Source organism: Castanea sativa, chromosome 3, assembly GCF_040712315.1.
Source record: "Castanea sativa cultivar Marrone di Chiusa Pesio chromosome 3, ASM4071231v1".
Lineage (NCBI taxonomy): Eukaryota > Viridiplantae > Streptophyta > Magnoliopsida > Fagales > Fagaceae > Castanea > Castanea sativa.
The window spans coordinates 30,644,191-30,716,279 of record NC_134015.1 but is presented as its reverse complement, the minus strand read 5'-3'; the positions used below and the strand labels follow the sequence as shown (position 1 = coordinate 30,716,279).

Below are 72,089 nucleotides of genomic sequence, written 5' to 3'. Positions count from 1 at the left end.
GAAAAGAGATCAATTTACAATCAAGTTGTCTTTCTTTCTTACCAACTCTCTACTTTCATCTCAAAATATCTACTTGGGTTCTTGCCCTAATAGCATAGCTACATGTTCCTCTTATACTCTGAGGAATATGGTTGAGTACAAAAATAGGTATCAAGTCATCATTTTCTCTTTTGGACCTTTTCATAGCTGTGATATTATCTGCTGACTAAAGGATAAGAACTACGCCAACATGGCATTGGGACCCGTAGGTAGGTAGCTTTGCCACTGCTTAGGAGACAAGTCTTGGTCATTGAGAGGGACATCAAGAGTACTATGATCGATACACGTGTCTCTGAGGTGACCCATTATGCATTCAACCAATAAGGGGTGTCCTCATAGCCTCTGACCTTGGAAAGTCACTATATCCCTTTTTGGTGAGTGCTTGAGTACCGTGTCAGGTGTGAATCTCACTTCCTTCCCAAGGCAATCACACCTTTAGCACAGACCAAGACAAAATCTTTTAGCCAATACTTCCTCTCCCTTTTATCACAGCTGCTCCACGTGTAAAGTCCAAATTCAACCACTTATGCATTCTCCCATGCCCTAATGGTGTTATGTACATTAGCCCACTGACTGTCAATGGCGTTTAATGGCAAAGGCCTTTAACAGTCACATTGGTTCAGGCATTAACACTCTAGTAATCATGCCTTGTGATGTTCGAAAATGGACACGTGGCTCAAAAGCGTGTTTCTAACCGTTTTGGCGCCTCTTTGTTTCTTGCATTTTGGCAAACAAACATTACTCATAAATGTCATATCTCTTCACGTAACTGCGGTTGAAGATTTAAATAGGGAATGTTTCTTCTTCAACCTTCATTCATTTTGTATCCTTCCAATTTTTCTTCCAAAAAACCTTAACCTCCACAAAAAAGGTCAAACCCTTCTTCTACCAGTTCCAACTCTCCAAAGCACTCTTCAAGCTCTTCTGAGAGTGTTTCCAGCGACCATACTCCTTCCCCACCACCAAGTCCTGTGCACCCCTCTCTCCCTTTCCCCATTCACCCTCTGCCTCCTCAAGTCTTCATTCCCGAGGAGGTCGCTCTCTTTACTAGAGCGATAAGGATGAAGAAAACTCAGAGGAACTTCAGTTGAGGGCTAAAGAAGATGCAGAGGAGGCAGCGACTGCTGCATTCATGGATGCTTCCACCAAGCGCAGGAGAAGGCAAAGGTTTTCTCGGTCAAGTTCGGAATCTAGCGCTTCAGGGCTTTTTGACTCTAAGGATTCAAACTCTTCTAACAGCCCTTCTGGAGGCTCTTCTGATGGCTCTAACTCAGGGGATGATGAAGGCGAGGAGGAGAAGGAGGAAAAAGAGGATGATGATGATGATGAGGAGGAGGAGATGGAGTATCAGGCTCCAGATTATCCCCAAGAGAACTCTGGGAATAACACAAATGCCTATGCGCCAAGGTCTCCTTAAGTTGCTCGCCATTATATCTGCAGTTGTTTCTTCTTCTTTTTTTTCTTTTGTTATGTTTGTTTTGTTTAGCCATCTATTGGCTTAAGTTGTAAAAACTTTATCTTTCTTATTTTGTCATAAATTTATGTTTCTTTTGATATTTAGGAAAGAGGGTGATAGGCCATAGGGGCCAAATCATGAAAATCCCTCTTTCCTGTCTTGTAGAAAAAAAAAATTCAACACAAAAATATATGAAAGAAAGAAAAGTTATTTTATTGCATGTTTACTATTTTTCATTTATGTTGTATTTTATGTTTATTATATCATAGATAAAATTCCTACACAGCACATAAGGATAAACATGTAAGTTAATAAAATGTGAAATGCAATAAATTAAACTATACCTGTTGGGGAAGGGTTGCGCTTTTGCACTTTGATTGTGAATGCAGTTTTCTTGAACTTAGCACCATCAACTGTCATCCCTTGTCAGGAACTTAGCTTCCTCCCCATACTGACACATGTTAATTTTGAAAAGATTTCTCCCTTTTTGAACCATTCTCTTTTGGAGGGAAAATATTAACTTCTCAAAGTAAAAAAGGAAAAGAAAATATTTCCCTTCCTTACTTTCCTCTTTTTCCCTTATCTTCTTCTCCTTCTTCAACCCGAAACCCAAAATTCTTCTCACACATCAAATCATGGGTGTAAAACATGGTTTTAGATCTAGTTCTACCAAATTTTCAAAATCTTCCGCTTCAAAAGGTAATAGACCTCTTCTAGGAGGAGATGAAATTCCTTCCATAGAAGAATAGTGGATCATCCCTCATTTCTATGAAAATTACCTATTTGATAAAAGTTTCGATTGAGATTCAGCCCCTTGTTCTGAAGACCTTCCTTACACGGCATGTGGGGAACCAGATAATCTTCAAACAATGGATCTGGAGTTAAAGCATATTCCTAGGATTGGCACTTGCAGAGGAGATTTTGCTCCCACCATAGATGTGGTTTTCAAATCTCACACTTCAATTTTCAGAGGTTGGAGAAGCTAGTGTCGAAGAGTGTTGGCTCATCCTCCCTTCATGGACATCCTGCAGAGAGTAAAGCTAATGGAGACCATTCTTGTATTCTCTAATATCGAGATCAGCAAAGACATCGAAAATTTGCTCTCTCTCTCTTGTACCAATAGAACTCTATCACTCATACATTCTTCACAAGTTGTCAAGAAATCTCTTAATCTCTGGAAGATGCCTATGAGATATGAGACTTCTCCTGTTCGAAGATGGTGAAGTAGTCAACATTTCTTTATCTCCTAATGAGTTTAAAGCTGTGAAGTTCCTTAAGAATGCAGTGAAGAAAATTTATTAAAAAAATCGGTTTTGAAAGCAATAAGGAAAGGGAAAGCCCCCAGCAAGAAAGTACTAGAAGATACTAGTGTTGGCAGAGATAAAAGTTCTAGAGTCAACTTCTGGGGATGGATCAGACACTTTTGGAGGGAGTACGATGATGGTGTGGATGAGAAAGCCAATGGAGACTCCCTAAAAGAAGGCACCGATTTTATTGTTAGAGAAAGTAACTCTAGTTCTTATGAACTTGAAGCCTTTATTGCCTTTTTACTTTCTCGCCATCTATTTGAGAGATATCCTCATGAAAAGATTCTAAGTAGGCATTTCCCTTTAGCCGTTAAACTAGCTAGGGACAATCCTTTCCCCTTGCCCCCTATTTTCTAGGAACTTTGTATTCTCACCTAGACCACTTTACTCTTGATTTACAATGCTCTTGGGGCAGATTTCAAGTTGAAACTTTCGTACCTATTACTTTTTTACAAATATGGTTATGGGAACACTTTAGGAATTATGATCATGTTCCTAAAGTGTTAAGCTTCTATAAAACCAGTCAGCCATCACCCCAAGGCTTGCCTCACTATTAGCATTGGAACTAAGTGGAAATGTCTTCAAACAGTCTCCTTAGCAAAGTGTTGGATGACCCTACTGATTGGACAGCCAGACCTTACTCTACTTTAGAGGGTGGACTTCCTCCACAGTTCACTTCCTTAGAAAGCATTTTGGTTTCTCATTACGGAGATACCCCGTGGTCTGAGGAAAAACTTTCTTTTGTTGCTTGCCCTTTTCCTTCTCATCTTCAGGCAATTTTCAAGATGAGTATTATGAGAGACCTCGAAAGTGCCTCTAAAAAAAAAAAGATTTGGAGTGCTTTTTAGGGCACCTCTCTTTTTGGGTAAGTGGTGTATAGTCGCCACTTATTTTTTATATACAAAAAATAAGAAAACCTAAATAAAATGCAAATTTACATGATTGAAATTGTTTCATTCTCATTGATTGAGTAAAAATAAGTACAAGTTTGATAAATTGAATATTACATGGCTTTGGGTCCTAGTTACAATTTACCAAAAATACATGGCTTTTTATCCTAGTTACAATCTACCCAAAAATGAAAGCAAAGATAAATCCTAGGTCTCCCTGTCCAAAAGAACTAGATTTGGAGGCTAGGTTATGGAATAGGAAAGTGTTAGGCACCCATTCTGTCCAGACAAAGTCTGGTCTTCTAGACTCTTGTGACCAATGTACCCCTTTTATGCATGCTATGAATGACATGTTGTGCATATGAACAAAATTAAATCACACAAACTTATTTATGAATGCATCCTCTTCTTTGTTAAAAAAAATCAGATTTGTTTAGTGATTAAAAAAAAATTGATCTTTGGTTCTAAAAAATCAGATCTGTCTTGAGAACTAAAAAATGGTTTTTTTAATTTGTAAAAAATCCAGATCTGTTTTGTAATGAGAAAATCTAGTTTTATAGAGACTTAAAAAGAATCAGGTCTGTTTTTATATGTTCAAAAACACAAAAAGGATTTCTTAAGAAGAGAATTTCATTCATAAAACAAATTCATGCTACATGTATTAAATAAAACAAACACAACTAACACGACCATTCATGATCCTTTTTTACTTCCTAAATCTGCCATGTTTAAAAAAATCAGATCTGTATCTAATGAAGATACAAATCAGTTTTTATTTTGAAAAAATTCAGATTTACATCTAATGAAGATGTAGATCCGTTTTTATTTGAGAAAAAATTCAGATCTACATCTAATGAAGATGTAGATCCGTTTTTATTTTGAGAAAAAAAGATGGTAACATCTAATGAAGATGTAGATCCGTTTTTATTTAAGAAAAAAAGATGGTAACATGTAGATATTTGAAACTAAGAAAGGGATCACACAATAATAAAAAGAATTGAGAACATATTTTAACAAAACAAATCAACAATTTATGGTATGAATATTTGACACTAAAAATATATATAAACATGCATCATCACAAAAAAAGAAACATAAGAAGAAAGAAAAGGGTAATTAGAAACAACCTATTGCATAGAGCACTCTTCTTCTTGAGAGGATATTTTAGGGTTCAAAGAAATTTATGAAATTATCTTTGAAACCTAAAAACCCTAGCTTTAAGAGAGAGAATATCTGAAAGGGGAGTTAGAATTATGAGTAATTTTAGTGTAAAAACATGTCTCCCTTCAGAGCATAAAAGAGGATGTTGAATTTTGAGACTCGATCCCTATTTATAGAGGCTAGAGTGCTTAAAAAATAAGCAACAATGCTTAAAATGGGAATCGGGACGCATCCTTCTACAAAAAGGTCAAAAAGGATGTGCCTTATCATCACTCGAAGAGAGTTGGGCCAAAGCCCAAAAGAGTGCAATTCGGCACTTTTAAAGTGCCGTTTGGTACTTCAAAAGTGCCGATCAGCACCCCAAAAGTGCCGAATGGCACTCTTGAATGCTGATCACACTTTCGTATTCGAGTGCCTTTTGGACTCATTTTTTAGTGTTTTCCTGCATTGGGTCATGCACTTAGACGCGTTCTCAATCAGTATTCTAATTTTTGAACTCTTTTCTGGATAATTCAGGTCTTTTCAGCAAGAATTATCTTGTACATAAATACCCTAAAATAAATTTTGATAAAGTTCAAATTATCCACAATTTGATTGTTATCCAATTATCCATTTTATTCCTATACAAGCAATCCTATTTTAAACACTAATTATCAACCAATCACAAAATTATTTAATTAATTTTAATTGTTTAACCAATCAGAATTAATTTAAATTAATCATGTGTGGTCAAATCTACTTGGACGCAATGTATGCTGACCGTGCAAACTTGATCATGCGATATCTTTCAATTCAACGATCTGATTTAGGAACTGGACATACCGTCGTGACCATTAGAATCTCAAGATCATTTATATGATATGCAATGAATGAATTAATGCATGTAATGCAATCATGATTTTTTGGGGTACATGGATGGTCATTCAAGTCATCTTCCTTGATTAAATCATGGGTGTAAAATTGAGTGTCTACAAGTATGAAACTCAAACCTACAACCCCCATAAGTTTGCTCGCCAATTTGGTTTTGACCAAGACATACTGGGACATCTCTCTACCTTAGCTTTACTTGCTATGGTGACTTCTCTAGCCTTTAAAAGAGAGAATCTCATCAAAATTTTAGTATCAAGCCCTAAAATCCCCTTTACTTCCCCCACCAAAACTGGACTGCCTTCACCCAGGTTTAAGTCATGGTGGTCTGACATTAGAGAACGTGTTAGAAATTTTGGGGACAGTAGTGCCCAACGAGTGGATGTCCCACCTATCTTTCAAGGAGATTTGACTTTGAAGCCCCTTCCAAAAGCCAAACCTTCAGGCACAAAAAGAAAGAAGAATGCAAAAATCCCCTCTACTAAGAAGCCCAAGGTACATTTTTTTCTCTATAGTGACTATCTCTTGTAAACTCTTCTATGGACTTAGAGAACTCTCTGAGCCTCAACTCGTGGTCGTAAGAGTGACCGTCAGTGCATCTACATATCACCTAATGTGCTCTCTAGCATTCCCTGTTATGCCATCATACTTAGGGAATATAGGAGGTGTGTAGTTAGCAAGGTAAGGCTTCCCAGCTATTTCTTCAGGATAAGGTGGCCTGGTATCAACATAAACAACACTCTCCATCTTCTTAGCTTCGAACAAAATAGCATGTATATCTTCCTTAGTCAGATAAGGAGATCCTTGAAGACCTTGAGGAGCCTGAGGTACGGCTGTCTCCTAACGCAGGCCTACATAGCAACCTGAGAATGTTGAAGGTCTTTAATGGCAGCCATGATCTCCCTGCTCTCACGATAAGGAGTTCCGCCCGAAGATTTTGCGCCTTCAGAATGCATGGATACGGAATATGTGATCTGTACTTGGTTCTGACCGATGGTTTTCACCCACACCAGTTAGTATCCTAGTAACCACCTTCTTCCTCAGAGACATGGAGGAAGTGACAACAAACAGAGGTGTACAACCCGACAAAAACACCCTTTAAAAGGAAAATAACTAGAAATCCTCAGTAGAGTCGGCAAAAATGTTCGTGCAAGTTAGATTTGAGCTTATATATAGAAGTGAAATAAGTTATCTAACAATACATCTACATGAGAAAGCTTGAAAAGATGCAAGTTTTGACATGACACTCAAATAAGAAATAAAGAAAGTGATGATAGGACGTGAAAAAGACGCACATTTAAACAAGAAGAATAAACTGATTACTAAAGCAACATAGGATGTACATAGAAAACCTTAGAGAAGGGATAAAAAAAACCACGGTTTAAGCAAGAACTAAACATTCTTGCTCTGCTCAGCTTGTATTATCTGTGAAAAGAGATCAGTTTACAATCGGGTTGTCTTTCTTTCCTACCAACTCTCTACTTTCATCTCAAAATATCTACTTGGGTTCTTGCCTTAATAGCACAACTACATGTTCCTCTTATACTCTGAGGAATATGGCTGACTACAAGGACAGGTGTCAAGCCATCATTTTCTCTTTTAGACATTTTCACAGCTGTGATATTATCTGCTGACTAGAGGATAAGAATTGCGCCAACATGGCATTGGGACCCATAGGTAGGTAGCTTTGCCACTACCTAGGAGACAAGTCTTGGTCATTGAAAGGCACATCAGGAGTACTGTGATTGATACACGTGTCTCTAAGGTGACTCATTGTGCATTCAACCAATAAGGGGTGTCCTCATCAAGGTTATCAAATTCAGACTGGACCAAACAGTCCGACCCAATTGCCTGTGACTTGCGCCCCAACTCGGTTCTTTAGCAATTGAAAACAGGTCCTGAAATAAATAGGGAAAAACGCATTCATCAAGTATAGAACAACTACCTCCAACACATTTAAGCCCTCTATCCAACACAGCAACCACTGACTGGTTGGACTCCTTGTGTCGGCCTTGAAATTTATATTATATTTATTTTAATTTTAAATTATTAATAGTTATGCATTTAATTTTATCACTATTTACTTAATAGTATTTTCTAAATTTATTTTTGTTCTAGAATTATGCTTTTACATCAATAAATATGAATATGAAATTAGTAAATTTATGTTAAAAATGATTTTATTTTAAATTAAAATGCTTTTTATTTGAAAGATTAATAAACATAATTTTTTAAAGCTTGTTTATATTTATTATTTTCTACTTACTTTATAAAAATAACGAAAATTATTTTGAAAGTTTTTTTAATTGCTTTATATTTTTTTAAGGGTAAATTTCTATATTTTTACACATTTAATACATTTATTTGTATCACCGCGCACCCTTGGTGCGGTGGTCACTTCACAAGTATATGTGCTTGTGAGGTGTGGGGGGTAAGGGTCAAGGTTTAAGTCTCTAGAGGAAGCTTCACACACATATACACTTAGATTAGGTTAGAGTAGAAATTTTATCTTGCATAAAAAAAATACATTTATTTGTATTTTAACTAATATTAAATCAATTTTGACATCATCATGATTCAACCTCGGTTGAACCTTAATCCAACTTTAAAAACCTTAAACCTCTCCCTTCTCCGATTCTTTGAACGGTCCAAGTTTGAAAATCATGGTCCTTATAGCCTCTGACCTTGCCAAGTCACTATATCCCTTTTTGGTGAGTGGTTGAGTACCGTGTTAGGTGTGATTCTCACTTCCTTCCCAAGACAGTCACGCCTTTAGCACAAACCAAGACAAAACCTCTTATCCAACACTTCCTCTTCCTTTTCTCACAGCTGCTCCACGTGTAAAGTCCAGATTCAACCACTTATGCATTCTCTCATGCCCTAGTGGTGTTATGTACAGTCTCCTAAAGATAACACACTATTGTTTTGTTGTGTGGCAAGTCACTTATAACAATTTGGACGAGTGTGTCTTGATGCTCCATAGTGATGCCGAAGTGAGGTTTCTTCGGAGACTTCTTATTAATAGAGCAATGATTGTTCAGCTTAGTTTCTTTAACAACCTTAAGGGGTGCTCCCAGGATGGAATTACCCTTATCATGCTTAAACTCACTCACATTTTCAATTTTGGGCTTAGTTATCTTAGGTTTAGCATTAAAATCAGGAGAAACAAACACAACATTATTCAAAGCACTAGAGGAAGTACTATAAGAAGAGAGAGAGTGATCATACCCGAGACCAGTTTATTAGATGCAGCTTTTTGGAATTCATCATTTCATCCACTTAGCACTTGAAGTTCTTTCCAATTGAGCTCTCACTTGAAACAGCTCAGCATTCAGTTTCTTAGTCTTCTCAGCCAAAAAGTTGTTTTCAAACTGCAATGCTCTGATGGTTTGATTTGCTTCATCAACTTTAGTAAAGAGTTCCTCTTGTTCCAACTCCACTTCACTCAACTTCCTTATGGCTAGCATATAAATCTTTTCATGCTGCTCAGAATTTTTGTACGACTTTGAGTAGGAAGTGTGGATATCATCTTTTTCATCCATCTTTTCAAACTTGGACTCCATCAGATCTTCTTCCTCATAAACTAGTTCTTCGGACTCTTTAGATTAATCAATAGTAATTATGAAGGCGTTGACTATCCCTTCTTGATCACTATCCTCTGAGTCTGCTTTTGATTCAATATCACTCAAGGTGGCAGCTAGGGCTTTACTCTTGCCAATTGACTTGAGATAAGTAGAACACTTTGCTTCATGTGTTCGTACCCTTGACACCCATAGCATTTTGGACCAGTTGAAATGTTGTTGTTTTGTCCACCTTCTTTGGATTCTCTCTTTAATTTATCTTGAAACTTAAATTGAGAAAATCCAGACTGTTTGCAATCCTTGTCATTTGCCTTAAAATTTGCATTCTTGATGAACTTCTTGAATTATCTAGTAATGTAAGATTTAATCTTTGACTTCTCATCTTCAAACGACTCATCTTCTTCATCATTCTTTGCTTTTAGAGCCAAATTATTGCTCTTGCTTCCCTTGCCAATCCTTACTAACCTTAATTTGTAGGTTTGCAGATTCCCAATCAACTTTATCAAAGGAATAGAGTTAATGTTCTTTGACTCTTCAATAGTGGTGAACTTACCATGAAACCACTCTGGAAGAGACCTGAGAATTTTCCTCACAATTTTAGGCTCTGGAATATTTTCACCTAAGTTGAAGGTAGAATTCACTATGTCCTTGAACATGGCATAGAATTCATCAAACGCCTCATCATCATCCATCCTAATTTCTTCAAAGCTCATGGTAAGCCTTTGAAGCTTGGAATCTTTCATAGCTTTGGTACCTTCATAAGTGCTTTGAAGGATTGCTCATGCTTCATGAGATCTTCTTAAACTCCTCATTAGTCACAACACTAAACAAGGCATTCAACACTCTACTATTGAAATTTGCAGCTTTGATCTTGTCATCATCCCAAGACGCAGGCGGATCAGTAGGTTTGGTCCGTCCAACCTCAATAGCTAGCCAAACCTTTTCATCTAAGGACTACGAAATAGCTCTCATGCGTACTTTCCAGTATGCATAGTTAGTTCTATAAAAAAAAGGAAGTATAATTAATGATTGTCTACGATCCATAACAACAGGGTTCAATGGATCACATAGCAAAGATTAAAACCTAATCAGAATGTTCCCACTCTAATACCACTTGTTGGGTTAAGATAGATTGACCCTAGTTAATTAATTCAATTATCCAAGTTGATTAATTATGTCAAATTACATGCAAATCATAGAAGCACCAACAAATCACCAAATAAATAAAATATAGTGGAAATTATATTGACACGGTAATTTGTTGACAAATGGGGAAAACCTCTCATAAGGCAAAAACTCCACTAGATGAAATTAAGGTCAACACTCACAAGAATTCACTGATCAATAATCAAGCGGTTACAAGTATAAAGAATCTTACCACTACCTTAGCCTATCCCAAAATACCAACCTACAGCTAAACCTTTGCTCCAATACCCAATTGGACTTGATCTTGTAGTAGCATTCTTTCCTTTATTGCACAAATCTCCAATTTGTGACTAACTCCAACAACTTAAATGATTGTTGTTGGTTGCAAAGTTCTTCACTTCATCAATAATAAAGATCAGGAAGAACTTGGTTACAAAACCCTAAGGCATATAAATGCAATAACTTCACACAGAGTATATAAGTTCTGGGTCTTTCACTTTTAAAATCTGTCTTATATATGATTAGGGTTGTGAAAAAAGAAACCCTAATCAAATAGGACAGCATGGGTTGAATTTCAGATCTGGAAATTCTGAAATCGTAATTCTCGATATATCAAACTTGTGTCAAGCTTCTTCATTTAACCTCGATAGCAGTATCTATTGAGCTTTTGTCAAAACTTAATGAATTAGTTTTTCTTTACTTGTTTCTTGAATTAATCTTCATGACTTTAAAGATACCACTTGATATGTTTGAGTAACGTACCTCTTGATACATTAAACTCAACGTAGATCTACTCAATTACAAATAAAGTATGTTTGTTAAAATGATTAGCTAATTACATAGAAAATATGACCCTAATAGAAACAATCAAATGTGAGAAAAAAAATAAGGGAACCACCGAATATGACAAAAGTACAATCACATGTGATATTGGTACTGTACAATGTGAGGACATTACCATCAAATGTGGAAAAAAAAATAAGGGTACAACCGAATGTGGCAAAAGTACAGTCATATGTAATATTGGTATTGCCTAATGTAAGAATGGAACCATCAAATATGAGAAAACAAATAAGGGAACCACCGAATGTGATGAAAGTACAGTCACATATGGTGTTGGCATTGCACAATGTGAGAATGGTACTGTCAAATGTAAGAAAAAAAAATTAAAGTACAGTGGGCGCAACGCGTGTGATTTGGGGGGAGTACGCCTCGGACGAGTGGACCGGGGTGAAGAAAAGATGAAAGGAGTCACCACCTAGTTTTATGGTCTTGAAACCATGTATATAGCGTCCTTATGTGAAAGGACTGATCTTATTGCTAGGTATAGATTCGGAGTTTAGTTACGGCTAGGGAAAGTGTTAGGCACCCAAGGGTCAGCTTCCACTAATTAGGTCTTACGTCTTAATCTCATTAAAGGCATGTTCAATATTACATCTTAAACTCACACACACACACTAGCATACATCTAACCATATATCATGACATCAATCATCCTAAACCCTAACATACATCTATCATACTTCTCATATCATCATAAACCCTAGCATACATCTATCACATCAAACCTAGCATAAATCTATCATATTAAACGTAGAATATATCCATCATGGTAATCATCTCATCTCATCCAAGACAGCATGCAAGCAAGGCATCTTAAAGGCAGCGACATAGTAACAATCAAACAAACATGTTTATCATAGTGAAAGCATAGAACATGGACTTTGCATATACACATTCATCAAGGGAATATCAAGGCTATATAACAAGCAAATGCATGATCATGTGAAATGCGTGACTCACCTTGACTTACCTCACTGCACAACACATGGACATTTGAATGCGTGTTCATGGCATATCAAATCAAGAAATAGAAAGAAAACCTAATCTAGCATGTTAAAGGCAAACAAACAATCAAACAAAGAAACAGAGACTCAAAAACATAAAATGAGATCAAAACAGAAGCATGTTATGTGAAAGAAAAGAAGAAACAAAAGCAAAAAACTCAAATTAGAGCTTCTTGGCATGAGTATGCGTGGCATACATAGGCTTGCGTACACAAGCCAATTGTATGTGTACACATACTTCAAGCCTGCATACGCGTGTCGAAAGCATACACACGCAAACACGCCCTGAACCCAAACCCAGAAACACATAAACATAGAAAACAAAGCAAAACTTAAAACTAACAAATCTAACAACCTAACATGCTTTACAACAGAAAACTACCAAACCCTAAGCTACCTAAACATACTAAAACATAAACAAAGCAAGAAAACAAGAAGAAAACAAAATTAAAACAAAGAAATAAAAAGGAAAAGGTTAGAACTCAATACCTCAAACAAGAAGGTTTTCAAGTTTGATTTTGATCATTCCCCTCAGTCAATCTATTCACAATCAAATAAGGAAGTGATTAGTAATAACTCAAAGATCAAGGCCAGAAAATGCCTCAATCAAAAGAAAATTGACTTGAGGATGTTTTGTGAAAAATCTCCTCTTTAATTAACTATTTCTAGTGAATCTTGTGTTTTCCATTCGGATTTTCTATGTGTCCTTGAAGTATACCATGTAAAGCTTTATATAGTTTTAAAAAAATGGGGGTTTGGAATGGCTCCCAGACGATGTGGGATTCATTCCAAACCTCAGTCTTCAATGCAGAAAACATTCATTTCATAATTTCTGGAACCCTAGCTACATACACAAGCTCGTGTATGCGTACGCAACCCTAGGGTTTTCGTGACCTTTATTTTCCAAAAATATATTTATTTGCTCATAAAATGTTATATTTTCCATTTTAACATTTCTCAAATCAATTTATAATCTGATTGGGCTCCAAACCAACCTTGGGCTTTAGAATTATAACATTATTAGGGAATGGGGGTCCGAGTCGTAAAGGGTACAAAATGCGCTATTTACAAGTATCACCAAATTTGAGAAAAGTACAGTCATATGTAATATTAGAACTGTCTAATATGACAATGAAGCCATCAAATGTGAGAAAAAATAAGGGAACCTCCGAATGTGACAAAAGTTCAGTCACATGTGATGTTAGTATTACCCAATATGGCAATGTAGCTGTCAAATGTGAGAAAAAAACCAACGAATGTGATAAAAGTACACTCATATTTGAGTTGATACTGCTTAATGTAATGATGGAATCATCAAATATGAGAAAAAAATAAGGGAACCACCAAATGTGATAAAAGTATAATCATATGTAATGTTGGTACTGCACAATGTGAAGATGATACTGTCAAATGTGAGAAAAAAAAAGGGTACAACCCAATGTAACAAAAGTATAGTCATATGTGATATTAATACTTCCTAATGTGACAATAAAACCATCAAATTTAAGAAAAAAAAATAAGGGAACCATTGAATGTTACAAAAGTACAATCACGTGTAATGTTTGTACTACTCAATGTCACAATATAACTGTCAAATGTAAGAGAGGAAAAAAAAAAGAACTATCAAATGTGACAAAAGTTCACTAATATTTGATGTTGGTACTACTTAATGTGTTAATAGAACCATCAAAAGTGAGAAAAAATAAGAAAACCACCGAATGTGATAAAAGTACAGTCATATGTGATGTTGATACTGCACAATGTGAGAATGATACTATCAAATGTAAGAAAAAAATAAGGATACAATTGAATGTGGCAAAAGTACAATCATATATGATGTTGATACTTGATATTGTCTAATGTGAGAATGAAACCTTCAAATGTAGGGGGGGGGAAGGAAACTGTTGAATGTGACAAAAGTATGGTCACATATAATGTCAGTACCGCCCAATGTGATGATAGACTGTCAAATATGAGAAGAAAAAAAATTAAAGTACCACCGAATATAAGAAAAGTACAGTCAAATGTGATCTTGGTACTGCTTAATGTGACAATGGAACCATCAAATGTGAGAAAAAAATAAGGAAACCATTAAATGTGACAAAGTTACGGTCACATTTGGGTTGGTACTACCCAATGTGACGATATAACTGTCGAATGTGTGAAAAAAATTAAAATACCACTGAATGTGAGAAAGGTACTATCAAAATGTGATGTTGATACTGTCTAATGTGACAATAGAACCATCAAATGTGAGAAAACAAATGAGAATCACCGAATGTGACAAAAGTTTAGTCACATATGATGTTGGTACTGTACAATGTGAGAATGGTATAGTCAAATGTGATATTTTGGTAACCTGGTATAGAATCTTGTCTATTAGTGGGTACTATATCCCAAAAAAAGGGGTATGATGGAATTACCCCATTTTAGAAGATATGTTTACAAGTAACTTTTCAATCATAGTTTTGAAATCCAAACTGGACCGTATGGTTCGACCCAGTTAACCACAAACTCCTCATCTTTAAGATTCTTTTGACCTTAAGAACCTCTTTATGCCAAAAGAAAAAAAAACATAGACCCATGCAAATCGCATTCGAACCTCATGATTCTTAGAACCATGAACGGTTCTCACGATTCCTTTTTGTTTCGGCTAATACTGGCTGAAATTAAAGATTCAGCCGGCATGCACTTCAGCACTTCTGATTTTTTCAAATCTGGAACCAAAGGATTTGTAAGAAAAAAATAGAGAAAAAGAAGACAATGAATCAGGGCCACGCCAAGTTGAAGCAACAGGTTGCTAACATAGGTTGCCGGTCATGCCTTCACCTTCTGGCTACTGCTTCTTCTTCTTCTCTTTCTTTTTTCCGTCTCCAACACTCTATAATTTCCTCTCTTTTTGGCTGAACACTCGTGGTTTCTCTTTCTTTCTTTTGTATTCTTTTTTATGTTTCCTAAAGCCCCTCTGCATGTCTTGCATTGGAAATGTAGAAAGCTATAATTTTAATTTTTGAATAACACACTACAAAAAAAAGGGGTCTATAGCCGCGTTTCAAAAACGCAGCTATAGGATATAGCCACGTTTACAAACTAGGCCTAAACTGCGCAGCAATAGCCCCTGCGGGTCTATAGCCGCGTTTTTATAACCGCGGCTAAAGGTCAGACATATAGCCGCGTTTTTAACTGCGGCTATAGGCTTCGGGTCTATAGCTGCATTTTTTAAAAACGTGGCCATAGTCTAAGACCTATAACCGCGTTTTTACAAAACGCGACTACAGACCCGCTTTGAGCTGCATTTATAACCGCGGCTATAGGTTTTTTTAAAAACAAAAAAAAAATTTCTAGGTTTTTTTTTTCCCCAAAAAATTCAAAATTAAGGTTTTTTTAAAAACAAAAAAACAAATTCTGGGTTTTTTTTTTCCCCCAAAAAATTCAAAATTCAAACCAAAAAAAAAATTCAAAATTAAACACAAACCCAGAAAATTCAAAATCAAACACAAACCCAAAAAGTTTAAAATCAAACACAACATACTCACAATACAAAAACACCAAAAAAATACAAAATCAAACATAACATACTATCAATACAAATACAACGTGCTCCAAAATATAACAATACAAACCCATGAATCTCCTCTCATTCAACAAAACCAACCCAAATTTAACACTAAATCTATTCAAAGAACACAAAAGCACAGGCTCAGAAACACAAGAACAAGCTCAAGAACACAAACCCATTTAAACATAAACATAATATCAGCAACACAATAGCAAAAATAACCTCTAGCAAAAGTATAATACCCATAAAAAGATTAGAAAATTTTTACCTTGAATAAAAGAGATGAGTGAGTCTTTAGTTTTTCTTATGAAGTTTCCCGGTGACCCTTGCCTGAAAAATGACGTACATGGTGGTGTGTAGTGTACCGGTGGGACACTGAGGGAGAGGAGTGTGTGCGTTGTGTTGAAAGAAAAAAAGAAGGAAACAAAGAAAAAAAGAAGTAGCAGCAAAGAAACAAAGAAAAAAAAAAGAGTTGTTCTGGAGTGAAGAAGGAAGAAAGAAAAAGGAAAAAAAAAAAAGAAAAAAAAAAGAAAAAGAAAGAAGACCTTGGCGTGATTTGCAGAGAAGAAAGAAAGAAACCCAGGAAATTAAGCAGACGTGCTAAAGAATGACCAAAGAAAGAAAAGATAAGAGTGGGGGTAGGTGGAAAAGTGGGGTTCTTTTCTTTTTTTTATTGGTGTTACCTATAGCCACGTTTTTGAAAACGCGGCTATAGCCCCTCCCTTATATAAAAAAATAAATTATTCGGATGCACAGGCCATCTTTTTAAAATATATATATTATTTGGCTAGACCTATAGCTGCGTTTTTGAAAACGCGGCTATAGGCCCTCCGTAGGGGAAAAAAATTAAAAAAAATATGCACAAGCCATCTTTTTTTAAAAATATATATTATTTGGCTGGACCTATAGCTGTGTTTTCAAAAATGCAGCTACAGTCCAGACTCAAAAAAGCAACTCAAGGCACTTACAAATGCGGCTTTAGACCTAACCTATGGCCGCGTTTTAAAAAACGCGGCTATAGATTAGGTCTAAAGCCGCGTTTCTAGGAAACGTGGCTATAGCCCTCCTTTATAAAAAAAATATTTGTTCTGCTGTACATGCCATCCTTTTAAAAAATATTTTTTGGCTGGACCTATAGCGCCCATTTTCAAAACGCAGCTATAGGCCAGACGTAGAAACGCAGCTTAAGGCACTTACAAACGCGGCTTAGACCTAACCTATGGCCGCATTTTAAAAAACGCGGCTATAGCCCCTCCTTTATAAAAAAAATATTTGTTCGGCTGTACATGTCATCCTGTTAAAAAATATTATTTTGTTGGACCTATAGCCGCGTTTTTGAAAACGCGGCTATAGGCCAGACGTAAAAACGCAGCTCAAGTCACTTACAAATGCGGCTTTAGACCTAACCTATGGCCGCGTTTAAAAAACACGGCTATAGGTTAGGTCTATTACCGCGTTTCCTAGAAACGCGGCTATAGGTCAGGTATAGCCGCGTTTTTTTATAAATGCGGCTATAGCCCGCGTTTTTTGTAGTGAAAGATGGGCAAAATGCTTTAGCTTTTTCAGCTTTGAGCCCAACATGGAGTGATGTGTATTGATAGATTGGACATGCAACAAATTTGTTAAGTATTTTTAATTGATATTTACAGTTTTCTTATAGGAAATTATAGGCAAAATTAAGTATATAATTATTATTAAATAATTTAAAATTGTTATTTTATTTAACATAAGTGTCCTTTTAATTCCTATATAATAATTATTATTATTATTATTATTATCACAAATTAACTAGTAACATGTAAATAAATAAATAATTATCTATGTTGGTTTAGGATTTGATTTTTTTTATTTATCTTGTGAAAATTATGAGGGAGGGGCTATAGCCGCGTTTTCAAAAACGCGGCTATAGGTAACACCAATAAAAAAAAGAAAAGAACCCCACTTTCCCACCTACCCTCACTCTTATCTTTTCTTTCTTTGGTCCTTCTTCAGCACGCGTGCTTTCTTTCCTGAGTTTCTTAATTTCCTGGGTTTTTCTCTTTCTTCTCTGCAAATCATGCCAAGGTCTTCTTTCTTTTTCTTTTTCTTTTTTCCTTTTTCTTTCTTCCTTCTTCACTCCAGCACAACACTTTTTTTTTTCTTTGTTTCTTTGCTGCTACTTCATCTTTTCTTTTTTTCTTTCTTTCCTTCTTTTTTTTCTTTCAACACAACGCACACACTCCTCTCCCTCAGTGTCCCACCGGTACACTCCACACCACCATGTACTTCATTTTTCAGGCAAGAGTCACTGAGAAACTTCATAAAAAAAAACTAAAGGCTCACTCATCTCTACTATTCAAGGTACAAATTTTCTAATCTTTTTATGGGTATTATACTTTTGCTAGAGGTTATTTTTGCTATTTTGTTGCTGATATTGTGTTTATGTTTAAATGGGTTTGTGTTCTTGAGCTTGTTCTTGTGTTTCTGAGCTTGTGCTTTTGTGTTTTTTGAATAGATTTAGTGTTAAATTTGGGTTGGTTTTTTTGAATGAGAGGAGATTCATGGGTTTGTATTGTTATATTTTGGAGCACGTTGTATTTGTATTGACAGTATGTTGTATTTGATTTTGAATTTTTTAGGTGTGTTTGTATTGTGAATATGTTGTGTTTGATTTTAAACTTTTTGGGTTTGTGTTTGATTTTAAATTTTTTGGGTTTGTGTTTAATTTTGAATTTTTTTTTTCGTTTGAATTTTGAATTTTTTGGGGGAAAAAAACCTAGAATTTTTTTTTTTTTTTTTTTAATAAAACCTATAGCCGCGGTTATAAACGCAGCTCAAAATGGGTCTGTAGCCACGTTTTTAAAAAACGCGGCTATAGACCCAATGCCTATAGCCGTGGTTAAAAATGCGGCTTTAGGCCTGACCTTTAGCCGCGGTTATAAAAACGAGGCTACAAACCCGCAGGGGGCTGTTGCTGCGCCGCTTAGGCCTGGGTTGTAAACGTGGCTATAGCCTATAGCTGCGTTTTCGGGGTCTATAGCCGCATTTTTGAAACGCGGCTATAGACCCCTTTTTTGTAGTGCAAGCTACAGTAACCATGTATATTTGCACGGTCATTGTAGCTCGTTTATCCATTATTTTAATATTTGTTTCTCTCTCCTTCACCTCACTCTCTCAGCATCTCACTCTCAGCTCCCTCACGTTTTATCTCTCCCTCAGTCCACCGATCAGTCCAGCCTCACCCTCAGTCCACCGATCAGTTCACCAATCAGTCCAGCGCCGCCGAGACGATTCGAAGCTCACTGATACAATCTCGCCACCGATAACTTTTTTTGTTTGATCAGTTTTGGATTTTATGTTTGATCAATGGGTTGATGATGGTGGTTGTATGGGTTGATGATGGAGGGCTGGGTATTGATCGTTGATGGTGGCTGGGTATTGATCGAATTGATGGTGGCTGGGGTTTTGATGATTTTGATGAGTGGGTTTTGATGGGTATTGATCCATGGGTATTGATCAGGTTGATGGTGGCTGGGTTTTGATAATTTTGATGAGTATTGATTGGGTTGATGGGTATTGATCTGTGGGTATTGATCAGGTTGATGGTGGCTGGGTATTGATCGGGTTAATGGTGGCTGGGTTTAGAATATTTTATTTGAATAAATGTATATAATAAACAGATTGATGTGAGTGTTTTGTAAAAGTGGGTGTGTAAAATAGAAAAAGTAAGTTTTTTCTTATAAGATAGAAGGAAATTTTGTATGAACTGATACAAATACTCTTAGCACCAAAAAAAAAATTACCTTTAGATTTGTAACTTTTTTTTTTAAGTACATAACTGATGATATTCCGACTGAATATTCAATATCTTTCATATGTCAGAAATGATATTTTGTATAGTATTAATAATGACTAGGATCTATCACTTCAGCTAGGTTTCGATCTATCATTTTGATAATCATGGAGTAGGTACGTAAAGAAAGTAACTTGGAGAATAATTTATTTTTTAAGTGATTAGTTGAGAAGGAAAAACCCCCCTTTGTAACTAAAGTCAAAAGGTTTTTATTGGTTAAACAAATTAGTTGGTTCTTTTTTTAAATTATCAAGTCATTATTCATGTCTGTGCTAATTATTTTTTCTTCTTTTTAGAATATTAAGTATTTTTAACACACACAAAGAAATGAGAGGTCTTAAAAAACTGATAGTAGTGTACATCCAATAATATTTCAGTGCTAATTATTTCTAGTTAATTAACTGTCAACAACGAGAATATAAATTAATGTGACATTGGTTTCACCTTCACCTTCATTATTCTTGAATTTGTATCGGTGAATGATGATTGATTCTAAATGATTAATTTGCATGGGTTCTGAAAACTTTCAAATAGTTAGAAAGAGTCTTTAAGAAATTATTAATCCATAATTATGAAAGGGATATATTTAAAGTAAATTAATTAACTAGAAAAATGATGGGTTTCAATCAATTTTGAGTACAGCTTGATTTAACATGGTAGCCTTTTTTTTTTTTTTTTGATAACATGGTAGCCAGTTGATAGTTGCAGTGTAGAGCAAGGCATATATTATTATTATTATTATTATTATTAATTAATGTAGAAGGTGAAGAAAAGCGTGTAAAGACTAAAGACTGAGACTCAAACTAAAGCTACCAAGTCCAAGTCATCCCTCCTAATTCTCGCTACCAATCAAAAACCAACTAAAACACAACGTGGAGGTAATTATAATAAATACTTTTACTTATTTATATATATATATATATATATATATATATATATATATATATATATATATATATATATATATGTGTGTGTGCGTGCGCGCCGGCGGGCAATATTTATACGTACATACGTATTAAATTGTATATTAATTAGTAATAAATATTCAGAGAAAGTGAGCCAGCTAATTAAACCATATATTTCAGTCTTCATAATATCATACCTCTCCATGCCGAGTACTCTTTCTCTCTTCAATCTGTTCCATCAATATCCATGGCAAAAGCCCAAAAGAAAACCCTTCAAAACAAACCCAAAACCAACAATTTTCTAAGCTGCTTTGGATGTTCTAATAATAATAACATAGTATTAGAGTACAAAAAGGAAACCAATATCAAATCCGATGGCATGAAGAAGAAGAAGAAGGCACGTTGGTCTTTTTGGACAATATTCAGCATGAAGAAGTCCGCCACCAGAACCGTGCCGCTCGAATTCGACAACAAATCATCAAACTCCAACTCCAAATTTTCTTCAAACTCAATATCCAACTTTAACCCTCAATCAGCTGTACCTCATGATAAGGAGGTTCCTAATCCTTCTAATAAGGAAATACAAGTACTACCTCATCATCATTATCAGCTTATTCATGAAGATCAGGTATCTGATTTCATTCATTAATTCTTTTTCTTTTTCTTTTTCTTTTTTTTTTTGTGGGTAAAAGTAAAATTATTTAAACCGAGAACCATGCCAGTCATAATTAATATATATATATGCACAAATTCAGCAAAATATATATATATATATATTTTTTTTTAGTTCAACACTTCAAACAAAGTATGTTGACGTTGGGTTTTGTTATTACCTTTTACTGTACTAGCATTTGATCTTATTAGGAGTGCCCACGTTAAGTGTTTCTTTGCTTTATTTGGGGTTTCAGATTCAGACAAGTCACGAGCCTAATAATAATATTTCTGAACAAAACAACATCAACTCGAAATTGGAACATGTCCATGTGGATGCGTCCAAAGACGACACGCATAAAAAGCAATCGTCTTTTTGTCGGAAAATAGAAGCGATAAGAACTGGGTCCACTCATCAATCCGGTTCACCACCGGACCCTAATAAGTCTAAGCTTAATTCCGAATTCAAACTCAAATCCAAACTCATCAAGTCTACGGGTGTGGGACCCACATGTAGGAACGAAAGAAGAGCCCCGCCGCCATCCACGTATACTCGGCAAAATGATGCATTATTAATAATAGCTCAGAAGAAGAAGAAGAAGAAGCAGCTTGACCCAGTACTGGTTGGTTTATCTATAATTATGGTGACCTTATTGGTAATGTTACTTTGGGGTCGGTTCTGTGCCATTCTTTGTACTTCTTCATGGTGCTATTTCGTCCCATGTTTCAAAACAAGGAATCTTAGTTCACAATATCAATATAATCGTTATGATTCCGAGGAGTACAGGAAGAAGGTGATCCTAGAAGGATTTCTTGAGAGAACCCACTAGACTCCAATCTCTTTTCTTTTCTTTTTTTTTTTATTCATTTTTGTAATCGATCAATCATATTATATGGCCGGGAGTGTTCATGTTACTTCTTAACCTATTTGTTTTGCTAAAGTCCGTCAGCAGATGGCTTTTCTATTTTTCTTTTTTCCTTTTTGGTAAATAAGCTGCAGAAACATGTCTATATTTTTCTGAAAAAAAAAAAAAAAAAGAAGCCCAGTTCTTCTAGAAGTTTGTCTACTTTCAACTCTCAAAATTTTGATCGGTAATTGGGCTTCTTTTGCAATATTTAGAGTTCGTTTGGTACATGTATTTAAACACATGTTTTTAGTTTTTAAACAACATTATACTTATTTTCATACACTTTTTCACTCACACGTATTTTCAAAAAATACAAACAATATTACTAAAACAACGTTACCAAACGGCCCATTAATTATTTGGAATGGAAGCACTAGAGCGAGAGCTAAATGAAAAATTCTTAGGTAGTCCCGGAGTATAGTGAAATGGTGCTCCCTCCTCTCACATTCATTGTGGACCCCATCATAAATTTAATGAGCGGACCCTATCGTGAATGTGAGAGAATGTAACACCATTCTTCGTGCTCCGAAAGTACTTAAGAATTACTCGAGTTAAATTTGGGATTGTCGTGTATGTTGGTATATCTATGGAAGGTTATGTTAACGAATATCCTTAAAGCAATTGTTAATAAACTATAATAAGAAAGTATTAATATCATTCTCATGGAAAATATAAAAAATTATTAACAACATTTATTATTTTATCATTCTTTCAATAAAATGTTTCTAAAAATATATCATAAACAAATATCTTTAAAGCATTAGTTAACATTTCCTCTATATGAAAAGTAGTGTTATGGCTCGTATAACAGTTTTCACAATAAATTTAGTTCATAAATTATTACTAACTTTCATCTTGACTTATTACTAATATTATTTTTTAAAGTATATGTTACATGAACTTTATCGTAAAAATGTTGGAAGTGCCACAACTATATTTATATGTGAAAATATAGAAATGTAGTAATTTATTTTATTTTATTTTTTAAACACATGATACATCATACATGCCAGTCAGTTGTGTAATTTCCTCTTAGTGGTTGTCTATGTCTTGATCCCTTCCTATGACCTAATCACTAGACTAGAGTCTAGAGAATTACTAAATATCTAAAAGACTAGAGGCAAAAATCATAAAATTTCTTTTCTTTTTTTGTCAAGTCATAAGATTTTATCACATTGGTCGATCGAGTTAATAAGAAAACTATTGATACCACAAAATAATTTATAATTTTTGTCACAGCTTACCCATGTGGTGAGTTGTGAATGGTGGAAATATGAATCTACATAGACCCACTATTTTATTTTCATCATTCATAACTCATCACGTGGATAAGTTGTTGTTACAAAAGTTGTGAATTATATTTACTGGTAACAACTTCGCAATGTGCAATCAAACCTTGAGCCAGTTTAGCCTTGTAGTTGTAGAAGTAGATCAGATGGACTGTGTATTTGTATTGTAGGTTGGCGCGCCACCTTCAAACAAAACTAGGCTTGTTCACGGGTCGAGCCGGGTCGATTTTGGACCCAACCCGAACTTGACCCGCTAGTGTCGGGTGTAGGGCGAAGGAACCCAAAACCAATCGTCGAAATCAATCGGTAGAGTCAGTTTCGGGTGAGGGTGAGCATCGGTTGATTGTCAGAATCTAAAAAAAAATTCATTGAAATCTGCAAAAAAAAGTCGCTGGAATATGAAAAAAGTCGTTGGAATCTGCATTTTTTCCGCTAGAATTTGCATTTTTTCTCTAAAAATTGCTTGGATTTGGCCGAATATGGCTAAATTCCACTAGATCTACTCGGATTTGGTTGAGATCCCACTAGATCTGGTTGAGTTCTCACTGGATCTGGCTTGTTTTCGAAGGATTTGGCCGGATTTTTTATATAGCTCCGATCGGGTTCAAGTTGCTCAGGTTTTGGAGAAGCAAACCTGCCACTTAATCGCCAGTGTCGATTCTTGAAAACAAAAACCCGCCGCCAACCGACTAGACCTTCGATTCGGGTCAGAATCGAGTCAGGGTCGAGTAGTTTGGCCGGGTTGTCGAGCACTGGTCAGATTTAAACAACCCTAACCAAAACCAATGGATCGCAAAAAAAACACATTGAGAGCAGCATTTGCACATTTCCAATTAGCCTAAACAAATAAAAATAACAATATATGTAAGGCAGGCTCAATAAAAAATAGAACAACCATTTAGGGTTGTTGCTGTTGTTAATTGTTATGTGTGCCCCCCTCCCCCCGGCCCCAAATGAAATTAAATATATCCTCTCCACACAACACAATGTGCAGACTTTTCTAATTTTCATTCTGTTTTATAATATTAATGAATTTTATTAGCTTGTATGTTAAGGGTAGATGTGAGAAACATGAAACACCATGATGATGCAAATGACGTTATATATCTTAGTTTGAACAAAATTGGCTTTTGCCCTATTTAAAAAAACAATCCAGCATTTTGCCCTCTTTTCCAAACTAATTAGGGAAATCCCCATCTTTTGAAACTCGATTTTTTTTAAAATCGAGTTTTAAAAAAAAAAATATTCTAGAGCTCTATAGTGGCGTTTTAAGGAATTTATAATGACATTTTAAGGACCGATAGTGGCGTTTTTAAACTCGATCTTCATGACATCGAGTTACTTGCAATTTTTTTTCTTCTTTTTTTTACTTATAACTCGATTTCATAAAGATCGAGTTTAAAAACACCACTATATGTCCTTAAAACGTCACTATAGGCTCCTTAAAAACGCCACTATAGGGCTTAACTCGATTTTGAGAAAATCGAGTTTCAAAAGAGAGGCATTTCCCTAATTAATTTGAAAAAGTGGGCAAAATACTGGATTTTTTTTTTTTTGAAAAGGGCAAAAGCCCATTTTCTCCATCTTAGTTTACATATATTATATTAGAAACCAAAATTATTACTATCGTAAGAAGTACATCTTACGATAATAATAATTTTGGTTTCTAGTTCTCTACTATAGTAGAACTAGAAGGAACCTGACCTTTTAAGATGGTTTAACATGCTTGACATTTTAAGATGGTTTAACATGTTAAACCATCTTAAAATGTCAAGTTCCTTCTAGTTCGACTATAGTAGAGAACCCAGCCGCACCTGCTAAGAAGAAGACTGAGAAGGTTTTGAACCCATTATTTGAGAAGCGTCCCAAGTACTATAGTGGAGAACCTCAATTTGGATCCCCTCCGTCACTTGTTGAAATATATATATATATATAACCTAAGATTATTACTGTTTTGTAGCATTATAACAACATTAGCCATATTTTCCTCAATTTTAATCACATGAATAACTTAACAGTCATGTGACTTAGTTAAATTATTTAATAAATCACGTGATTTAGTATATTAGCCATATTTTCCTCAATTTTAATCACATGAATAACTTAACAGTCATGTGACTTATTTAAATTATTTAATAAATCACGTGATTTAGTATATGCGAATGACCTTATTAACTGTCACATGAAGAATTTAAGGAGATATCTTGAATCCAATTGTAAGAAAATTTTGTACATTATCTAACTTGTAGGTTTATCATAATTTTTTTTTTTTTTTTTGAGATAGTTACAATATGCTGCTAATTAGGCAACTCAAATTCTTCCCCCCCTAGACCCTTAAGCACTTTGTGCATGGGGAGGTGTCACTTCAGCTGCAAGACCCTTGGCTATCATATATACTAGTGTATAATCTCGTAATATGCACTGGTACATTTAAAAACAATTACAATTACGCACATATATGATTTCAAAATATACGTAATGTTAGAGTTACAACTTACACATTTTTAAGCCATGAGTTTCTAAAATATATAATGATTTCTCATTCTATGATTTAAAATCTAATTGGATTTGAACTCTTCAATTTTTGCACTCAATAATTTACTTGCCACAAATTTTTTTTTTAGAAAAAAATAAATAGGACACGTGGCACAAAATTAGATTCCAATTTAGAATCTAACTGGACTTTTTCTAAACTTTGGTTTATGTGTGTGTGTGTAAGAACTCAAAAGAAAAGCCCAGGCCCACTTAGAATAGTGGATTCCAGTTGTTCAAGCCTAATACAATAAATTTGTAAGAGAGTGGGCTTCCAAGTCAATTGCAATGCTAAGGAAATTATAAGCTTAGGGACAATAGGATTAAAGTAATTAATATGAACATAAAAGGCACCAATTCAGTATAAATTCTTCCTCAGGCAAGTCCGAGGATGGATTGCTCATTAACAGTCAATGCTAATATTTTAACAACATGATCCTTTCGCTCTCTCTCTCTCTCTCTCTCTCTCTCTCTCTCTCTCTCTCTCTCTCTCTCTCTCTCTCTCTCTCTCTCTCTCTCTCTCTCGGAATGTTCATCCCACTTTTCACAAGGGTTCATTTCTGTATATAGCCCTTTCCATTGCATCTCAGCCCTCCATCTGTACGTCTCAAGGGAATAATTTGAATGCTTGTCCCATCAAAACCCTTCTAGAGGTGGTAGAGAAAACTGCAAGCTGTGGAGTCACTATTCAGGTTTCATTTCCTCATAAAGATGCTCAATTTAGTTGGTGCAGATCATTAAATGTGGAGGTGGTAGTCACCTTCCCAGATATTTCCCCCTTCCCTTGCTTACACGACTATGTTGTCTTCCCTCGAGCTTTACTTTCTGGTGCAGGGGATTACGTAACGTACTCCTGAGGTGCATTTGCTCCTTGGTTGACGAGTCAATTAGCCTTCTTTCCTCAGACCTCTCATTCTCAGTTTTAGTCCAGTTCTGAGTGATCATGACGTCTTCCCTCCTTAGTCTTAACCCACATGTCAGACTTGAGTTAACACATGTGTGGGCCTTTGATCATCCTCGGATAGGGCCCATGGCCTTAGAATGTCCTCGGATCATTTGCCCTCACAATATATTTATATATAAACACACATAAAGACTATCAATTTAATGCCAAGCATTTTCATACTTCAAATTTTGATTTCAATTTATGCTAAGTATGTCATTCTATCTCTCATTTTGTACCAAGTGTCTTTACATATAGATTCATGAATCTAAACTTAAAAAATATTTTAAAAAAAACATTAAAAGCCTTGTAACTTAACTAATAATTCTTGGTGTTTCAAATAGAGACTTGTAAGGTTCAAACTCCCACTTCCCGACTATTGATGTAATATATATATATATATATAAAGACTCAATTAAAAACCTTATATGTCAAACTTTGAATAAGTAATACTTCCAACCTATTTAAAAGTAGGTGAAAATACCATTTTGGTTACTACATTTTGGGAGCAATCAATTTAGTTAATGTTATTTTCAACTTATAACCAATTTAGTCTCAACCGTTAAATCATTAACGGAAAATACATACATGGCAAATAGTGCACACTACTGAAACACTTGAAATTTACGTAGCAACTAAAATAATAACAATAAATGCCACATTAGCATATGAATTAACTTTAAGCTCATCTAAAACTACTTCTAACTCTTTCTATTTAGATCCCATTTGATATCACTTCTAATCTAGATTTTCTTACAAAATCGTATTTTTAACTTAGTGAGTCCGAATTTGGTAAGGATGGGTATAAGATTTGTATTTTACACCATTTAATAAAAAATTATCATATCATTCTTTCACTCAAAATTCAATAAACCATATCACACCTAATAACACCATATCACCCATTTACTTAAAACCTAAAAATAATATTTATTGAGATGTTTTGTGTGTAATCAAGTGTATTTATGTTTTAATAATATAATGGTGTGGCGTGTCCTTATTGGAGGGGTGTTAACCAAAGGGTTTACACCAAATCTTTATAAAATTAAAAAAAAGATTTCAAAGGAAATATATACCATATTCTAAAAATTGGTTAGTCATATCTTCTTCTTTTTTAAGTTAAGAAGTAATAAAATATTTTTTTTTCTTTTTTCTAAAATATAAAATAAAAAGAATAAATAATTACATGGTTTACCAAATAATATTTTTACAAAACTGTTTTAAGAGTTTTTTTTTTTTAAGAATTGTTTTAAGAGTTAGTAAAGTATAAGATTGACCATTAATAATATTCACGTATGTAAAAAAATTTAACATGTATTTATTTATGTTTATTTATAAATGAATTTATAAATATGCATAAGATACAGGCTAGTTTAATATTGTAGGTGCATTGAGTGGTCCCATCAAAGTCCAAACACGTTAGAGTTAGAAAATAAGAAGTAGAAAGTAGAAACATTTCTACATTTGCTAAACATTATATACATGTGAATGAGAATATAATATTATGAAACATACTAAAATGTGAGTAAGTATCTAGAGATAAATAACATTATTGCTGGAAAGATGCCTCATTTCAGGAAAAAAAAAAAAGTTCTTTCACTTATACATGACTTCAACAATGATCCATTGGTGATCTAACAAGTGTTCTAATCCTTTATGTTAGACTTTGAATGTAATTAAAATTGAAGTGGAATGACTCTTTTTGCCTTTCAATCCACAGCATGGAGGGAAACACTTGGATCTGAATATGTCGTTGATGGCTTTGGAGTTGATGTTGTCATGTTGCAGAGTTTATTTTTTAAGTTTTATTAGTTCCAGCTCAAACATGCGGAACGTAGTTGCTGATTTTGTGGGTCTTGGCTTCAACCCTTCGCTTTACTAGTTCATTTTAGGTACCTGTTTGGTGGGCTGTAGGCTTTGAGAAATTTTCGGGCCTTCCTCTACAATTCTTACTTAGATGCTTCCCGACCCAAGAACTTAGCCCAGTTTCAGATGTTCATGATTGCGCTGTAGTGATGGGTTTTGGGCTGAATTTGTGGGCTTTCAGCCTACTTTTTGTGTCCAAAAATTTGCCACTAACAAATGAATCTTTGAGTTGCTAACACAATACATATAAGCTCGATGGGGACAAAAATACATTTTACAATCAAGAAACGACTCACTCTAAATGTTGTGTATGCTTATGCTTCAAAAGTCTTCGATCGTAGTCACCATTCATAAAGTGAGATAAAACATACATCACAAAGTTTCTATATGTCTATAAAATCAAATAAATAGAAGCGTTCATTGGGAAAGGGGGATTTTTGTAAAGAACATCTACCAATTAAAGGGGGTTTAACTAGGTTTTTTGGCTATGCATTATAACTCAATCCCTCACAAACTTTTCGTTGGTTAGACATGTTACAGTATATGACCTCCATGTTCTATAGACAGTCAAACATGCGATAGTTTATAGCACTTAGTGAGCAATTGGATTCGGATGAATTTTGCTGCGTTTGCGTTTTGCGTTTTGCTCTTCGAACCTATTTTTTCTTTAGCTTACCGAATTCCGCTATAGCCCATAGCATCAACCAATATAAAATTGGTCTCTTCCTAACTGCTTCCCAAAGCACCAAACAGTCTTCTCACATATATGGTTATGGTGAGAAAATGTTTTGGTAATGTACCTCTCAAGGATGTAACAATGGAGAGGAAGAGAGTAGAGGAATTTGAAAAGTCTCTATGTGAAAATTGCGGATGAGTCAATCTTGTTTTTCTCTAGAGTTTCTCTCTCAAAATTCTTTTTAGAGGCTCTTTACATTTCGTGGATATAAGGGGTATTTATACTGGAGAGAGAAAGGAATGCGAAGAGTCAGTTTTCCAAAACAGAGCTGTCTAGCGACTTGGCCTCGCGATTTGATTGAGTCGCGAGTTCAAGCCGAGAGAAAACAAAATGGCTAAACTGGATTTTTTGTTCTATAGTGCCCCAGCTGGCGTGACTGTTCATCTTCTCTGCATGCTTCACTTATGTGCATCATCTGGCGGCTTGCAAGCCGCGAGCCACTTGCGAGATCCAGCCGCAAGTCCCTGCTTCACTGCACAGTCTTGAGCATTTCTTCACACTCTCTCACACACTACCCTTACATGAATCCCACCTAAATACAGGGTTTCTAAGTACTGAATTAAAAGCAAATTGGCACGGAATAAAGCCAACAAAATGGTTGATAAATTTCAACCTTACATGGATTATTAGTAACCAATTACTATACGCTATTATTTTCATAAGTAGCCTATATAATACTCATCACAACACCTTTTCTCTTAAGTCTTTTTTACTACTCTATATTTTGATATATATAATTCTATTATCTTTCTCTCCCACATATTTTTTTACAAGAATATTTGTTTTTAAGGAAAGACAATAGAAGTTGTTCTTAAACCTTTTGTGAGTGGAAGTGTGTACATCACAATGGTCGACATTATAGTCTAATCTTGGGGAGTTCTTGGTTAAGGAACCAATCACACCAAGTTTTACTTTAGGTAGCACAAATTAACCTTTAAGAACAATGCTCTTTGCGTGATTCTATAACACTGTGAGATTATTTATAAATTTACATATATTTATTTTATTATTGCTTATTTACATTCTTGCTAATTATTTGAGATTGTTTATTGTATCAAACTTATTTATTCATTATTATATTTCCAACAACCACCACTCTGCCAATTTGTGTTGATCGTTATATGAGAGAGAGAGAGTTACAACTACAAATAATCAAACAAAGTGGGAGGGGTGTGCGAAATGAATTTTTTTTTTTTTTAATGCAGTGATGAACATTGTCTCAATAAATGTATTAAGGATATCATTCATTATTTTTTGAAAAAAAAAAATTTATTGAGCTTGATGCATGAGCTTCTAAGGTGAGTTTGGTCAAAATATTAGCTAAATATGGTTTTGAAGAGCTTGATTCTAAGAGCATCCACATTGGTGGAGCCATAAATTTAGTAATTTGGTACCGCTAAATGCTATTTTATCTATTTTGACACCCCACTTTACAAACCCAATATCACTACTTTTTTTTTTTTTAGCAATTCATCAACCACTGTGAACTGCCACCCATACCCACCACCTCCCTATGAATAACCACCATCGTCCTACCACCCACTCTCTGTGAAAAACAACCACCACCACCACAAACCCACCTCAATCACCATCACCACAACTCTGGTTTGAAAAAAAACAACAACAATGATTCATTACAAAACACCAAATATCAGTGATTCCTTTTTTTTTAGCAATTCATCAACCACTGTAAACTGCCACCCATACCCACCGCCTCCCTGTGAATAACCACCACTGTCCTGCCACCCACTCCCTATGAAAAACAATCACCACCACCACAAACCCACCTCAATCACCATCACCACAACTCTGATTTAAAAATAAAATTAAAAAAAAAAAAAACAACCACCATCACCACAAACCCATAACAATAACAACCACCACCAAAAACCCATCTAATCATCACCACCACAGATCAGAAAACTATACGAAACCCACAAACCCATATCAAACACAAACCCATAAGAAACCCACAAACCCATGACCCAAAATCAACCACCAACAGATGGGAAACCTACAAAACCCAACAAGGCAGCAACCCAAACCACCCCCGCACACATACCGCCATCCAGCACACCACCATCGCACACCCACGGTTTGATCGACAAAAACCAATGGAAACGGTATGATCAAAGACGTGACCCACCACCACCACAACAACATGATCCATGGTGTCGACGTGGAGAAGTAAGAAGAATGAGGAAGAAAGAAAAAAAAAATGAAAGGGAAAAAGAATAATGGACACGATGATTGACCCGTGAAGAGGAAATAGAAAAAAGACAAGGGAGAGAGAAAATATTATTTAATTCAATTAGGGGGAGAGAATGAATAATTTTTTATTTTTTATTTTTTTGCTTTAGCTTCTTGCTGCAATGCACGACTATAGATGGTTGAGCACTGTAGCTGAAGAGCTAAAACTTTTACCTTTGCCTCCACCATTGTAGCCTGCTTTTTAGTATTGGCGGTGCTATAAATAGATGCTCTTATAGAGACTTTTTTTTTGGATTTTGGTTTTCTGGTTTTGTGTCCGTAATTAATCAAGTGATGATTTCATTCTAAATCCCTCGAGGCGATAGTCATCGTTAGTTGAGCCTCCATCCTGAGACTTATTGTCTTTGGGGAACATCCAAACACTCTCGATCCCCACAAGTTGTGGTAACTCTTTTTTTTGTTGTTACAAATTGAAAGCACGAATTGTCATAATTATTTTATGAATAATTCTTAGATACTTTTGGAGTACGATGAATGATACTCCCTCCTCTCACAATCATAGTAGGGTCTACTTGTTAAATTTATAGTAGGGTCCATCATGAATATAAGAAGAGGGAGTATCATTTTATCATACTCTAGGACTATCTAAGTATATCCCTTATTTTACTGTATACTTTTTTAATTTAACATGTTCTATATATCAATTGTGCATGTGATTGGGTCACCTTATTTTTATTGGCTTATATTGTTTAAAAAGCAATTTTGATATATTTAAGTTGAATAAGCTAGAAAATAAGGTCATCCATACAAATTCTAAAATAAACCATAAGTTGTTGTTTGTAATTACATTACATTCAAAGTAGATAGATTTTAATTTAATTATATTCAATCTTTTATTAGAATTTTTATTTACAAATATTTTTTATCAATATTATTGTGCATCACATGAGTTTATAACTAGTTAGCATGTGCAAAATAACTAGCATTTTTTGTTTTAAAGTTAAAACTAGTTAGGGCAGCACATGCAAGGCATGTTCTTGTCGTGGAAAAGGAGTAGTGATTAAGGTCAATTCTATATTTTATTTGTATCACAAAACAAATATATAAATCATTTGATTTTTAAAGTACATAGAAATTTACAATAATAAAACAAGACATTAATTTTAATAATTTTGATAATTAAGTCATAAAAATTTAATCTCATTTGTATGAGAATTTTGATCAACTACAAAGTTAGGGTAGCTATTTAGCATATAAATATCTATTTTAATATAATAGTTTTTTAGTATCTACTTGCTAAAGGCAATATATCCACTCACTAAAAACTTCTAAGAATGATAATGAATATCATCATTTTCTAACAATAAACAACTGAGTTTTGCTAAGAAATTTTTTTTTTTAAAAAAGATAACAAAAGGCACGTGTCATCAAATTTTTCATTAAATAAATTATAAGTTTCGAAAATTTAAATCTGGAAAATCAACATACTTTAAATAATAAATAAAACACCTTATATCATCATTCCAACTTTCCAATAACTTTTACCATCTAAAACTCAAAATACATGAAGAAAATTTATGGGATATTAAAATTTAGCGGGAGTACTTTAAACATTGCACAATAAAATATTGTAAAAATCATAAACTTTCATTAGGATTTAATTGAGAAAATAACAATATGACATACTTGCTCTTTTCCAAAATATTAAGGGAAAAATTGATTGTTTTTAAAGTTTAAGGAGGAATAATAAACTACCCCAAATATAAATGATGAAAAGTGTTTTTTTCCTAAGTTTTTGTTTTTGTTTTTGTGTAAAACTATATATTTTTACTTAAAATGGTGTGCAATGAAAAAATATACAAAAAGTCAACTCAAACAAAAATTGTATGTGAAATAGTGAATTTTGGCTCAACAAAGTTAATTAAACCAACAACAAATTTCTAAAAACACAACAGAATGACACAACATTTTCATAATACTGTTATAATTTTGTTATGTTTTACTTTGACTTGTAAAAGATTGACATCTCAATAGTTTTGAAAATATTGAGACAATAACAAAATGTCTTAACATTTTCACACAAAAAATGTTATGCACATGACATTTTCACAACAAATCATAAGTAGTAGGTTGTCACAAGTTGTTATTGGTGTTATTGGTGGGAAAGAACGTAGCTTCATTGGTAAGTTTAAATTAGAATCAATAACAATTTACCACCTATGATTTGTTATGAAAATGTTGTAAAAAATATTGTGGATGTAGTACTTCTTTTTTCACAATATCTTTATTTTTAGTTGTAATTGGTTCTAGTATGATATTTTATTATTTTATTTTGACGTATAATGAATTAACGCCTCAACAATTGATAAAATATTGTGTCAATTTGTTGTGTTAATATTTTATTATAATGTGAAATAGTGCGAACTGGACAAACCAAGAATAATATAGCAAATCTACTGCAACTTTACACATTCACAAAAAAAAAAGGCCTAGCAAAACAGTGAAAATTAAACAAACCAAAACTACTATAGCAAAATTATTGTAGCTTTTTCAGTTCACTATTTTTATATATAGAAACATACATTGCATTACAATGTAAATTTATATTTTAAACGCATAAAAATTGGCAAATATTGTACACATTTGCAATATATATATTGCAAATGTGTACAATATTTGTCATTTTTTATGTGTATATAATGTAAGCATACATTACAAGTACAAAGTAAACATATAAAGATCTTAAAAAAAACAAAAACAAAGAATAAAAACAAGCTCAAACCAAATTAGTGAACTTGAAAAAAAAAAAAAAAAGAAAGAGGAATGCTCACTAAACCAAAAACACTTTTTTTAAAAAAAAAAATTTAATGAAAGGCGATATATTATTACGAAAGCAACATATACAAACAAAAGGACCCCCTCCTCTAACAAAATACGAGTAAGACTTTGAGAGTGGTGACCCAAAAGACTCAAAGACGAAATGCTTGAGGGATCATTTAGCTAGCTAATGAGTAGCATGCAACATAATTTGCTTCTATATGAGTCAAAATAACATGCTACCTAGGGACCTAACTGCAACAATAAAATACATAACATAATAATGCAGCCTCCAAATATGGTCTCTCAAAATGCATCTTTGATCTCTCAAATGAAGACTTGGCAAATTAGACTTGACTCGATAACCCGACATGAACTTGAGATTTTTGACTCATAAAAACAAATTGACTCGTGATTCAACATGTTTTTAAAACATTTTTTTAATTATAAAAATCAAGTTATATACGCTAGCAAATCACTCAGAATGCTAAACCATGTAAATGTAACATGATATCAACTATCTAAAGGTAGTGCCTATGTTGTATCAAATAACAACCACCAAATCGTTTTCTTTTTAGTTTGATCATGGGAAAGCAAGACTCAAAGAAATTGAGATTAAAATATAAATTATGAGAGTACTAAGTAGCTTAGATTGAAACATCTCTACATTCTTTGGTGTGATTAAGGGCTCATTGAGTTGGTCTAAACCCCAAATCTTTGCAATAAAATGTCATTTTAGCGCGCGTTTGCCTAAAAATTATTAGGCGTTTTGCATTTTTTAGCTGGGTCCCACGACTCTGTTCACGACCCAGCCAAACTTCAAAAAACGTGCATAAGCAGGTCAGCCATGAGTCTCGCGACACTATTCATAGTTTAAAAATTATTTTGCTACAGTGTTTTCGGTAATAAGTTTTCAGTTTTTAGCAAAATAAGCGTGACCAACATTTGAAATGGAGAGTCAAAAGAATGTGCCTCTATCACCTGAGAATAACACTAGAGTTATGGGCACTTATTGTTCTATTTGTTTTTTTATACACGTATTTTCAAAAACAAAAAATTTGTGAATTTTTTTAATGTAAGAAATTTATACAAAATCAAAACTACATCGTCTTTGTATAATTAATGGCATGTCACCTAAATTTCATTGTGATACTATCATTATTGAACTTTAAATTGTGTAAACTTAGGAATCTATGTATTCTTTAACTTTAATTTTTAAGTATTTTGTTATTTTTGACATTTAAAAGTTTTTTTTTTTTAATGTGAAAAACTATGGGTTGACTTATAACCCAATTGACCCGGCTCACTTACAATTCGTTAGGATGACTTAATTTTTGAACTAATTAACTCGACCCGCTTGTAAGGTCTACTCAAATATGAGTTATGTTTGATTTTTGTCATTTGAACTTTTAAAACGTGACAATTTAGTCCTCCCATTTAGTTAAAAAATGGTTATATTTTAAAATTTCAAATAAAAATTTATAAAAACACATAAAGGTGTTATATTGTTATATTTTAAAAATTTGTTGGATAAAACCAAAATAATAATAATAAAAAAAGGAAAAAATCTTATATTTAAGATGAAAAAAAAATATACAATTTACCTTTTGAGTAGGATTAGGATTGCACCTGAATCTGATATGCTTTTGACCCGAAGAAATGGGTCCGACCCGTAACGCAAACCCTAGCTGTTGTTGCTATAAAAACCAAGCTAATCGCAGCTTTTAGCTCTTGTTCACCTCCCTAGCTTATCTGAAAGCGCCTCCACACCGCAAATCGTAGCAACCATGGTACTCCTTCTCTCTTAAAGCCTCTTTTTTTTTCTTTTTTTTTAATCTCTCTTTCTGTTTTTTTCTCTCTCTGCTTTTACCTCCTTCGAATACCTGAATTTTTTGGATTGTGGAAACTACTCTGCTAGCCCTTGAAATATTTTTGGTGTCCAAACTATAATTTGTTCAGACTTTCACATAGAATTGCCTTTTTATATGTGTTTACATGCTTGTGTATTGTCAGTTGCCAGTGGAATGTAAATTGATGTCATGTGTTTTACTTTCCAATGCATTTTTTGACAGATAAATTGAAATGGAAAATGGAATTTGTGTCCTTCGAAAATGTATGTTATATGCTTTATTAGTTTTTTTTTTTTTTTTGGGGTCATGTTTGTTGTTATGATCATAGAACATGTGTGGTTCCTTCTTCAGCCATAGTATGGCCTTTTGTTTCCCCCTTTTCGCCAGTTTTGTTTCGATATCATTTTCTTTTTCTGATAGATAACGAAAACTTTTATTAATAAAAAAATAGTCAGCCCAAGTACATTGGAGATTATGTTTTGATATCGTATTATTCTTTATTCTTCATGGGCTGCTCCTATTGGTGGGTACCCTTGGGGCAATGGTGCTATATGTCGTGAAAGCTTGAGTTTTTTTAATATTTATTTTTAATATATGCCATATTTTATGTGAAGATAGTTTTTCTGCATTTTCTTGTGTTTTGTAGTATCACAAAATATGGGTCAAAAGAAAACTATCTCTTAGCCTAGAATGGGATAGAAGTCCATAAAAAATATAGTGACTAGTGAGTATTTTTAATGATGGTTTGAATAAGCCCATGATATTCCAAGTTGTTACATTATGTAGGAAATCGGTTGGTTTCAGATTGTAGTTTCCGGGCGCTTATTAGCACATGTTCAGAAGTTTTGGGTACTTAAGAGGCCTATTGAGGAATAAAATTTGACAGTGATGAGGTTTTAAGTTCATATAAATTGGAGAGGAGAGGCATCCATTGGGTCTGTGTTGTTTGGTAGTCCAAATTTAGGATTTGACATAAAGGCTTATGTTATGGGAACAATAAACATTTAATTGAAAAGGAGTTCCTACAAGTTAAATCAAACTAAAGAGAGTGCCAAACAGTGGCAGAAAGTAGAGGTCAGTAACAAAGAGTGCTATTCTAGATGATGTGAAATTACGAGAGAACTACAACAAAAATGTCATAGGGAAGCTAGTGAATGATATTCCTCCGAATTAAAGATGCTAGTCAAGTTGGAAGATTCAGCTCCTAGTTTGATGATGATGGTGTAATTTCAATAATTTCTTATAGTTGTATGACTTCAAATATTTTTGGCCAAACTGCAATCTTGGGGTACGTCTGTCATAGTTATTGTTCTCTAGTTATGCATTAATTTGTCAAATTTATCCCAAGTCCAAACTATTAATTGTAAATGAGTCTCTCAAGTCTCAACTATTAATTGTAAACTTATTCCAACTTTTAAGATTAAGTCAATTTTATTTTTAGACGTTGATTTGGTTAACCTTAAAATTGTGCTGATTTTGCAAAGTAAGGTATGAGATTAAAACAATTAATAGTTGAGGGATGGAATTGACATAATTTAATTCACAAAGACGAAATTGAAAGTAATATTTATGAGTTTCAATTTATTTTTCTGACATGAAATGAGTTTTTGATGAAGATGATATGTGGCGGCTCCTAATCAAGATTGATGATTTTCGGGGTCTTTTTTTACTGTTTCATTGTTTGTTGTTCTGCTCATGATTTGAGCTTTTTATCTTATATTGTATAATGTTTTCAGTCTCCATTTCTGTTAACCCCTTTTCTTTCTCCCTTTGAATTGAACTGTGTTGTGTATTGCAGGTGAACGTTCCTAAGACAAAGAAGACATACTGCAAGAGCAAGGAGTGCAGGAAGCACACCTTGCATAAGGTTACACAGTACAAGAAGGGCAAGGATAGTCTTGCTGCTCAGGGAAAGCGCCGCTATGACCGCAAGCAATCTGGTTATGGAGGACAGACCAAACCAGTCTTCCACAAAAAGGTCTAACTATAATGTTTACTTGTGTGAATCAATGCTTAGAACAAAAGTTCTGGAATCATAAGTCTGAAATTAGTCTTATACCTTGAGGAGATGAATTAATTATAGTTCTGGTAATGTTAAGATCAAACCATTGTAAAGTCTCACTATATTTTTCCTTGCTCTTAACAGGCAAAGACTACGAAGAAGATTGTGCTAAGGTTGCAGTGCCAGAGCTGCAAGCACATGTCGCAACATCCAATTAAGGTTAATGACTTTTTTAGGCATTTCCAGATGTTCTTTGCCTATTTTGTTCTAATCTTTTTGCTAACGCATGGTGTTGACCTGTACTTGCAGCGCTGCAAACACTTTGAAATTGGGGGTGATAAAAAAGGCAAGGGGACCTCTCTTTTCTAGATGCGTTCTGTTGGTTGTATTTTATGTTGCTTTACTTATCAATCTTGTTGGAGCTTGAAAGCTAAAATTGGATAATTATTCAGTTTTGTTTGTTAGACTAATTTTGTAGTGGAACAGCAAGTTTTTTCTGATCACCATTTATGATTACTGTTATGGCTTGACTGTTTGAGATTAAATTTTGTTAAATGTCTTCCAAATTTCATGGGGGTTTTAGCGTCATTGCTGAAAATTACTTGCCATCTCGGGCATGATGGTTTAGGTTGGTGGAGATACAAACCTTGAGAAATCTTCTCATTCACATTTATATTTTTGTACCCTTCGGGATGTTTTTAATCACCCTTGAAGCGCTGCTGAAGTTCCACTGTGTACTGCACTCTTCTCCCCTCTCCCCCCTTCCCCCCTCTCCCGGGCCGCTAAAGTTGCACTTTGTGCTACACGCTGCACAATCTTTTATTGGTTTGTCGAAGTTGCATGCTGAATGAATGTACATTAATAATTTTTTCATTAAATCATTTTTATTTTTATATGTATAAATGTTTTGATTTAACATTACTAATTATTATTTATTTATATTTTACTAATTAATATGATGCTACAGGAGCCTATTAAGATTTTTTTATTAAAATATCATTAGCACAATAAGTTATGTGTATTTATCCAGGAAAAAATATGAGGTTTATCTCTAAATTAGTTTGAAGATAAACTTTTTAAAAAAAAATTATATTTTTTTATTGGATGTTATTTTTGAAAATAGAATCGTTAATCTGTATGCTTTTTTTGTTTTCAAAACACATGTTAAATTTTATTCAAATTAAATGTTATTTATTATTCGATTGATATAATTATTTTTTTACGCATAATTTAAATCATTTAAACATTTGATTGATAATATAGTTATTGATCATTAGGTGGCATTATTTTTTATCATTTGATGACATAGTGTTTTTTTTTTTTTTTTTTTGCAGTGATGATATAGTCATTGATTTTTTATCTTGAAATTTTGTAAGAATGGATAATATGATATAATAAAAATAAGACAAAGTGTAGCCGCAAAATTGATAGTAGCTTAAAACTATTATCTTACTTAATAAAATAAATTTTACTACCTATTTTGAGAATCTAACCATTGAAATTTTGTTAAGTAATATTTATTTTAGCATACAATTTAATGGTTAGATTTTCAAAATAAGAAGTAATATTTATTTTCTTAAGTAAGATTATAGTTTTAGGCTATTACCAATTTTGTAACTAAATTTTGTCATTTTGAAAATCTAATCATTGCTCTAAGTGTATGTTTGGCAAAAATTATTTTTATCAACTTATTTTATTATTTAGCTTATTTTTGCTACCATTCATGGGCTTTACACTTTTTGGTTTCTATCAACAGGTTCCATTGTGCTATTTTAGTTTACTTTTACCATTATCTACAATATTTTCAGCAAAAAATTTTATGTTTTAGCAAAATAAGCGGATTTCAAATAGACTCTTAGTATACTTGTCAAATTTTGTGTCAATTTGATACAATTTATTATATCAACTATAAGTTTATATGTTGTTAAGGTCCCAAAAAAAAAAAAAAATATATATATATATATATATATATATATATTTGATAAGATAAGGTCCAAAATATTACAAGTATAGAAATTCAAAAGTAATGGGCCCTCAGAGATAAGAAATGTTCAATTCGTGAGCCAAGACCCATTTAAAATGAGTAAAATGAAGCCTGAGCTCATGAATGGGTAAGCTTTGGGCCTTAGAAAAGGAAAAAAAAAAAGAGAAAGCTTGGCCTAGCTTTTGTAAGAAGAGCTTCCAAGAAGCCCAAAAAGAGACTAGAGTAGGATACTTTGGAGTTGCTAGAACTAGGGAGGGGATTATCGAGAAGTGCAGGAAAAAATTAACTGGGAGTTAGACAATTCGGGAAAGCATGCTCATGGACATAAGGAATGAAGAAAGACATATCCTATCAGTCGCCTATAACTCAAAATAAAAGTTTTGGAAACAAACAATGACTTAGGAACTAGAACCTCATGAAGGAAAGCCTGGTACCTCGGGAAGAGTAGAAAGGTGAACCTTGAAGGAAGGTGGATGGGGATCTTTCAGCTTAATAGAGAGGAATCTACCTATTTGAAGAATCTTGACAAATAGTGAGGCAGCCAAAAAAGAGGCTCTGAAAAGTCTCTTTAGAAGTCTTGAAAAGAGAAATAAAAGTTAGCTCCATTAGGACCCCCTAAAAGGGGAAGGTCAATTGGGAACTTTTTGGAGGAAAATCTCAAAAGAAAAATATAATGAGAAAGTGAGGAAGTGACTAGTCACCAATGTTGCTGACACAACATTAGTTCTAGTACCTAGGACAGCAAATGGAGGGAATCAATGACACAGCTAAAACCCTAAGAAGGTACTATAAAAGGAAAATCAAGCCATCAGCAAAGGTAACTAAGCAATAATTGATCAGAGCAAAAAGGGCATTAGAGAAAGTCATTAAACCTCAGAAAAAATAGAGAAAAGTCACAGATACTATGAGAAATAGGGTCCAGGTCTTGGAGGATACACTTGAATTCAAGGGGATTCAAACTTCACAAGTCTTGGAAGCCTACAAAGAACTATCCAAGTCTATGACTTTTGAACTCATTTGAACCTCGTGGCATATTTCAGTGAGAAATATGGTCTAATGTATTAAAAACTCAATATAATGACAATATCACTTTATTTTCTGAGAATCTCTGATGCCCTTATTTGCACATTATAAAAATAATTATTTACCATTCTTTAGCCATTTATTTTACAATATTTATAAATTTACAGGTATGAATATGTATGTATTGTAAGGCCCATGTTTTGTGCACAACATGATTCGTAATCAGCCCAATATAGTTGCGGTGAACCAAATCCAGCCCACCAAACAATAAATACAAAAATCCTTTGGAGGCCCAGGTTCCTCGTCGCCACTTGGGCCTAGTTATCGTCCAAAATGAGAACTCGCATATATAATGCTTAATTTTTAACTACAAAAACTTATAATTTAAACAATTTATTGATGGTATAACTATTGATCTTTAATTTTCTATAAATTTTGGAAGCATGAAGTAAATAAGAAGAATATGTAATTCTATGGGGACTTATCAAAATTCACGTTCAATAAAAATATATTGAGAAAGATTGTAGCCTAAGACTACAATCAATTTTGTAGCTAAACTTTTATCTTGAAGAGTTTGAATGATTTCTTTTCAAATTGAAAAGAAACATTTTTCCAAATATATCTTTTGTACCGAGAGTGTGGGAGTAAATTCATACAAACTATCTTCTCTATTCTCTATTTTTTTTTCAACCGAATAAATTAGTTTTTTTTTTTTTTTTGCTTTTTAAGTATCCCAAATATCTATATAATGGAAAATAAAATCTTTTTTATCCTCTTAGTTTTCTTTCCGTCCAACCAAATTGTAGTCTAGTTCCTTAGGTGCTAAATTAGTCTCTTTAATTAAATTCAAACACATTTACATTCAATTTAGTTCTCTCTAAAAAGGTAATGAATAGTATCCAAGTTTTATCATCTTTTATGTACATTAACCTATGACCAACAAAAATTAACCCAATTCACTATTTATTATGTAAAATAGAAATTGTTTTAACAATATAAATTTGGTTTTTAAATACAACATTTAAAGACTAAAATAATTTTTATAGTTATATTGGCATTTCTACATTTAAATCCTATAGTTATTAAGCTTTTTACTCAAAATAAAGAAAAAAAATATTTATCTTATTTTATTTTCTTAAAAATTGTGTATTTCTAAATTTGCTTCTATTTTATATTTTATACATTATTAATATTTTGGTTGATTTATAATGAAATACAACATGCATGGAACAAATCTGTAAGTAATTATTTAAGAAAAAATATATTATAATTTATGATATAGGGGGCAAAAACCATAACCATTAACTAGGCCCTATTTGTTGAGAATGAGCTGAGATAGAGGCTTAATACAATTAATTTGTATAAGTGGATGGTTAAATTCCACACTTTGATCTCTTGTAGCCACAAGTTGATAATTAAAGAAGGAAGACTAGCAAATATAACAATATATACAATGGATTATAGCAGGAAAATAGATATTCTTATTTAAGCCCTTCCTTGAGTTTGCCGAGGAGCAATTGTTCTTAAGAAATACACTTCTCGGTGTTACACTAGTCTCTTTCTCTCTATAATTCTCTAATTCTCTCTCTCTCTCCTTACCTACTTTTTTCAATCCCCTTTTAAGGAGGACCTTACTTCCTATTTATAGCAGTTTGGACTGTATCCCAACCTTCTGCTTAAAGGGTTGTTGATATCTCTTTAAATACTTGTCCTATCACTACCTTATTAGTGGTGGTAGAGTAGGTTACAGGCTGTGGGGCGTTGTTTAGGAGTCATTTTGACATTAATGTGGCAAGCTAAGTTAGTATAATGTATTGAATGTGGAGTTGGTGAATGCTTTATATGGAAGTTTCCTCTTGCTATTTGTAATGACCCAATGAAAAGCGCTAGCCACATCTGTACTATACCTCAACAGGACTAGTCACAATTGACGTTTCTTATAGTTGTTACTAAAACCCAGATCTACCCAGTAAATACCCGATGTGGGACTCATCACATAATCAATCAAATTGGGGCATCACAATCTCCCCCACTTAAATCTCTAACGTTCTCGTTAGGGCCCACTTTGTGGGGTAATGTCTCTGAACCCACACAGCGTTACCGGGCCGACTCTGATACCAACACTGTCACGACCTAAATCTATGGAATATGAATTTAGATACATGACTAACCTGCTAAACTTATATAAACATAATTGATCCAAAATAAATTAAAAACTCCAAAGAAACAAGTACTCTTAAAAACCTCTTAAAAAAAATATAAATTTCACAAATTGAAAATAATCTTCACTATATAAAACATGAATCACAAAATAAAGGTAACTGAAATTCTATAAGTCTTTAAGTAATACTGAAGTCGCCTATAACTTCCACGGTATACCTTGCACCTTATAAAGCGATCCAAAGGTTCTATATTCTCAACTACACTTTAATCTTAATATAGTAATTATTGGTGCAAACACAATGATAATGGAAAGAACACAAAGAGAAACTGAATAATACTTCTAAATTTTATTAATTTAAAGAGAGAAAGTACACAACACTATTTGGACTGAGACGCGGCACTTGCTATCTTAAGGAGATTCAAGCTCTTGGTTGGCTAAACTTTGTAACTGGTGCAGACCATCTCTGACTTGTCTCTACCAGGATACAACAGCCCAACAAGTGTTGTATGGCTAGAACAACCTCTACACAAAGTGTTCAAGCCCAAAACTCTACCAGAAAGAACACCATTCCTTGTAAAGAATCTCTCTATTTTTTTTTAAATGTATATTACAGTAACTTGAATTGTGTCTGAATGGATCTATTTAGAGGCTCAATGGGCTTCACGAAATTACTACCCAAATTAATCTGATAAATTAGGTCAATTATTCTCATATAGTGAGTGTTATAAGATTAATTGTTGGATATTATTCTAATGGGCTATAGTTACACAATTAATGAATAGATAATGAGTTTCTGAAGAATGAAAAGGCCCAAACAGATAGTCCATTAAGTGGATTAATGGCTCTTCATTTTTCATAATAAAAATGAAATATTAATTCGGGCCATTTACTCACCAACAGATATGGTAATTGTGGGGACCGAATGGTCAGAATATGTTTTTGGGCATTGGGCTTAATCCGAGGGTATTAACTTGTTCGAGGAGGGTTTAGTGTTAACAACTATATTGAACTTAAAAGCCCACAAGCAAACTATTTCGAAAGAAGTTGGTGGAAATAGTCCGAGGAAGGGGATTTCCTCAGCTATACGAAATAAAAACTATGTTATGCGCCATGATGTTTATAAAGAAATTCTAGGAGGTCTGGTGGATAAAAATGCATTACACAAGGATACAGAGAGAAAGAATGAATGAGAAATATCTTAGAAAAAGTTGCTACTACCGTATTAAAGACTCTGCACCTACCTTTCTGGCTGCATTAATGAAGAAATGACCCCTGAATAGTAGCAATCAGCCTTACATCTATTATTTGAAAACTTCAAAAGGGTGGTGGATGGGATAAGTATCTAAATTGGTGATCTGAGCCATACGTGGAAGATGGAGGGAAGAAGGAGGATGATATAAAAGGAAGAGAAATGCATTCAAGCAATGGAATCGAAGAAGAAAGAGAAAAATATTGTACACACCGCCTTCAATTGTAATCTATTTTTAAAGCAAGGAAAAACAATACAGGTCATCGGAGGAGAGTTTGTATTACATAATCAATTTGTTGCATGTAAATTGGGGATTTAGCCCATCATTTTTGTTATCCAACATCCATAGAACCTAGGTTTCAAGCTCATACTCTACGAATTTCATTGTATAAGGCTTCTTGGGCCTACACCCTTCATACTGTTGGGTTCGGGTGCGAATTGTGACCCTACAGTAATTACTCTGAATGAGCTGTCAGGTAGGAGGATCCAAGAGGCTAATTTATTTCCATTTTTGATACATTTACCCTTCACCTCTCCCTTGCACACATATCTGGTCCAATATCTAAGATAATTCATGTTAACCCATTAATCACCACAATTAAAAAGAACAAAATAGTTTATCTCATTTTCAATGTGGGATTAAATATTTTCATTATCTTTTCATCTTCCATATTCACTCTCATATGTTTACATTTATGTTATAACATTTATTCATTTTAATTATTTAATATTAAAATGCTCCAACAATCCCCCACTCATTTTCATATTAAATTTTTTAGTTAAAGAGAGATTACCAAGCAAAGATGGGTCACTATGCATCATGAAGGTGTGCTCTGCATCGAACCTTCACTTAGTAAAATAGCGATCTCAACTCTAGAATTGTAGTGGTCTCCGACTTGAACTAGGGTTGCTTTAAGAAATTAAGTGTCACTACTTACACATAATAACCTAGGTGTTGACATGAGGTTTTATAACTAGCACTTTACGGCCGTGTACTAATCCCGATTTCATGAGTGTATTTGAGATTAAGTCCAAATCTCATAGGGAGCGGTTCTACCCCCACACTCACATAGGTGAAATTTTGTCAAGGGTGCTCTTGTAATTCTGACACCCCACTCATACGAGCTACAAATTTCATTAAAAGTTTTTTACTCAACCTCTCCACATTACAGGATAAATGCACTTACATGATATGGATGACCAATTATAAAATTATTTACAAAATAAATAATTAAAAAAATAAATAAATAGTGCATTTCTTACAACCATCATATGATTCGTTTTTTCCACTGAGCCCAATTCTCAAGATCTCTGGTCCTTGGGTTAAGTATCCTCATACATGATTCATGATTTTATGGACTTTAGTCTTATCCCCCTCAATGTATTCTAGACTCTATCTTTTGCTAAGGCCTTGGTAAATGGATCTACAAGATTATCATAATATTTAATATAATTCACAGTTATGATGTCACTACTCAAATAAGATCGCATTGTACTGTACTTTCTTCTTATAGGTATGGATTTACCATTGTAATAACGGTTTTTAACTCTACCAATTACGGCAGTGCTATCACAATGAATTAACTTATCCCAAGGTGGAATTGACTTTTCCCAAAGTGAAATTTCATATAACAAATCTCTAAGACAATTTGCCTCTTCACTAGCTGAAGCTAATGCTATTAATTCAGCTTCCATTGTTGAATTAACAATTATTGTTTGTTTTTTAGATTTCCAACAAATAGCACCACTACCTAAGGTAAAAACATAACTAATGGTAGAGAGAGAGAGTCACCTGACAAAGTATTCCAATCGACATCACTAAAACCTTCGATCACAGCAGGGTACTTTTTATAAAATAAGCCATAACTTTTTGTACCAATTAAATATCTCATGACTTGCTCAATAGCTAGTCAATGATCTTTACTAGGCTTGCTAGTAAATCTACTTAACACTCCTTCTGCATATGTAATGTCAGGTCTAATACAATCAATAGCATAACGCAAACTACCAATGATACTAGCATAGGTCTAGTACAATCAGTAGCATAACGCAAACTACCAATGATACTAGCATAATCCTTTTGATTAAAAACCTTATTATCATTATTCACTGGAAATAAATAAATACTAGAATTAAAAGGAGTAGCTACACTTTTGTGCTCATGAAAATTATATTTTCTCAATATTTTCTCAACATAATGTGATTGATCAAGATATATTTCATCACATACTTTTGTAATTTTCATGCCCAAAATAAAATTAGCCTCACCCAGATCTTTCATATCAAAATGGTTTTTAAGCATATTTTTTGTCTCATTTATAAATGCATATTTAAGCAAAAAATCAACATATCATCCACATAGAGGCTAATAATAACATGTAAATTATTTCATGATTTATAATGAATACATTTATCACATTCATTTGATTTATAACCATTCTCAATCATGCAGAAATCAAACTTTTCATGCCACTACTTAGGTGCTTGTTTTAAGCCATATAGAGATTTAGTTAGCTTGCATATCTTGTTTTCTTGTCCAAGCTCTACAAAGTCTTTGGGTTGATCCATATAAATCTCTTCCTCTAGGTCCCCATTTAAAAAAACAGTTTTTACATCCATTTGATGAATTTTCAAATCAAAGATTGCAGTAATAGCAATTGATATTCTAATAGATGTAATTTTTGTTACCAGAGAAAATGTATCAAAGAAATCAAGATCAGCTTTTTATTTAAAGCCTTTTGCAACAAGTCTAGCTTTAAACTTATCTATTGATCAATTCGGTTTCAACTTTTTTCTAAGGACCCATTTACAACCTATGGTCTTACAAACTGGTGGAAGATCTACTGATTTCCAAGTTTTATTAGAAATTAGAGATTTCATCTCATCATTTACAGCATCTTTTCAAAATATAGCATCAAGTGATGTTAAAGCCTCTTTTAAATTTTGAGGATTTTCTTTAATGTTAAAAACATAATAATCAGGACCAAAATCCTTTTCAACTCTAGCTTTTTTACTTCTTCTAGGTTCCATTTCAAGATTTTCTTGATTTTATAGATGTGAAGTAGAAGAACTAGGTTGTGACAAAATATTTTCTTCACCCCCACTATTTTTCAATTTAAAAACAATTTAAAAAGAAATTTTTCTTCATGAAAAATTGCATCACCAGATTCAAAAATTATTTTGCTTTCAAGATCAAAATATCTATAGGTTGCACTATTAAACGCATAACCAAGAAAAGCATAAGTAGTAACTCTTATACCTAATTTAAACATTTTAGGGTCAGTAAGCTTTACATAAGCAAGACAACTCGATACTTTCAAATATCCCAAATTTGGCTCATATCCTTTCCACATCTCAAAAGGTGTGGTATGTGACTTTTTATGCGACACCCTATTCAAAACATGACATGCAGTTAAAATAACTTTACCCAAAAAATGTAAAGATGCACCAGATTCAATTAACATGACATTTGTTAACTCAATTAAAGTTCTATTTTTTCTTTCAGGCACACCATTAGAAGCAGGTGAATATGGTGCATACTCATGGATAAAAGTCATGGATAATTCCCAGAGACTGAACAAATAAGTTGAATGCACTTGATTCATACTCACGACCTCTATCACTTCTTATTCTTTTTATTTTTTTACCGAATTGATTTTCAACTTCTTTTAAAAAATTTTAAAATTTTTCAAATGTATTACTTTTATTTTTCAACAAATAAATAGTTATATATTTTGAGAAATCATCAATAAAAGTTATAATATATCTATTTCCTACACGAGTTAAAATTTCATCAAATTCACATAAATTGGAGTGAATTAACTCAAACAATTCGGTATTTCTTACAACACTTTTATGAGATCTTTTTGTAATCTTAGCTTGACTACAAGTTTCTCATTTTTCAAAATCTTTTGACAGTCTTGGAATTAATCCTAAACTACTTATGATTCCCACATATCTACTATTTATATGACACAAACGAGCATGCCAAAAATTAATAGAAGAAAGCATATAAACTGAACTGGTAGATACTTTATTATTGTCAACATTCAATTTAAACATTCCATCACAAGCATAACCCTTAGCCACAAATAATCCCTTTTTAGTGATTACATTATTATCAGATTTCATAGTTTTCTTGAAGCCAGCCTTGTTAAGCAAAAAACTTGACATCAAATTCTTCCTCATAGACGGAGTGTAAAGTACATCTTTCAATGTTAGCACGCGTCCAGAAGTGAATTTCAATTCAACCTCACCACTCCCAAGAACCTTGGTTTTGCTAAAGTCACCAAGCATAACAGTTTTTTCTTCCTCAAAAGGAGTGTACAATTTGAACCAATTTTTGTCATAGCAGACGTGTCTATTAGCACCAGAATCTGTCCACCACCCTTCAACATATTGCACCATATTGATGTCTGTAATCATAGCCACTAAAGGCTCTTCGGTTACATTAGCCTGCGGGACAAAATCACGTTTCTGAAATTTGCAAAAACTAGCAATATGCCCACTCTTGCCACAAACAAAACAGGATCTATTAAATTGATTTTGTTAAGGGGGTCCTTGGTTCTTATTGTAATTTTTATTCGGGTTTCTCCTTCCTTGATTTCTATTATTATTTTTAAAGGCTCTTTTTTTAGGCTTCAATTGACCATTTTTAGGAAAATAATTTTTGGGCATATTATTATTGGATGAAATAATATTTACCTTTGTGGAATTACCATTGCTCTCTTGTGTCATGAGTGCATCTTGTCCTCTAGCCTCCTCCTCCACACGAATGCGTGTGATCAAAGTCTCCAAGTATGTATCCTTCTGTTTGTGCCGCAAAGTCTTTTAGAACTCCTTTTAAGATTGCGGTAGTTTGTTAATTATGCCAGCTACCACCAAATTGTCTCCAATCTTTATGCCTTCGGATCTCAATTCTGCTACAATCATTTGAAAGTTTTGTGCTTGATCCATCACCGATTTTCCATCCATCATTTGGTAACGGAAAAATCTACTAGCAGCATACTTCTTTGCACCTGCCTACTCGGTATCATACTTGCTTTCTAAAGTTTTCCAAATTTTCTTGACAGAATTATAAGATATATCATAATAATCATAAAAATGATCAGCAAGAGAATTCAAAAGATAAGAGCGATAATTGTATTCTTCTTTTGTATACTTATCTATTTTTTCTTGATGGAGAATATATTCTTCCTCATTCATCTCATTGGTAGAAATTTTTGATAGATTCTTGTCAGTGAGGATATAGGCGACTTTGAGAAGACTCAAGTAGAAGACTCAAGTAGAAGAGGAACTTCCCTTTCCACCTCTTGAAGTGGGCTCCCTTAAACCAAAAGAGCTTGTTTAGATCTCCAACAAGCTCATTTGGTTTCTCTTGTGTAGGCTCCATGTATTGACTCTCCTTAAAATTGTTGGTGTAAACACAATGCTAATAGAAAGAACACAAAGAGAAATTGAATAATACTTCTAAATTTTATTAATTTAAAGAGAGAAAGTACACAATACTATTTGGACTGAGGCGCGACACTCGCTCTCTTTAAGGAGATTCAAGCCATTTGTTGTCTAAATTTTGTAACCGGTGCAGACCGTATTTGACTTGTCTCCCCCAAAATACAACAGTCCAACAAGTGTTGTATGGCTAGAACAACCTCTGCACAAAGTGTTCAAACCCAAAACTCCACCAGGAAGAACACCCTTCCTTGCCAAGAATCTCTCTATTTTTTTTTGTTTTTGTTTATTGCAGTAACTTGAATTGTGTCTAAAGGGGTCTATTTATACGCTCGATGGGTCTCACGAAATTACTACCCAAATTAATCTGATTAATTAGGTTCATTATTTTGATGTATTGAGTGTTATAAGATTAATTGTTGGATATTATTCTGATAGGCTGGAGTTACACAATTAATGGTTAGATAAGCTATTTCTGAATAATGGAAAAGTTCAAATGGATAGTCCATTAAGTGGGTTAATGGCTCTTCATTTTTCATAATAAAAATATAATATTAATTCGGATGATTTACTCACCAACAAATATGATAATTACTCTAAATGGGCTGCCAAGTAGGAGGATCCAAGAGGCTGATTCATTTCCATTTTTGATACCTCTACCCTTCACCTCCCCCTTGCGCACGTATCTGACCCAATATCTGAGACAATTCATGTTAGCCCATTAATCACCACAATTAAAAAGAACAAAATAGTCTCCCTCCTTTTCAATGTGGGATTAAACATTTTCACTAACTTCTCATCTTCCATATTCACTCCCATATCTTTACATTTATGTTATAACATTTATTCATTTTAATTATTTAATATTAAAATGCTCCAACAATAATTGATAGTGTGAGCCATACATCTAATAAGTAATTATACATACACAACAGAATAGAGTCAAGCAAGACACAAGTATTTTGATTTTTCACAAACTCATTCAATGATATCGAAAATAATTATTCCAAAACATATAATGAATCACTTAATACATATGTAATCACATTTCAAAATCATTAGAAAACACATACATATAATTGATTAGAGCACAGTGTCACATATACACATCACATATTCTCACATACAATCTTGTTAGCGGATACCAACATCTAACCCCTGTTGGTGAGGGATCAACACATATTCTTACATACAATCCTGTGAGCAGATTTACACATATATTTGATCAATTCAAAAAAGAAACACTTATTTTGAGTCACATATCACGAAAACAAAGTTTATACAAAATATAATAATTTAAATACCATTTGGAGAATAGGAATGTGACTTTGAAATCATTGGGTTTTAACGAATTTAAAGAACAAGAACCTTTTTAGAAAACTTACTTTGAAACTCAATTATTTTCGGAAAATAGTTTTGTTTAGAAATCATCTTTTAAATGAGATTTGGGCATTCAAAATGTTATTTAAAATTCGAAATTTCTCTTTAAAACATTATTTTTTTAAAAAAGTCAAAATTTTTCTTTCAATGATGTAAGAATGCATTTTGATAAAATTTTAAAAATGTAAGCTTAAAAAAATACAACTTTTGAAAATCTTAACTTCTAAGAACCTAAAGAACAAAAATTCTGCATATTATGTATAATTACTTATAGCACTTGAATCACTTGAAAGTCCAGCCGAAACAACCTCTTAAAATCCTCAAAATACTCTTAAATAAGACCTATATTCAATCATAGAAATTGTTTAATATTCTCCACAAAATACAAAACTTATTGAATCATACAAATTGACCCACTAGGAAAAATACTTTATTGAATTAATAACACTTTAACACTAAATTAAAGTTTCTTTAACCAATAGTATTCCCTTGCATTAATCGAAACTCATATTGCCACGAGGAAGGCAGTAGCCAAAATATCATTGACCTAAGATTTAATATAAAACCCCAAAGAAAACATTAAACCATCCTAATAGATATATCCAAAGAAAACGTTAATTCATCCTAACATATGTAATCAAAGAAACGTGGCAAACCTAAAAGGACCCAATATATACAAATCCAATAGAAGATTTGATGGCAACATTTACTTGTTCTAGGGACCCACAAAGAACAACATGAGAGCCATACCCCCACAAAAGTCAATTCCAAACTTTAATATATAACCTCAATGGTTTAATAGCATAATCTCAATGAAGTGGTGGGCAATATGTCTCCCAATGACAATGAAAATGGTGGCAGCATCATTGACTTATTATATATATATATATATATATATATCCTGATGAAAACATAACAGGCACACATGAGTAAGATTCGATTCATGCCTTTGTTCATGGACACACACAGTGGCAAATCTAACCGTAAAAGTATAAGTAGAATTTTGGGACCGAAATCAACCTTTTGAACAATCTAACATCACAAACTGATTCCAAGATAACCTTATAAACTTTTAATTCTTTGTTTCTAATGGTGAAAAATCATACCTTGAACAATTTGATTGTCTCTTCCATTGTATGTGCTCTAAACTCCAAGGAAAAACACATTTTAGTCTCTTTGATAAAACCCTTTCTATGAAAACCCTAAGTATCTCTTTCTCTACCCTGTAGTTCGTATTAAAGATGTGGGCTTAGTGAGGTAGCGGGCTACAGTTACTAATAAAAAGAATACCTATGGCCCATCAACTATATTTGAAAGAAAATATAATAATAACCTCAAATAGAAGTATGTGGGGTATTACACCCTTCCCTTCTTAAAATAAGTTTTGTTCTCTAAACTTGACGTACCTCAATTAGAAAATAGACGGGGGTATTTTTCTTTCATGTCTTCCTCTTTTTCCCATGTCGCTTCTTGAACTACATGATTTCTCCACAACATCTTCACTAAGGATATATTCCTTGAATGTAACACTTGATTCTTCATATCAAGAATCTACACCGGTTGCTCCTCATAAGACAAGTCCTCTCTAACATTGATCGGCTCATATTCCAAAACATGTGATGGATCGGGTATGTATTTTCGTAACATTGATACGTGGAATACATTATGAATATGTGACAAAGCTGGTGGCAATGCCAACCTGTAAGATACATTGCCCACTCTATCCAAGATCTCAAAAGGACCGATATACCTTTGACTTAACTTTCCTTTCTTCCCAAACCTCATCACACCCTTCAATGGAAACACCTTTAAGAATACATGATCCCCAACTTGAAACTCTAAGTCTCGCCTTCTATTATCTGCATATCTCTTTTGCCTACTTTGAGCAACTAGGAGTCTTTCATAAATCAATTGAATCTTCTCCGTAGTCAATTGAACTAATTCTAGACCAAGTAACTTCCTTTCACCCACTTCATTTCAACAAATAGGTGACCTACACTTCCGTCCATACAATGTCTCAAAAGGAGCCATCTCTATGCTGGAATGGTATAAGCAAACTCAATTAAAGGCAAGTGAGTCTCCCAACTACCTTTCAAGTCTAACACACAGGCTCTTAGCATGTCTTCAAATGTCTGTATCGTTCTTTATGACTGCCCAACAGTTTGAGGATGAAAAGTTGTACTATAATCTAACTTGGTTCCCAGCCTTGTGTAAACCATTCCAGAACTTAGAGGTGAAACGAGGGTCTCTATCAAAGACTATAGAGACAGGAACTTCATGCAATCTCACTATTTCCATAACATATAATTGAGTCAATTTATCAAATAAAAACGTAGTCTTGATTGGTAGAAAATGGGAAGACTTAGTCAATCTATCCACTATTACCCATATAGCTTCATGACCCTTAACTGACTTAGGCAATCCAGCCACAAAGTCCATGGAGATATGTTCCCACTTCCACTCCAGAATACTGAGAGGTTGAAGTAATCCAGCAGGCCTTTGATGTTCAACTTTAACTTGCTGACAAATTAAACACCGGGATACAAAATTTGCAATCTCTTTTTTCAAATTATTCCACCAATACACTAATCTGAGATCTTGATACATTTTGGTGCTACTTGGGTGGACAGTGTATGCAGATTTATGAGCCTCTTCCATAATTTCCCTTTTTAATTCAGCATTATTGGGAACACATAATCGATTTCTAAATCGTAAAACACCATCACCATGAATTTCAAACTTAACTCGATTACCTTTCTTTACCTCTTCCATAATCTCTACCAAATTAGGATCAGATCCTTAAACAATCTTCACTTTTTCAACTAAGGTAGGCTGCACTACAAAATGAGCAAGAAGTACCCTTGACTCAATAAATTGGAGCTCCACATTAATCTCCTTCAACTCTTCAAAAAAAAGTATTTTCCTCGAAATTATACTTGCCACCCTACCAGAGGATTTTCTACTCAAGGCATCAGCCACCACATTTGCTTTACCAGGTGATAATGTATTGTACAATCATAGTCTTTCAACAATTCAATCCATCTCCTTTGCCGCATATTCAATTCTTTTTGAGAGAACAAATATTTCAAACTTTTATAGTCAGTGTAAATCTCACACGTCTCCCCGTATAAGTAGTGCCTCCATATCTTTAATGCAAAGATCACTATTTCTAACTCCAAGTCATGAATAGGGTAATTCTGTTCATACCTTTTTAGCTACATAGAAGCATATGCTATCACCTTTCCATGCTGCATAAGCACACAACCAAGACTTTTCTGTGAAGCATCACTGTAAATTACAAACTCTCTTGAACCTGTTGGCAATGTCAAAACTGGAGTAGAAACCAACCGGTCTTAAAATTCTTGGAAGCTCTTTTCACATTCATCTTTCCATAAGAATTTAGCATTCTTTTGGGTCAACCTAGTTAAAGGACCTGCTATACGTGAAAAACCTTCAACAAACCTTCTATAGTAACCTGCAAAACCTAAGAAACTACGAACTTCAGATACATTTTTTGGTCTAGGCCAATTTACCACAAATTCCACCTTTTTGGGAACCACAAAAATGTCATCCTTAGATATTACATGCCTAAAAAACGTTACTTCATCTAACCAAAAATCACACTTCTTAAACTTGGCATATAATTTTTGCTCCCTCAAGATTTGCAACACCATCCTCAAATGTTCTACACGCTCCTCTTGAGTTTTAGAATATACTAAAATATCATCAATAAAAACAATAAAAAACCGATCCAAATAAAGCTTGAACACACGGTTCATTAAATCCATGAAGGCAACATGGGCATTAGTCAATCCAAATGGCATCACCAAAAACTCGTAGTGTCTATAACGGGTACGAAAGGTAGTCTTAGGTATATCTTCCTGCTTAACCTTGAGTTGATGATAACTTGATTTAAGGTCAATCTTCGAAAAGACTTTAACACCTTGCAATTGATCAAACAAATCATCAATCCTAGGTAAAGGATATTTGTTCCTTACATTTACCTTATTCAACTACCTATAGTCAATGCATAATCTCATATACCCATCCTTTTTCTTTACAAAAAGAAGAAGAGCACCCCAAGGAGATACACTAGGTCGAATAAATCCCCTTTCTAACAGCTCTTGCAATTGCAATTTAAGCTCTTTCAACTCTGCAGGTGCCATACAATATGGTGCAATAGAAATAGGTGCCATTTCTAACACTAAATCAATGGCAAATTCTATCTCTCTATCAAACGGTAACCCAGGGAGATCCTCATGAAATACATCAACAAATCCCTTACAATAGGAATGTCATCAATCTTAATCCCTTCCTTCTAGTTATCCACCACATATGCAAGGTAACCTTTACAACCTTTTCTAAGTAACTTATTAGCATGAATGACAGAAATAACATTAGGCACGAGGCTCTCTCTTGACCCATGAAATACAAATTCAAGTTAACCCGGAATACAAAACACCACTGCCTTCTTGTAACAATCAACATTAGCACGATGAGCTGCTAACGAATCCATGCTTAATATTAAATCAAATTCTTGGATTTCTGAGAGAATCAAATCAACCAACAACTCATTTCCTCCAATCTTAATCACATAAGACTTACATATAAACTCAGCAACCATAGTTTCACCCAAAGGAGTAGAATAGAAAGTTCAAAGTCCAACAATTCAGGCACACAATCGGCATATTTCATATAAGCACAAGATACAAAGGAATGAGTAGAACCGGTATCAATAAGAACTCGTGCAATATGAGAAAATATGGGAATGATACCTGTTACCATCGACTTGGATGCCTTAGCATCTTGTTCAGTAATAGCAAACACGCATTCTTGGACTTTTGACCTTTGCTTTACATCAGTAGGCTTAGCCGCTAACTCACTCTTTATGGCTAGGCAATCTTTGATATAATGACCCATTTGACCACACTTAAAACAAGCCCTACTTTCACGATAGCAAACACCCTTATGCTTTTTACCACACTTTTGACAAACCTCTATTACTTGTTGTACCATTTTAGTCTCTAGTTCTATTGTAGTCTTCTTCTTAAATGGCTAATTGTGTTCATTCCCTTTATGAAACCCTTCAGTTTTAGGCCTTTTGTTATTCTGACTCCTAATCCTTTGATAGTCTTCACACTTCTTCTCAACAACCTTTGCAGTCTCCACAACCTCAGAATATGACTTCAATCGTAAGGTTGCCATCCTAATTCTGATACTTGGTCGTAGTCCCCTCTGAAATTTCTTAGCCTTTCTAACATTATCAGCCATAATGTGAGGGGCAAATCGTGACAACTCAGTAAATTTAGGCTCATATTGTAACATCGTTTTATTTCCTTAAATGAGCTCCATAAACTCCACTTATTTCTTATCTTGTACACTTTCTGGAAAGTACTTTTCGTAAAGGGCCTCAAGGAAAATACTCCAAGTCAATATCTCATCTTCCTCAAGTGGCAAAGTCTTTTTGGTAGATCTCCACCAATGCTCTGCTTCCCCCTTCAGTATAAAGGAAGCAAAAGAGACTTTTTGCACTTCATTACAACTAATCACATCAAAGATTTTCTTCATTTGCATTATCCAAGATTTCGCTTCTATAGGATCAGGGTTGCCCAAAAATGAAGGAGGACCCAATTTTCTAAATTGCTCAATAGTACATCCTTGATCTCAACATCTTTGGGCTTAACTGTTCCACTAGAACTAACATGCTTCTCCATCACCTTAGCAAGACTTTTGATAGCACTTAAAACACCCTCAAGGCTCTCAGATTTTGGTTCAAGACCAAAAGGGGTAGAATTGTGGGGTGGCATTTTCCTATAACCAAACAAACAACGCCTTAGAGTTAAATAAATCATAGGCAAAGTCATGATATACAAGATATACTAAACCCTTTACTATTATAATATTATAAGCATATAAACATATAGCTTCTAACAATTATCAAACTCCCAAAACTACCTTTTGCCTATGAATAATAATTCAAGCCTATTCCTCCACATCTTATAAAAATATCGTAAGTCCTAATTGTCTATAGAATCATAACTTAGAGCTCTGATACCATATGTAATGACTCAAGAAAAAGTGCTAGCCACATCTGCGCTATACCTCAAGATGACTAGTCACAATTGAGGTTTCTTATAGTTGTTAATAAAGCCCAAATCTACTTAGTAAATACCTGATATGAGATTTATCACACACCTACACACATCACACAATAAATCAAATTGGAGCATCACACTATTCCTTGTATGTCATTATGATTCTTCTCGGCCTTTAGCCTCATGGCTTTTGTGGCTGATCTCCCATATTTCGAGAAGCATCTATTCCTCAAGCTTCTTGGGCAGGTTGGCTTCCTTAGTCTTCATTACCCGATTGTCCTAATTGGGTTGAGCTTGATCTAATGAATAGTTGGGCCCAGTTATACCACGGGTGGATCCCCTTGATAATTCCTTCTCTTCAAGCTTCCTTCTCTTGAGGTATTTTACTTTTTTTTAATAATAAAATCAATAATTGTAGAATTATTTGACCATTTTAGGACAAATTTGTTTAAAAGAATGTTTAAAAAAAGATTTTCATATTTTTAATTAAAGATTTGAATAAAACTAAAATTTAGAGGAGTATGAAATGAGAGTCCTAAAATGAAATAATTGGCAAAAAATAAGAAGAAAAAAAAGTAGAATTTGTAATTTAGCCAAAAAAGAAAAAAAGAAAAGAAAAGGCGTCAAAATATAATGAGCATGAGCCGCGAAGCCGAACACATGTAAAGATCGAACGCGAGTGAAAAAAAAAAAACCCTAACAACGCAACCCGCCTCCCTCACCGAACATATAAATATAGCATCTTTCTATACATCACCTCTTACTCCTCTTCTCTGCCCTCAGAAAACCCTAGACCTTTAGGGTTTTAGTTTTAGTTTTAGTTTTTCGTCTCTCTGTTTTCAAACCTTAGCTACCTCCTCCTCTTCCTTCTTCTTCTTCTATACTATGGGCAAGTCAAGTAAGAAGTCGGCTACTAAAGTAAGCAGCTTCTTCGTTTTTCGATTTATACAATACAATACAAAAAAAAAAAAAAATCACATCTTTTTGCAAAGCCTCCCTGTTTTTTGGTTTTGTATTTCGATTATTATTGTTGTTGTTGTTATTGGGTTTTGATATTTCTTCATTTTGTAGGTTGATTCAGCTCCTCCTGCTGTTCTTCCACCGTCCAAGTCTGCCAAGAAAGGTACCCAGTTTATTTATTTATTTTTCTATATTATTTTGAGGATTATTTTTGGTTGTTTTTAATTCAAGGGGGCATATGGTTTTTGAAGGGTTTTTTTTTTTGGGTGTGTTTTTAACTGTTAAATTTAAATGCCTTTTATGTTCCTTTCGTAGTCATTGAACAAAAGAATATTAGTGGATTTGGTGTCCAACTCTGAGGTTATTTAGGTTTTGTTTTGTTTGTTTTGTCTTGGTGATGATTTTGGTGTATTTTTTTTTACATATTTTATTTATTTATAATATTTCGCACTTGGTTTCTTGTGGTGTCTTTGTACTGAGGTTTTGAAATTCTGTGTTTTTGATCTTCTTGAAGGCAAGAGAGAAGCTGAACAACAGCTAGAGAAGCAAGTTGCAAAAAAGCAGAAGGGAGATGAGGGTGTAGAGCAGGCTGTTGTGAAGCAGAAGGTTGAAGTGAAGACACAAAAGAAGAAGAAAGAGGAAACCAGTAGCTCAGAAGATGATTCTTCCTCTGAGGAAGAGGTCAACTATGTGAATTTTATGTTTCAGTTGTTAATTTTTTTTATTTCCATGAACGGCCTGAAGTGATTACAGTATGATATGACATTATTAACAAATTTTGGTGCTCATTTCATGCAATGTTTGGATTTATATTCTGTCTGTCTTATGTTGATTTGTGTCTACTTTTGTGAACATGTATTAATTATTGAACATCATTTTTTAAAATTTTTGGGCTGGGTTTTATTGATGGCACTCTTTTAGTTGGTTACTGAATTTGCAAATTGTGCTTTTCAGCTTAAAATAAACAACAAGAAGAAGCCTCCTGTGGTCGAGTCCAGTGATGATTCTTCAGATGTTGAGTCCAGTGATGATTCTGATGATGTGAGCAGTTCCTTTGACAATATCTATTTTTTATTTTGTCTTATCATGCCACATCCACAACAACACTTGATTAATATGTCAACTTCTCTTGTCTCAGGAGCCTGCTTCAAAGAAAAATGTAGGTGCTGCTAAAAATGGTACCCTTGGTGCCCCTGCTAAGAAGGGAGTGCCCGCACCAAAGCTTCCTGAGTCTGATGACGATTCCTCTGATGATGACTCTAGTGATGAGTCTTCAGATGATGTGAGCAGTTGGTTGAGAATATATTTTTTATTCATGCTGTATTTACATCAGTATTTGATTACAATGTCAACTTCTTTCATCTCAGGAACCTTCTGCTAAAAAAGAGGTAGTTGCTGCTAAAAATGGTGCCCTTGCTAAGAAGGGAGTGGTTGCAGCAAAGCCTGTTCTGAAAGAGTCTTCAGATGATGAATCTTCAGATGATGACTCTAGTGATGAATCTTCGGATGAGGTGAGCAGTTTGTTATACATGTTCTTTTATATTTTTTGTGACGCGTAGACAGCAACATGTAATTATCTTATTTTGTCTCAGGAGCCTAATACAAAAAAACAGGCAGTTGCTGCTAAAAATGGTAAGGTTGCTACCCCGGCTAAGAAAGTTGAAGCTGAATCATCTGATAGTTCAGATTCAGATGATACCGAGTCAGATGTGAGTATAGGATAATTACTATATCGTGTTGATGCTTTCGTTTTCTGATTTTGGGATCTGTATTTTTGTGTCAAGCTAATTTATTTGATATTTCTCCTTTATGCATGTGCAGAAACCAACTACCACAAAGAAAGTATCTGTTGCTGCCCCTCCAAAGAAAGTGGATGCCAGTGATAGCTCCTCTGATAGTGAATCTGAGGATAGTGAATCTGAAGGGGAAAAGGTGTGTTTGTCATGGACCTTTTTGGAACAATTCTTTATAGAATTATATTCTGATATGTGTGTGGTCTTAAATGCCTATATTTCCTCATTTTAATAAGATAAGTGTAAATAATTGAAATATAATAAGTCTTCACTTTGCTCTTTTAATTGGCCCTAATATCATGACTGCTAGAAGTTCAGAAAATTGTAAGGCATTTTTATTTATTTATAGTTTTTAATCTTATTATTGGCTTCTGTGCAAAATTATTGTGTGTTATAAGCTTCCTGATATGGAAGCTATAGACTGAATTAAAAGTCCTGCAATGTTAAAAACCTTATCATTCTATCATAAGGTAATCAATGGCATGCCATTGTGCTTATTCTTTTTTCAATCTATACGTGCTTCCCCAATGATATGTTATGTTTAGATCAAACATAGCAGTTACTTGTGTGGTGATCATTTGCAAGTAAATATTTACTCTCTTAGACTTGGGTTGGTGTTTTATTGATGTAGACATAGACCATATGAATTGGAAACTATAACCACAAAAAAATGGTAAAAGGACTCTCTATTTGTGGTTTATTTGGTTTTGAACTTGACTCATCATCTTTGCGTTCTTTATTATTGAAGTAGTTTTGAGGGTCATCTTTCCATTGTTTGCTGTAGTTTTGAGTATCATATTCTGTTTTTCCCATTAGCTTTGCACTAGGTCTCAGTATTGTTTAGTTAGTCACATATCTTATTTTTGACCCTGCAGCGTGCTCTTGGTTCAAAGAAAAGTAACGATTCAGAGGAGGAATCTGAGGAAGATACAGATGAATCTGATGAAGATAGTGAGGAAAAACCCTCCAAGACTCCAAAGAAAAATGTAAATTTAACTCTGCAGTTTGTGTGTTTCTATTCATGTTTTGGTTGAATGATATTGCTTAAGATGAAATCTGTAGTGGTAAAACAACTTGATTTTTTGAAGCAATGGGGTCAATGAACCTAGATACATGTAACTTACCTATAAAAAAAGAACATGGTAGGGGATGTTTTCATTAATTGTAATTTATCAATTGGTTAGGATCGTCATGAGGAAATGAATTGAATCAAATATTTAGGGGCATACAATTTAAAAAGTGCATATAATGCTTGTTATCGATACAATTAATTTCCATTCTAAACATTTAGATTCTCTAAAGATAGCTTTGGTCCTTATTAATGCTCAATCTCTATTACTTCTGGAACAGAACACTGATGTGGAAATGCTGGATGCCGTGTCACCAAAGACCAAGCAGACTGATTCAAAATCTGAGAAGAAAGCTGTAATTGATCGTTAAGCCTTTCTCTTTTGAGGAATTGTATTATCACTTTTTTCATAAATTTTTTGGTGATTTCTAACATGTTTGTGCAGCCTCAAACCCCTGTTACTCCTCACGGTCAAACTACATCAAAGACTCTGTTTGTTGGCAATCTTTCATTCAATGTTGAGCAAACTGATGTGTATGTATATCTTCTGGAAATCTTAATAGAGTGTTCAGAGAATTGTCATCTCATTAATGTATTTATGCAGGGAAGATTTCTTTAAAGATGCTGGTGAAATTGTTGATGTTCGGTTTGCTTCAGATGCGGATGGGAGATTTAAGGGCTTTGGACATGTTGAATTTGGAACAGTAGAAGCCGCACAAAAGGTATGCTTTTGGTCCCATTATCTAGTAAAAATGTAAAAATTTAATGACTATATATGTCTGACTATCATTTGTTGCTCTTACCTGTGACTTATACTTTGGCTACTTTGTTGGGCAATATTTTTTCTGTTGAAATAATTAATGTGCTGTTTTTTTTTCCACTTTCATTGAATATGATCAATGAACACTATTTTCTTTTCACAGGCTATTAGTTTGAATGGTCAAGATTTGCTAGGTCGTGCTGTTAAACTTGATTTTGCTCGTGAAAGGGGGCAATATACCCCACATGACGGGTATTTCTCATTGTTTCTACCAGTCTACCAAATGCTTTAATTCAGAATATATTTAATGAACTCATTTTGCTCTATTCTGTGCTGTAAAATAATGTAGTAAAGAGAGTAGCAACTCATTCCAAAAGGGAGGAGGAAGAGGTCAGGCTTATACAGCATATGTGCGAGGTTTTGATAAATCTCTTGGGGAGGATGAGGTACTGTTGGCATACCAACTATATTTTCCTAATACACACTTTTATTAAAAAAAGTGTGTTCTTAACTATGTTAACGGAAATGCAACACTTTTTACAGATTCGAAGTGCCCTGGAAGAACATTTTGGTTCTTGTGGAGATATTACAAGGATGTCTGTCCCAAAAGATTATGACTCTGGTGCTGTTAAGGGGTTTGTACCATTTCCCTTATTTATATTTTTAGTAATTTCCCTACTCTATTTACATGAAATATATGCTAATTGAGCATAAGGTTGGTTTCCAAATTTAGAATTAGTTCTGTCCTCTTTCTCTCGATGTAACACTTCTCCATTTTTAGTGTACTGGTGAAGAGCACCTGCTTTGTGGAGTCTTTAAATTTTGTATTTTTAAATATTGACATTTCAATACCCTAATAGTTCTACTTTGCAATATAAAAGTTTTTAAAAATATCATTAATTTGTGAAGTTAAAATATTATGGTTCATTCTTGGGGCTGTGCAAGCATAACCAACCCTGTTAATGAGTCTGTTTTTTAGATTAGGAGGCAGCACACTAAGTTTAAAAGCACTGTAGAATTTTTTCAATATATGTTCGAGGGCAATAATTGCTACTATGTAAAAGATTTCATAACACAATCAGGTTTCAATAATTACTCCTACAATGTTTGGTGTCAATTAGGCTTAATTTTTTTTCTTCAAGGTTTTTGTGTGTATGGAGTTATCAATTTTATCTTAGCCTTTTCTTTTTGTCTTAGCCTTTTTACTGATTCCAATTCATGTTTTAGCTGCATTATTAAATGGAGCACCTTGATAGATACTACCGGACTTTGTTGCTTTAGAACTGTCAACATAGATCTTGTTGTTTATGGTCTAAACAATGAAAACAATTGCAGGTTTGCTTATGTGGACTTCGGCAGTAGTGATGGTTTGAACAGTGCTCTAGGACTTGATGGATCTGAACTTAATGGTTATGGACTGAATGTAGAAGAAGCAAGGCCACGGGGTGATGGTGCAGGTAGTGGTAGAGGTGGTGGAGGAAGAAGTGGTGGTGGGAGAAGTGGTGGCAGAGATAGCGGTGGTCGGTTTGGTGGAAGACGTGGAGGTGGCCGAGGAGGTGGTGGTGGTGGTCGTTTTGGTGGGGGTGGTGGTCGTTTTGGTGGCGGCGGCGGGAGGGGACGTGGAACCCCTTATAAGCAAAGCTTTGGATCAACTGGTATTATTTTTGTTTGTATATCTTGGTTATACCTGTGTTATTTAATCTTATTATATGTCTTCACTCATATTCTAGCTGCTCGGGTTGTTTTATATTAGATTTCTTGAGCCGTCTGAAAATATTGTAGCCTGTAATGTACTAATGTTTAATTAATTAATGCAGGGAAGAAGACGAAGTTTGACGATGATGAGTAAGAAATAATGAAGTCATATGAGCGGACCTCAATTTTTGGTTAAAAGTTATTTGTAATAGTTTTGGTAGATGGTAATTTTATATAAGATTAGGTGAATGGATTGGACTTGTGGGAGACGATTACAACTCTTCTCTTGTAATGCAATTGATGATGCATTGGTTGGAAACACCTGGATTTAATTTATATAATTATTATGAGTGTTATTTAGTGTTTTTTTTTACCAACTTTTTTTGTGAAAAACAAACTAATTGCTAAACACGCTTTAATTACACTCTCAAACTAATTGTTATAACTTCTTTCATCTTGGTGATATACGTGCCATTGACTGGTGCGTTGAGCTTGAGTTGCATCTGAGCGTAGTTGGCGTAACTTGTGAATTTGGACTGTAACTCAAGAGGAATCTTTTTCACTCACGGTCGTGTTCAATTTCACTCAATTCGCATCATCATAACCGCAAATTTTCATTTCCTATAATCTTTAATCTTTACTAGGATATGACAAAATTTGTAATTGTCCTGTAACACAAGTGCCCTAAAACACTAGTCCTTGTCTCTGGGGGCAAGTGTGGCATTTCCTTGTCTCTTTGTAGTTTACAACAACTTGATTGTAGATTACGGAGTTTCTATACTAGCGAAAACATATACTGAAATTGGCTGATGCTGAATGTTAAAGATGTTTTGATGCTAAAAGTATAAGGATGTTTCAATTTCAATATTACTGGTCAATGCTGAAATTGGCTAGGCTATTGCATTTTGGGGGAAATGGGTTAACACCCATAATTTTAAAACTACATTGCAGAATGCTCCTCTTTCCGAACTATTTAGCAAAATCAACAAAATTAAGTTATAGGTGGAATTCGACATTAGTAATCTCAAATTTTATGCATTTTTTGGCTAATTATTTTTATTTTTTGAAAATTTAAGTAGAACTTGACATTGTTAATATTGAGTTTTACTTAAAAATATACATAGAATTTTATTTTAAGAATATTGACTTTTATACCGAACTTAATTTTGTTAAAATTAAATTTCAAAACAAGGTAATTTTGCTAAATAGTTTAGTAAGAAGGCATTATTTTACGTAGTTTTAAGATAAAGGTATTTACTTATTTTGCCACTGCAATTTTTATTGTTCCTATCCTTTAAACTATTAAATCTTGATCCCATTTTATGTATTTGTGCGGTAGGTTAAATGTTTTTTTTGTATGCGGTGCTTCTTCCAAATAGAAAAACCAATCAATTTTAGATTAGGATCTCGATCTCAAATATGTTGGTTGGAAGGAGTATTTCGATCCTTAATATCAATCTCAATTTTGCATTTTTGTTTTGTTTTGTTTTTTTCTTTTCCTTGTTCTTAAATTCAATATAGTGTGAGAACATTCAATTAGAGTTCAAATTGGTTTTTAATTAAAGTCTAATTTTGCATCAAATGTCTCATTAAATTTATTTTATTTTATGTTTGTGTCAAGTGAGTGTTTCAACTTTCATGGTTGTTTGGGAAGGATGGGTTTGGATTGGATCATTGTGTGCTTGGTAGAGATAGGCTGGTGGAACTTTAGCAAGCAATTTTTTATTTTTTTTCAAATGGTTACATGATAATTTTAAAACTTTGAAGATTAGCCCGAGATCAAATAAGGGTGGTTTGTTTGTGGAAATTTCGGAGTACCACAATAGGGCACGTTGTCTATAAGTTCTAGTAGGAGTTAAGACTGGTGATTGGGCATGTGTGTTTTTTTTGAGGTTGGGAAAAGAGGCACGATGTGGTTGTCTACAGATTGCAGTAGGAGTTAAGACTGGTAATTGAACATGTAAGTTCTTTTTGGGTTGGAGAAGAGGCGGTGGTGAGATTGAAAATCAAAACCATCAACCTCAATCAAGTTTGGAAAAAATTAAAAGGCCATGAGATTTTAAGTTTTGAGAAATAGTATAGTTTCCAAGCAAAAACTTACTACATGTCATTTTAAATAGAATGAGAGATTTGGGGGATTTAAAAAAAAAAAAAGAGAGAGTAAAATATCCCTTCCCACTCATTTAAAATCAGGTAGGTCCTCTAACTCGTACAACCAATGTAAAGTGGACTTACTTCAGGTTAAAGATTGCAGCAATTTTAGAAGGTAGGAGAAAGCGGAATATTTTAAGATTGCAGCAATTTTAGAAGGTAGGAGAAAGCGGAATATTTTAAGATTGCAGGCAGCAGCCCAGCCCATTAGTGTTGACCCGACCCGATCCATCTGCCCATTTAAATAAAAATAATACCGAATCTGAATGGGGATCATCAATTATTTATTTAGGCTTTGCGCGGGGAGAGAGAGAGAGAGAGAGAGAGAGAGAGAGAGTGCCGAAGAAGAAATGGAGGAAGAGGATGATGGCTCACCAAGTAGGCTGCGGCAGCGGCTTTCTCTGAAGAAGAAGACCCATTCTCACTTCTGGAAACACAAGGTCCCCTTCTTCTAACACAAATATTATTTATTATTTTACAATTACAATTCATGATGTTTGTTTGTTGTTGTAGCTGAGAGAGAAGTGTTACAAGAGGGTTCGAGAGGACAGAACCCGCTTGCTTTGGAAATTGAGGTTGCCATCTTCTCCCAGTCATAATAATAATAATAAGGATAAGGTTGGTCTTCTTCTTCTTCTTCTTAGATGATGCTTATGTTTTGATTTAATGCATTGTGTTTTATATTATGATGATAAGATAGATAGATAGATAGAGTCAAGGAATTTTTATTTATTTAACATGTTATGCCTTTTTGAACACTATTTATCTTACCTTTTGCAATAATAGGGTTAGCCGATGTTTTTATATTTTACTGTAAGACCCACCCCCACATACCTGTTTCAAAATATACCGTCTCATGTTATTGTTGGCATAGTTTTGTGTGTATTATTCATGGGAAGCACTTATCACTTGTACCTCATAAATTGTATCAGTGAAGGATTGTGATTTTGTCTAGTGTAGTGTAGTCCAATTTATTCACTTTACTGCTCTTCACCTCATCTAGAAACCTTTTAAACTCTCTTAATTTTCTTCCTGCATCCAATAGGAAATTAAATATGTCTACTTACAGTTTTGCCATCATCGGCTAGTCTAAAACTCTGTAAAAGTTTTTCTCACACAAAATTTTAGTTTAGATTACTTGCCAAGTTTCTCACTTACAATTCAACAAAACTCCATCAATGTGTATAACTATAACTATATAAGCAATGCTCCTTATTTGTGCTGATCTTGAAAATGCCTTCATGGGAGTAAGATCTGACGTGGAATTTTAATTAATCGTTTTGCTTAGTGTATGCATTTTAGTATCTAAGTAAATCCATGACCATTAAATGATGTTTAGAATACAAATCAAGACGTAAAAGAGTGAATAAAAGATAACTACCTAAGTGTTTAACATTGACTTACCTTTTGCTCAAAAAAAGAAAAAAAGAAAACTGTTCAACATAGAAACCAATATATATAAAAATATAAATAAAAAGTTCTTTTAGGTTTGGGCTATTTCCCACCATCGGGAATTTGGTTACAATTGTAATTAGGCCGTATCACGGGTGTATCCTAGACGTATTGGTACGTATCTTATGGTTATCTAGTATGTGTGAGTTCTTTTTGGGGAAAGAGGTGGTGGCAGGTTTGAAAATTCCACTAGCAATGAAAGCTCTTAGGTGGTGGGTTTGGAAATTCCACCAAAAATCAAAGCTCTCAAGTTTGGCAAAAATTAAAAGGCCACGAGATGTCAGGGAGAGATTTATGTGTTGAGAAACAGATTCCAAAACTTACTGGTCATTTTAAATAGAATGAGAGATTTGGGGGATTTGATTATGTAAAAAAGTCAAATATCCCTACTAATTTAAAATCTGGTAGGCCGTCATGTACAACCAATGTAAAATGGACCCAGGCTCGCTTTGGGTTAAAGATTGTACTCACTGTGGGTTATAGATTGCAGTTGTTTTAGAAGGTGAAGGGAAACAGGCTATTTTCTGCGCTAATAAATTGCAGCCCATTAGCGTTGTATTTGACCCACCTGCCCATTTTATTTCTACTTGTAAGAAGGGGCCTCCTTCGGTACCTAATACCCAACCCAATGAGAAAGGGCATCTAGTGGTACTTAAGTCCCAACCCAATGAGATTAAGCTTTGTGTGGACCAACATGCCCAACCCAAAGTCAATTTTAAAGACTTGGTCATTTTGCCAGAGGGGCATGTGTGTGCTTATGTTTGTTTAAGTTAGTGGGAGGTTGGGGAAGGCTCGAGGACCCACAAGGCAGATGTGACACTAATGGAGGAGCTACCGAGCCCTGGTCCGGTGCTGAAGTGGACCAAGCCTTTGGTTGCGGTTCAGTCAGTGATTTTCTAGTTATGGGTCTTTTGCTGTTGTTTTCAGTTTTTGAGCTCTCCAACATACTTCGGCAACACCGTATACTAGGTCATAACTGTTTCTCCTGTCTCTCTGAGCTGGGTTACGAGTCAGTCGGTGATGATATCCTACCGCTGAATTGGGATGATTTTCCTCCAGGTAAGGCTAGTCATTCTTTGGACTGTGTTCCTCTGGCTTTTTGGGACCCTAATGGAGGCCTGGATTTAGTTACAAAGGAGGGTGTACCAGTTGGGAATTTTTTGGAAGAAGACATGGAGCCTTCAGAATGGGTGAGAACAATGATCAAAGGGTTTGGTAAGTTTGTGGGTTTTCCTATTGCTTTCTATGAGAGTTGGTGTATTGCCTTTTTCGAACAACTTGAGAGAGTTTGGGAAGCACAAGCTGCTGTTGTTAACACACATTAGGCAGGTAAATTAAACCAAAAAGGTATGAGGGAATTAAGAAATATGGTTTCTAATGTTAATTATGATGGGCATGACGGGCATCTTGGGAGAAATACCAGAGGTAGTTTGAAAAGAATTTACTAAAGGAGTGGAAGTGTGATGTTGTTTGTATTCAAGAAACCAAATTGGACATTACCATCTCTACCATTGTAAAAAATCTGTGGGGCAACCCTTTTGTAGACCGGGTAGTTTTGGATGCCATTCACACTAAGGGTGGTTCTTTTGATGTGGGATAGAAGGGTGGTTGAGAAAGTTTACTGTGTAGTAGGTAGTTTTTTAGTTTCGTTCTGTTTAAGTGTGTGGTTGATGGCTTTGAATGCGTCTGTTTGGGGGTGTATGGAACGGCTGTTGATAGTCTTTGGGAAGCCATGTGGGCGGAGCTTGATAGTGTGAGATTGCGGTGGAATTTAGCGCGGTGTTTGTTTGGTGATTTCAACATTATCAAATATCTGGTAGGGAGACTTGGGTGTAATTCATTCTGCCCAGCCATGTTCAAATTCTCAAATTTTATCAAGAAGCATCTTTCGGTCAATTTGCCTTTGGTGGGGGGGGGTGATTATATGTGGTTTCGAGACTAGAAATTCTTCTGTCTAGAATTGATAGAGTTATGGCATTGGCAGATTAGGAGGAACATTTCTTAGATGTGATCCAAAGGCTTCTTCCTTGGTGGTGTTGGATGATTGCCATCTTCTTGTGGAGGTGGGGGGCATGTCGAGGGGGAAGAGTCCTTTTATATTTGACAATATGTGGCTAAAAGTAGAGGGTTTTGTGGATTGAGTTAGTCAGTGGTGGAATGGTTATCACTTTGTGGGGTCCCTAGTTATGTTCTAGCTTGTAAGTTGAAGGCTTTGAGAGGGGATTGAAGCAATGGAACAAGCATGTTTTGGGGGATGTGTCGTTTAGGAAAAAAAAAGTCTATTGTCTGAACTTTTAGACCTTGATATGGGAGAAGGGTTGTAGGTGTTTACTCAAGAGGATAGAGTTAGAAGAGTTGTGATTAGAGCTGATATTGATTATTTGGTTTCTTTAGAAGAGATCTCTTGGAGGCAGAAATTTAAGGCTTTGTTTATAAAAGAAAGGGATAACAATACTCGATTTTTTCATCGAATTGTTTGTGAGGATGAGTTGGATATTCTAGATGAGGTGGTGGATTTTTATAAGAAGTTATATTAGGAGCAGGAAATCTTGGAGGCCTACTATTGATGGGTTAGATTTTTCCTGTTTTGATGAATCAGAGAGGATATCTCTAGAGATGGAATTTGAGGAGGAGATTCTTGAGGCACTTAAGGAGGTTGAAGGAGATAAGGCCCCTGGGCTTGACAGGTTTACTATGGCTTTCTTTTGAAAGTGTTGGAGTGTGCTCGAAGGGGACGATATGGCTTTTTATTTTGGTGTGGATTTTCATAGATAGTGTGTTTGAAAAGTCTCTCAATGCCACTTTTCTATGTTTGATCTCCAAGAAGATGCAATAAATATTGAAGACTTTCTCCCTTTGAGTCTTGTGGGTAGCTTATATAAACTTTTTGGCTAAGGTGTTGGCACATGGACTTTGTAGTGTTTTGGATACACTCAGCTCTGATTCCCAGAATTCTTTTGTTGGAGGGAGGCAGATCCTTGATTTGGTTTTGATTGCAAACGAATTCTTGGATAGTGGAATTAAGAGTGGTATTCTCGGTGTGATAGTTAAGCTGGATATTGAGAAGGCTTATGATGATGCAGGGCATTTCAAGCAACTATATGCCTATATCCTAATCCACTTGTAACCAATTAGTTAGTTAGTTAGAAGATTTCTTAAGCATTAGCCTATAGGATTTAGACACTTGTCAACTATCTAGAGGCTGCCAATGCCAAACAACTGGTAAAAGTAGGAGAATGTAAGCTCTTTGTAAATCAGTTTTGGTAATTGAATGAATTGTTAGCCTTTGTGTGTTATTTGGAACTAAGTGTTCTTGCAGAGGTACTTATCCACCTATCAATTTGTTCTAAGTAACTCAGCCCTTTCATTGTTTCTAAACCATACACAAACAACCCATCACATCCCCTGCATCATATGATCATATGAACTGGGATGCCTTATTTTATCTTATGGAGGGGATGAGTTTTGGGCGAGGTGGGGGAGATGGATGAAGGCTTGTATTTCTACAGTTTGGTTCTCAGTCCTTGTCAATGTCCTCTAGCGGGTTTTTTGGGCAGTTCACGTGGTCTCTGTCGAGGGGATTCCTTGTCTCCACTCTTATTCCTCTTGGTTATGGAGGTGTTGAGCCAGTTGTTGAAGAGGATGGAGGAGGGTGGCATTCGGTGTGGTTTTCAAGTGGGATCCAATGTGCAATGAGGTTTGAATATTTATCACCTTCTCTTCACCGATCTTTCACTGATGACACTATCTTATTTTGTGATGCTTCCAAGGAACGATTATTATATATATGGATGGTGTTGATGTTCTTTGAAGCTATTACGGGCTTGAAGGTCAATGTTGGTAAGAATGAGATTGTTCCAGTTGGTGAGGTAGGGAATTTGAATGCTTTGGCTCGTGTTTTATGTTGTTAGGACTTATTTGGTTATGCCTCTTGGGGCACATTATAAGGATTCATTGATATGGAATCTTTTTATAGAAAAGATGGAGAGGAGGTTTTCTGGTTGGAAACGTCTATCTATGTCAAGAGGTGGCAGACTTACTTTGTTAAAAAGTACTCTTTTGAGCTTCCCTACGTATTTCTTATCCTTGCTCACTATCCCTGAAGTTGTGGCGGCTAAACTAGAAATGATTCAAAGGAATTTCCTTTAGGGGACTTCTGAGGAAGTATGTAAATATCCTTTAATTGCTTGGGATAAGGTTTGTCTACCGGTGAAGGTAGGTGGTTTGGAAATCCAGAGGTTTGGTTTGTTTAACCAAGCCTTGCTTGGAAAATGGTTATGGTGCTTTTGGAAGGAAAGTGACAGGTTATGGAATTAGGTCATAGCAACTAAATATGTTGTGGAGAGAGGAGGCTGGTGCACTAGAAGTGAAAGAGGGACTTAGGGTGTGGGATGTGGAAGAGTATTAGGGCAGGGGTAGAGAACTTCTTTGGACAGGTAGTGTATGATGTGGGGGAGGGTCAACGTAT

At 34.3% G+C, this 72,089-nt stretch overlaps 4 protein-coding genes across 4 annotated transcripts in view; all 4 read left to right on the top strand.

The window, feature by feature from the left end:
* Positions 1 to 20,775: 20,775 nt before the first annotated feature.
* LOC142629780 (uncharacterized) lies at positions 20,776 to 22,182 on the top strand. The gene is made up of 2 exons (XM_075803815.1): positions 20,776 to 21,218; positions 21,499 to 22,182. Exons 1-2 carry the CDS (start codon positions 20,838 to 20,840, stop codon positions 22,069 to 22,071), a joined length of 954 nt encoding a protein of 317 aa, XP_075659930.1. The 5' UTR covers positions 20,776 to 20,837; the 3' UTR covers positions 22,072 to 22,182.
* Positions 22,183 to 36,199: 14,017 nt separating this feature from the next.
* LOC142627139 (large ribosomal subunit protein eL42-like) lies at positions 36,200 to 38,940 on the top strand. Its single transcript, XM_075800940.1, has 4 exons — positions 36,200 to 36,333; positions 38,192 to 38,371; positions 38,540 to 38,614; positions 38,705 to 38,940. The coding sequence occupies exons 1-4, from the start codon at positions 36,331 to 36,333 to the stop codon at positions 38,762 to 38,764; spliced, it is 318 nt and encodes a 105-aa protein (XP_075657055.1). The 5' UTR covers positions 36,200 to 36,330; the 3' UTR covers positions 38,765 to 38,940.
* A 19,447-nt stretch (positions 38,941 to 58,387) lies between these two features.
* LOC142627138 (uncharacterized) lies at positions 58,388 to 64,378 on the top strand. Its single transcript, XM_075800939.1, has 17 exons — positions 58,388 to 58,659; positions 58,813 to 58,864; positions 59,216 to 59,382; positions 59,656 to 59,742; positions 59,840 to 59,983; positions 60,069 to 60,212; positions 60,294 to 60,410; positions 60,523 to 60,633; positions 61,370 to 61,480; positions 61,845 to 61,919; positions 62,009 to 62,097; positions 62,168 to 62,285; positions 62,487 to 62,575; positions 62,673 to 62,769; positions 62,867 to 62,958; positions 63,659 to 63,978; positions 64,141 to 64,378. The coding sequence occupies exons 1-17, from the start codon at positions 58,627 to 58,629 to the stop codon at positions 64,170 to 64,172; spliced, it is 1,878 nt and encodes a 625-aa protein (XP_075657054.1). The 5' UTR covers positions 58,388 to 58,626; the 3' UTR covers positions 64,173 to 64,378.
* Positions 64,379 to 66,233: 1,855 nt separating this feature from the next.
* LOC142628283 (uncharacterized) overlaps positions 66,234 to 72,089 on the top strand; it is a 13,654-nt gene continuing 7,798 nt past the window's right edge. The window contains exons 1-2 of the mRNA XM_075802372.1: positions 66,234 to 66,609; positions 66,683 to 66,787. Of these exons, the coding sequence (XP_075658487.1) occupies positions 66,436 to 66,609; positions 66,683 to 66,787 (279 nt within the window). The 5' untranslated portion in view covers positions 66,234 to 66,435. The remainder of the gene's footprint in view (positions 66,610 to 66,682; positions 66,788 to 72,089) is intronic.

What these genes read in the sequence shown, in the direction of transcription:
- LOC142629780 (XM_075803815.1), top strand. Translation starts at nt 20,838, where the DNA reads ATGGCAAAAGCCCAAAAGAAAACCCTTCAAAACAAACCCAAAACCAAC. An exon ending in AGCTTATTCATGAAGATCAG is followed by an intron (nt 21,219 to 21,498) that starts GTATCTGATTTC and finishes TTGGGGTTTCAG; the next exon opens with ATTCAGACAAGTCACGAGCC.
- LOC142627139 (XM_075800940.1), top strand. An exon ending in AACCAGTCTTCCACAAAAAG is followed by an intron (nt 38,372 to 38,539) that starts GTCTAACTATAA and finishes TGCTCTTAACAG; the next exon opens with GCAAAGACTACGAAGAAGAT. An exon ending in TGTCGCAACATCCAATTAAG is followed by an intron (nt 38,615 to 38,704) that starts GTTAATGACTTT and finishes CTGTACTTGCAG; the next exon opens with CGCTGCAAACACTTTGAAAT.
- LOC142627138 (XM_075800939.1), top strand. Translation starts at nt 58,627, where the DNA reads ATGGGCAAGTCAAGTAAGAAGTCGGCTACTAAA. An exon ending in CCAAGACTCCAAAGAAAAAT is followed by an intron (nt 61,481 to 61,844) that starts GTAAATTTAACT and finishes CTTCTGGAACAG; the next exon opens with AACACTGATGTGGAAATGCT. An exon ending in GACTCTGGTGCTGTTAAGGG is followed by an intron (nt 62,959 to 63,658) that starts GTTTGTACCATT and finishes AAACAATTGCAG; the next exon opens with GTTTGCTTATGTGGACTTCG.